The sequence below is a fragment of the Cenococcum geophilum genome, assembly GCF_001692895.1.
Source record: "Cenococcum geophilum 1.58 unplaced genomic scaffold K441scaffold_22, whole genome shotgun sequence".
In the NCBI taxonomy this organism is placed as follows: Eukaryota; Fungi; Ascomycota; class Dothideomycetes; order Gloniales; family Gloniaceae; genus Cenococcum; species Cenococcum geophilum.
In genome coordinates this window covers 1,268,255-1,340,343 of record NW_027137580.1, presented here as the reverse complement: position 1 = coordinate 1,340,343, position 72,089 = coordinate 1,268,255, and the positions used below count along the sequence as shown (strand labels likewise).

At 36.7% G+C, this 72,089-nt stretch overlaps 2 protein-coding genes across 2 annotated transcripts; both read left to right on the top strand.

Moving 5' to 3' along the window:
* Positions 1-64,134: 64,134 nt before the first annotated feature.
* On the top strand, positions 64,135-66,100 carry K441DRAFT_611499 (alpha/beta-hydrolase; the record flags this gene model as incomplete). The annotated part of the gene is made up of 5 exons (XM_067645575.1): positions 64,135-64,265; positions 64,353-64,630; positions 64,726-65,052; positions 65,101-65,777; positions 65,909-66,100. The coding sequence occupies 5 exons, from the start codon at positions 64,135-64,137 to the stop codon at positions 66,098-66,100; spliced, it is 1,605 nt and encodes a 534-aa protein (XP_067503886.1).
* Positions 66,101-66,409: 309 nt separating this feature from the next.
* On the top strand, positions 66,410-67,350 carry K441DRAFT_677588 (uncharacterized protein; the record flags this gene model as incomplete). Its single annotated transcript, XM_067651082.1, has 2 exons — positions 66,410-66,583; positions 66,868-67,350. 2 exons carry the CDS (start codon positions 66,410-66,412, stop codon positions 67,348-67,350), a joined length of 657 nt encoding a protein of 218 aa, XP_067503885.1.
* Between the last annotated feature and the right edge of the window lie 4,739 nt (positions 67,351-72,089).

Below are 72,089 nucleotides of genomic sequence, written 5' to 3'. Positions count from 1 at the left end.
AAAAATATAGAGAGTAGTTCCTAAGTTAAAAATAGTTAATAGCTTTAGTAGATAGATTTGACCTATATAATACAATTCTAGGAATATTGCATTAGCTTCTCCCTTAATCTTAACTTCCTAACTCTTATCCTATTGTTATTAAGCCTTATCTTCCTATTCTTTAAGTCTAATCTTCGCAACTTAGTTAGCGAGATTCTTATTCTTTTCTACCTTCTTTAGTGCCCTATTAATACGCGCATCTCCTATTATAACTCCTATAGGTCTTTTATCTTTAAATAAACACTAACAGTCCCGTAGGGAGTGTCCTTATATTCCGCACGCTAAGTACTTAGGCGTTAGCTTCTTATAGGACGTCTCCTTATCTACTAGTGTCCTGGCTTTCTTTAAGCGTTTATTGCGTACTAAAGCTCTTCCTCTTTGTAAACCATTAGTAGTATTAGAGTAATCCTTAATAGCTTGCTCTGCGAAGTCTATATTAAAGGTACTCCCTCTTATAGTAGTATTAGCTTTCTTTAAGGGTGTTCTAAGTCCTTCCTGCAGCTCCTTTACTACTCTACGGTATTTGGAAGATCTCGACTTTTGCAGGTTATTTAACTTAGTAGTATACTTTATATAGTAGGCGTCGCTAAAAGGTTAAATAACTTCTGCTAAATCTTAAAGCCAGATTCTATCGGACATTTAAGGGATCTTATACTTCTCTCCTAGTACTATTATATATTCCCATTAATCTAACCACTAATTTAATTTTAATAAGTGTTTGAACCCCTTAAGGGCTTCTATATACTAGTATTATACCTTCTTCCTAACAAACGACGAGGTAGGTTCTATGTTCTCCTTTAGTTAAGATAGCCATTCTTTAACTATTAAAGAAGGGTTAAGTAGTAGCTTCTTCTAAATCGATACTGTGGTCGTAATCTAGGTGCGTATCTATTGCAGATGCTCTTCCTATTTTAGGAAGTACTTTATATCCTAGTCGTAGTATCGTTTACTATTCTTATACTCTCTGTTAATTTGACGAGAGCTATACATATATAGTTGCATTCTTATTAAAATCTATAACCTTTAGATAAGGTGGTTTTTTAAGTAGACCTTCTTAAGGTGCTTCTATAGCTAGGTTAACATAGGCCTATATTTGCTGATCTATAAGGGCTTGGAGTTGCCATAGCCATTGTTCCCAGTCTTCTGACTTATTAAGGATGATCGTGTTTAATAAGGTAGTTAGTAAAGTTATTTAACTGATAGGCAAAGGGGGAATTGAGATGGTATTTTTGTCGTCAGGATCGTCCTTGTCATTAGGATCGTCCTTTAACGATTAAGGTGGAATCTCGTGGAATCTCGTGGAATCTCATGGAATCTCGTCCTGTGACAATTGAGGTAGGATTTCGATCAGGGTCGTCTTGTGACGATAAGGTGTCAGAGTCTAACAATAAGGTAGAATTTCTTTAAATAATTAAGTAATAGCTAAATAGCTTCTTGTATCGGCGGACCGGGCTTATAACTGTTAGATAACTTATATAGAGCTATTCATTGATAAAATAGGTTAATTGATTAATAATCTTGATCGTGTCTTGACCTAGGGCCCCTGGGCTTAGACGAAGATATTTACAATACACGTGACCCGTGCACGTGGCCCGTGTACGTCCTACGCCACCGAGAATATAGATTATCTGATAGGTATAGGAGTATCGGAAGAAATTAAGTCAGGCAGTATTAATAAAGAAGGATCGCTAAAGAATAAGTCACCTAAGGGGGACTTAAGAAGAGTAGTTGCCGAGCTACTTAGATCTATTTCCTTCTCTATTAGAGGAGAATCTATTCTTTTATTATTAAGTTTCTGCAAACCTTATTCTATAAGTTTCTACTCTTTAAAACACACCTTCTTACGGACCTTCTTAAGACGGATTAACTAAGCAGACGCCGTAAGACGAGACTTAAGGGCCCGTTACTGAGCATCGGTAGCTTCCCATTTAGCATTACAAAAACGGCGTAATTTAGTAAAAGTAATAGACTGTTTATTATCTAGCCGCGTAGCAGTAAATTAAATATAAAACCCTAAGATAAATTAATTAGGGAACTAAATAACTATTTAGAGTAATAAGTCGCGTATATTTAGTATTAAAGATAGAGCAAACGTTATAGGATAAATAAATATTTGCTTTAGTATACTTTAAGTAAAAGGACGGTTATTATAAAGATGGGTTCGCTAACGTAATATAAACTAACCCCTTTTTTAAACAACGAGAATATAGAGACGGTATAATCTTACCTAGAGATAATATTGTAGCGATAGTACGAGTGCAACAAACAGTTAAAGAAGAAGAAATTGCTTTAGGTATAATGAGTAATAATATTAACTAAATTAATTAAATGGATATTACACTTCTAGTAAACGACTTAGAGATATTAGGAATCTTTAAGGATAAAGATAAAGAGGAGGGAGATAGTATTATAGACGCTTTAAGTATAATATTATAACTACTTAAGGAAGAGTTAGAAGAAGCTAGTTGGTTAATAAAAGTATAGTTTAGAATAGAACCGGTAGAACTATATAATAAGGAATAGTAGCTAAGGTTATATAATATAATCTATATAATCTATATAATTTATATAATTTATATAATTTATATAATCTATAACAAAGTAGATAGAGTGTACGTATATTATATACAAAAAGGATTTTATAGGAGTACGGTTGTGTATTTAAGGACCCTTAATCCCTACCTAGATAGTTCCTTTTTTATAGTAATTCTTAGAATATAATTAGAGTTAATCTATTAGGCAACTACTCTACTAGTTGTTATTACGTTATTAACTCTATACTTGCATTTCCTACATACCTAGCCCAATAATAGGACCCACTGTAGTTCCTACTATAAGGTTCCGTTACACCGTTCCCTTTACTATATAGTAACTTTAACCACTTTTATAGTCCTTAATATAATAACCCTATTTTCTGCAATTTATATAAGCTCCTTTTTTAAACTATTTTTCCTATTATAAAGTCCGCCTAAACGTCTTCTGTTAATAAGATCCCTAGTTTAGCCTCTACTCCTTAGGCTTTTAATTACTTAATCCTTATCCTCTATGTTTTCATAATTTCTTATTCCACTTCTTAAATTCTTTAGTACTACTTAGGTCCATTAGCTCTGCGCTATACTATAGTTTTTAACTTTAACTTTATTATTACGTGCCCTGCGCCTTATATAACTATAGAACTCTATTCTAACCTTTTTTAGTCTGCTCTCTTTAGTAGATCCTATTATTAATCTTAATTGCTTAATTAATTAAATCCCTAAGAGTATCCGTATTTTCTATTAGGATAATTATATCCTAGACTTTTACCTTAAGTCCTTACTTATACTATACTGTAAACGCTTTATCGTTCTATTTAACCTATATTACTAATATTTAAAACTACATTGTATATTTAATTGCTAAAGTCCTTTATACTAGGTTTTAAAGCTTCCTTTCTACTATAGTAGTTACCTCTAGGTCTCTAAATATTTATATTAATTATTCCGCGAACCCGTTTTAACTTAAGAACATATATTATACCTCCTAGTTAGTGGTTATTATGCTGTGCTCTTATACCTCCATAAGGTAAGATTTAAATTACTTAAGTGCCCTTCCCGTTAAGAACAATCCTGCGTAAGCGACTTAATCTATAAACGTTCCTAGTTTAACTCCTTCCTATATAACTTTAAAGTGTATCTGCGTAAGGAATCCTTTAAGTTTTAACTTCTCTCCTAAGAATTACTTAATTAAGGGTAACTTAACCTTAGCCGCTCTAATCCTGTTAATTCTTTCTTTAAGTATCCTATTGTTGTCTGTTAATTAATTAACTATTTCCTATAACTGTCCAATAGTAACTAGTTGCAAGTTAGTATCTGCTATACTAGTGCTACCACCTGATCCTGAGGTAGTTGCCGCTATAGACGTTGTTATAGCTGCTGCTTTTAGTGGTATATTATTTGACTTTATTAATACCGTAACCTTAGTAGTAAATATATAATAAAGCCTTGTAGTAGGAACTACGGTAGACTTATTAATGGGCTAGGTATATAGGTAAATAAAAAGTTAACAACGTAATAATAACTAGTGGGGTGGTTACCTAATAGATTAACTCTAATTGTATTCTAAGATTTACTATAAAGAGAAGTGAAACTATCTGTAGAGACCGTGTGTTTTTAAATATATAACTCCTCCCCATAGTAAAGATTAAGTACGTTAGTACATTAGTACGTTAGTATATCGCGTTCCTACGTTTCTATATTCCTACGTTCCGAACTTATAACGTGACTAGCTATATGACTTGGCTACCCCTTATCCTATAGCTCGATTGGTTCTAGTGCCTCCCGTACTATCTTAACTAACCCATTTATGTCTATCCTTAGTAGTCGCACTACTGCTGATATAAGGTCCGTAACAATAATAGCACCTTAATAACTCACTATATTAAGAAGATTGGTCTAACGTTCCTCTATTAGATAGACTAGTAGTAGTTAAGTAAACGTACTTAAGGCTGCGCTATAAGATACTAAAGCACTATAACTATAACCAGTTAATATTAGAGTACTCTTACTAGTTAATATTTGACCTACAGAGAAGGTATATAGCTATTATTACCTCTCCCTAAGAGGCGTGGGCTCCTTATTATTTAATAGCTTAATAAGGTTAAACTGCTATAACTCCTATAAGGTATATAAACGTTATTATCTCTCCCTAAAAAGCTAGGACTGCTTATTATCTAACTACTATAACTACCGCGACCGCCAAGACTACCAAGATTACTCTTAGCCGGCATTACCCTTATCCTTATTACTATTAATTATAATTAATTTACCGGTATCCTTACCACTCTTATTACTGCTAATTTAAGTTAGCCTACTTAAGAGGCTAAAGTGGATAGTATATAACTAGAGAGGCTAACAGCGGTTAATTAAGTCGCGGTTTATATCCTAGGTTAACTACTAGCCTACTTAATCCCTATAAGCAACTAATGCCTACCTATCTATAGTAATAGTATTAGAGAAGCCTATTAACTAATCCTTAATATTATTTAGAGTTACTATATTTACGCCCTTAGGTAGAGTCTAGTTATAAAGCCTATTAGGGTAAAGGTAAAGCGATAGCTATTAAATCCGTAACTTTAGGAACCTAGTAGTATATATCTTAAACGGGTTAAGATAAAGGATATTAAAAAAGTTAACGTTAAGAAGAAAGGAGTTGGAACGGCTAGCGAAGCTATTAAGATTATAAATACTAACTATAATAAGTAATCTACTACAAGTAGTTAGTAAGACGGTTTTCTTAAGATAATAATATAAGAGATATTAGGTATAAACTATATAGTAACTTAAAGGGGTAAACTATAAGGAGTAAGGAGTTAGTAAGTAGTTATTAACTATAATAAATAAGGTAAAGAGAGTAGAAATAAGGGTAGTCTTTAACTAGTAGTTATAGAAGAAGTAGTTAGGGGGGTAATAAGCAATAAGCCGAATAGGTAGTTAAGGGTTAAGGGAGTAAAGTGTAGTAGTTAAGTTAAGTGAAGTTAAAGTAAAGCAGTTAATAACCTCTATCTTTAGTATAAAATATATTATTAATTGCCTTTATATAATCTCTAAGTGCTAATAGCTTAGTAGCAGTAGTAGATTACTTCTTATCTTTAGATAAAATAAAAATAATCTTATTAGGTATAGTAACATTTTAAAGATTAAACAAGTAAATCTTTTCTTTAAGAAGCTCTGTACTATTAGTAAGAATATTAATAGATTTAAATTAACCGTTATAATTACTATTAACTGCTTAGATATATATATAATCCTCGGCCTAAAGATAGTATATAAAACTAAATATATTAGCAAGTGCTAACTTTTTACTATATTTAGAATTGGCTCTTTAACTAAATAAAGTCTCCAGTATAGTATATAGTTAAGAAATATATAAACTAGCAAGCGCAACCCGTCTAAATATCTTTTAATATTATAAGTAGAGTTCTTATATAGTTTTATATTAACGGTATAGTAGCAGTTAATATACTTTAGGGCAAGATTAATTACTTTAAAGGTATTTAGTTAACCTACTAGATTTACTAAACTTAATATAAGAATTAATTATTGTTCGGATCACGGTAGGGGGGGTTTTGGTCTCAATTGATTTCTTCCTTTTTTTCGCAGAGGATCGTAAGGATCGCGGTGCCTAAATAGGGGGGGGCTGAGGTCGGACTATCTATCGGGCCGTAGGTGGTCAGGTGACCTACGCTACGCTATGCGGCCCCTGCCGCATACGCTCTGCGCGTAACACTATTTACAACCTCTACTTATACAGACAATTATTAAAGCTTAGTAGTCGCGATTTAATCTATAAAAAGCCATTAAAAATAAAGTATCTTATACCTATACCGTAACTGCTTAGCCTTATAAAACTAGATAGAGAATAGATTAATAAATTAGCGAATTAGACTAATATCGCTATAATGGATAGCATGCTATAGGACCATAAAAGCTTTAACCTATTAAAGATACTAGCATATACTAAAAAAACTCCTTATTATTATGCCCTTAACTAGTCTAAGTAAAGTAGGTAAATGCTTATTATTATATACGCTTAATTAACTTAAGAAATTAAGATAGAGTTAGCTATATAATAGCATCATTATAGGACTCTTTCCTATTATCTTCCTTGCTATTACCTCCTTAGAACCACCCCTTAGTGCTAAGTACGTTGTACTAGAGTGCGACCACTTAAGCTATTTAGCCTTATATAATTAATAGCTCGATAAAATAAAATTTAGTATTCTCTTATAAGATTTTATACTGGTCCTAATAGCTAATATTATAAAGGAGTGTGGCCTTTAAGTAAGTACCAAAAGGACTCTTTTAGTAAGTGCGAACTATGAGGTAGAGGAAACTTTAAAGAATATAAAAAACATAGGTAGCCTAAGTAACTAGTCCTAATAGTCAAAAGCTTAACCAGTAAGAGACTACTTAGTTTTAACGCTTTTAATATATTAAACAGTCTTCTAATCGCCCCAGGTAAGCCAAAGGCGCTAGGTAAAATGGCCTAACTTATTATCCTCTTTAAGGCTAAGTTTGTGGATCTAAATATCCTAATAAACACTATATATACCTTTAATTATACCTTTATTATAAAAGATCATACCTAGCTACTATAAAGCAGTCTTTTAAGGAGATAGCAGGTTAAGCTTTAGCATTATAGGAAAAAGACCTAGCTTACTACTAAAAATATATTTAACTGCTTATAAATAAAGCTTATAGATAGTAGTTACAATAAAGTATATTAATAACTACTATAAGATATAGTCCCGTTAACGACCTAAAGATAAAATATTATTATTAAAAAGAAGCGGTTGTAATAGGCTAAACATTAACTACTTAAGGCTAGTAGTTAGAATCTTAGGATAAAGGATAAGAAGCGTAGTAGTTATATTACGTATTCTTATTCCGGAAGACCTAAGCACTTAATCTCTAATATCGTCTTTAAAATTAAAGTTATCGTAGACTAGTAGTGCTTAAGGATTAACTATAAGGCTTAATAGCTTATTCTTTTTATTAGTTAGCTATATAAAATATATGCTAAGGGGTCAAACATTTCTTTATATTATTAGCAATATCTATAAGGTGTTAATTAATATATTTATAACCATTACAGAGACCTAGCCCAGCTAATACCTTAATAACTTAATACTTAATACCACTTCCAGATAGATAAATTTCTAACATTTTTGTAAAGAAATTGGCAGTATACCGCGTATAACTCCTATAGATAATAGAAGTAATTAAATATAACTACTGCTAGACTATCTTAGAATTACCTAACCCTTTATAACTGCTCTAGCCCTAGCGTTAATTACTTATAAGCTTTTTAAGCAGAGCAGTCTATATAGGAGTAGTTAATTAAATTTTTTCTAATACTTAAAAGAAGTTAACCTTCTCTATAGAGGTAGAGTAGTTAAACTTATTAAAATATAGCTACTTAAGTAGTGCATTAAGTTCTTAGATAAGCTCTATTAAGGAAATATCCCCTACTAATATATAACTAGTTAATTAAAGGGCTGTATAAACCTCCACTTATTCTAAAGTAGAATATAATAATAAAATCTGCTAACTAATATAGAGGCCACCTAATCTACTATTAACATCCTCTATAACCCATGCCTTAAGGAATTTCCTAATATTAAAGTTATTCCGCTGCTATAGTATTTATATTACCTGTAGCTTTTAGCGCTAAAAAAAGGGCTCTGCCGTTGTCTAATTCGCCTTTAGTAACTAGTAGGGGGTATAGTTACTTGCCTTTAAGACGACTAAGATATAGAGGACGGTGTTAAGGGGGAAAGGGAGTTAATATTGGAGAGTAGGGAGAATAAGAACGCATTAGTATCTACCCAAATACTAAAAGCGCGTAACTCGTAAGGAAGTAGTATTCCTATTATAAAAAAGTAATTAATTATAGAGGAGACTGGTCTAACTTAACTTATTAGCTTATTAGGTTAAATAGGTGTTATTAGGGAGTCAAATATATAGGTAAAAGTGTCTCTTATATAAAATTACAAAATTTGATATTAAGCGCCATATAGTTCCGCACTAAAGGCCCTTAAATAGCAGAGTAAACTTAAGGTCAGTAGATAGCTAATTGGTTAAAAAAAAGTGGCGTTTTCTTAGGCGGAGACTAGTGACATTTTAGTATTAATTGTTACGGACGCTTTAAGTACGATATTACGACTACTTGGAGAAGAGTTGGAAGAAGCTAGTTGGTTAATAAGAGCACGGTCCAGGATGGATCCGGTAGAGCTATGTGACGAAGAATAGTAACCGAGGTTACATGACGTGATCTGTATAATCTGTAGGATCTATATAATCCGTGACAGAGCAGATAGAGTACACGTATATTACGTATAAGAAGGATTTTATAGGAGTACGGTTGTGTATTTAAGGACCCTTAGTCCCTACCTAGATAGTTTCTTCCTTATAGTGATTCTTAGAATATAATTGAAGTTAATCTATTAGGCAACTACTCTACCAGTTATTATTATCTTCTTAACTTCTATACCTACATTTCCTATATACCTAGCCTAATAACGAGCCTATTGTAGTTCTTGCTATAAGGTTCCGTTACATAATTACTACCTAGTTACGGTATTAGTATAGGAAGTTAAACAAAATGCCACTAAAAGCAGCCACTACGACGCCATTAACGGCAGCAACTACTTTAAGGTTAGGTAACGACACTAGTATAATAGACACTAACTTATAGCAACCTATAACGGTTGGACAGCTATAAGAGATAGTTGACTAGTTAATAGAAAATAATACAATATTAGAAAATAGGATTAACGAAATAGGCGCAGCAAAGGTTAAGTTACTATTAATTAAAAGATACTTAGGAGAGAAATTAAAGCTTAAAGGATTCCTTATATAAATGCACTTTAAGGTAGCACAGGAAGGAGTAAAGCTGGCAATACCTATAGATTAAATAGCGTATATAGGACTGTTCTTAATAGAAAGGGCACTTAAATGGTTTAAGCCTTACCTTACAGAGATATAAGCAAATGGCATAATAACCACTAACCAAGAGGTACAGTTTATGTTCTTAAGCTAGAACGGATTCGTAGAGCGACTTATATAGATATTTAGAGACCCAGAGGCAATAACTACGGCAGAGAGGAAGCTCTAAAACCTAATGTAATAAACCTTAGCAATTAAGTATATAACGCAATTCCAGACGTTAGCGACGTAAGTAGAGTGGAATAATAGGGCGCTTATAGCATAGTATAAATAGGGACTTAAGGCTAAAGTCTAAGACGTAATTATTCTAATAGAAGATATGGACACCCTAAGGGAGCTAATAGATTAGGCGATTAAGATTAATAATTAGATCTACTAAAGGGAACAGGCTAAGAAAGGTTAGGATAGAGTTCTATAGTTATATAAGGCGCAAAATACATAACGACAGAAGCTAAGTTAGAAACTATAGTATGGCGCAGAGCTAATAGACCTAAGTAGTACTAAAAAAGCCTATAAAAGATGGAGTAAGAAATTATAGAAACCTAGGGGATAAGGATTAAGTAATTAAGAGTTTAAGGAGCAAAGGCCGAATTAGGGATCTTAGCAGTAGAAGACATTTAGGCGGACTCTATAGTAAGAAAGATGGTTTAAAAAAGGAGCTTATATAAATTTCGGAAAATAGGGTTATTATATTAGAGACTGTAGAAGTGGGCAGAGTTACTATATAGTAAAAGGCATAAGACTAGTAGACGATATATATGTATAAAGGGACGATAATATACTGCGAGGAATAAAAGAATGTTTAATTAGAAGTTTTGCGTTCTATTATAATAACGCATACCGAATTTATAAGGACGCTAAGTACGGCGTAAGCTATTGGCTATAAAAGCTATAACCTATAGGATACAGAGGAACTAACGAACTAGTTTGCAGATCGGACATTAAGGACGATAAATTTAACATAGGCGAAACATTCCGTAACAATAAGGTAATAAGAGCGGCTTACTAGGAGCATATAGCTATTGGAGATATTACACTAAAGGTAAAAGATAATTCCACTATAGAATAGGGAACATTAGTAGGGATTAAGACCCTACTAGATACGATGTCTATCACTTTATAAGACGTAAAAGAAGTAGGATAGTAAACTACTTCGGCACTTAATAAAGGCAAAAGGCTAAAGGCTTAAGACTCTTATAACGAGATGCGAGATAATCAAGATTCTTAAGACGAGATAAGGTAAGCTTAAAGACCTATAACGGACGATAACCGATGGAGCAGAGCAGCGGCTTAGTTTAGTGATATACGAATAAGCTTGGGACGGAAGTTCCTATAGATATAAGATTCTTAAGACAAGATGAGTAAGATTTAAGATTCTTAAGACGAAATAAGAACACTAAGTAAGCCTAGTTAGACTAAGGCTAGAGTAAAGCTTAAGTTAGAAGTAAGCTTAGGATTAAGGATCTAAAGGGACTAAGAATTTGGAATGCAAATTAGGACACCTATAGATAAGAGGTAAGGAGCTTCTTTATAGATTAGAGAATCTGCGGCATAAATAGTAACTAGACTAGGAGATAGATATATAGAAGACTTACTAGTAAAATATAGTGTTCGGACTAAAGATCAAAAAGTTAAAATAAAGATTAAAAAGTAAGAGAACTTTAAGGATTAAAGCGCAAGACGTAAACTAAAAGAAACTATAAAAGAATTTAGGTAAAGAATTATCGCATAGTAAGAACAGAAACTAGATAAGAGATCTAGTATATTGGGATATATAAAGGATAGAGCACTAGTATAAAGAATTACTAATAGGCCTAGGGCAGGTATACTAAGAGCTAAGTGGCTTACCGAACTAGAAAATGAAGAGGATTTAGGAATCCTAACTAGGTTTAAGGAACGATATATAAAGGGCTGTTATAATGCAGTAATAAGAAGATACTTCCTTATGGATAAGCCGTATATACTCTAGTAGCTATACTAAAAGTGGTATAGGCAGAGGCACAATAATAAGTGGGAAGATTTTTATATATAGCTAGATGAAAGAGTTATCTAAGACTACCTAACTATAGAAAAGGCCATAATATACATTAAAGGAGCCTTAATTATAACGTTAAAGGATTTAAAGGAATAATTAGAGGACTAGAGAAGCGAGAGACGCATCTTAGTACCTACGAATAAAGTTATAACGTTTAGATTAGCACGATAAAGGTTTAAACTTAAGGATAAAGATAAGCTAAGAGTTAACCCAAAGCACCTAGCATACTATATATTATCATAGATTGCGTATATAGACGACATATACAAGATGCATAAAAATCCAAAAGAAAAGAATTGGAAATACCTTATAAGGATATACTGGATAATAGACGAGTAATAGTATAAGAATGCTAAATATATACATAGATAGCATCTAGTAGAGGTTTAGGAGGAAGGAAGCTTAGTACTTTAACTAGGAAGATTCCTTATAGAAAAATACTTAGACGGACAATAGTGGTGGGAATGCCTAAAAAACACGTATCTATGGCATATTAAAGAAAAGAAGCGAACTAGGCATTGGCTAAAGAGTGAGCTAAGTGTATAAGGATTAAGCAGCTAATAGTTAGGAAAAGTAGAGGCCTACGGGACTAGAGGGAGCTAGTAGTAGAGCCTTAGACCCTTAAAGGAATTTAAGAACAACACCTAAATTTATAAATTAAATGGTAAGATTAATAGTTTAAAGCGCTAATAGATAGTAGAGTAACGCGGAACTATATCTTACTAGTAATAGTTAAGAGAATAGGGCTACCTTATAGATAGAAGGAGCAACTTTACCTATTAGTTACAATTTTAGGAGATCTAATAGCCTATAGAGGAGGGATTATTAATCTTAAAATAGAACCTATTTAGATAACTATTAAAGGGAGATAAATTAAGATGTCTTTTAATATCCTACTATTAGGATAGGACGAGGCAGTATTAGGCATACCTTAGTTATAGAAATATAATCCAAGGATTAATTAGATTATAGGTTAAGTCAATATTAAAGATACTTAACGCCGTAAGCAGCAATAATAAGCCAAGTTGGTATAGTACTAAGTAGGAGCAACCTATAAAGAAACGGAAAAAGGACTAAGTTATATACTAAAGAGATACTATAAGTACGGCAAGAAACTATGGTTACCGGAAAGTAAAAAGCTGTTAGAATATATAGCATGGGACTATAAGATAGAGTTAAAACTAGGAATAAGTCTAAGGTTCTTTCCAATCTATAAGCTTATTAAAGAAGAAGGTAGAGCACTAAAGGAGTTTATCTAAGAGAACTTACAAAAGGGATATATTAGACTATTATAGTTATTAGCGGGTTATCTAGTACTATTCGTACTAAAGAAGAATAGTAAACTAAAACTATATATTAACTACAGACAGTTAAACAGCATCACTAGGAAGGATAGGTATCCTTTACCCTTAATTAGCAAAATCTAAGATAGGATAGGTAACGTGTAAATCTTTACGAAGATAGATCTAAGATAGGTATACTATCAGATTAGAATTAAGAAAGGCGATAAGTAAAAGGTAGCCTTTAGGTTAAAGGAAAGACTATATAAGCCATTAGTTATGCAATTTAGGCTTATAAACGCACCAGTAACGTTTTAGAAGCGTATTAACAATATATTAAGAGAACACTTAGATAAATTTGTTATGGTATATCTTAATATTATTATTATCTACTTAATAACTAAGGAAGAATACGGAGAATATATTAAATAGGTCTTAAAGAGACTATAGGAAGAATAGATGCTAGTAGTAATTAAGAAATACAAGTTCTTTACCAGGAAGACCAGTTTCGTTAGATTTATTATTAAACTAGGTTAACTTAGTATAGATCTAAAAAAGATTAAGGCTATAGTGAATTAGCAAGAACTAGAGAATATTACGCAGTTAAGATTATTCCTAGGGTTTTATAATTACTGCAGAAGGTTTATAGTATAATAGTTAAAGGATATTAAGCCGTTTACGCGATTAACAAAGAAAGAAGAACTATAGGCATGGGGAAAGGAACAAAGAGAACTCTTTAAAAAAGTTAAGGAGTTGTTTACCCAAGAGCCAGTTCTTAAGATCTATTAACTAGGACTAGAGACGGTTATAAAAACAGATGTATTAGACTATATACTAGGGGCGTACTTTATATAAAGGTATTAAAATAGATAGCACCTAGTGGCGTACTATAGTTGGAAGATAATACTACTAGAGTTATTAGGTATAGTTATAGCATTAAAGGAATAGAGAGCATTCTTATAAGGCATAGAAAAACTATTTATAGTTAAGACGGATTATAAGAACCTAATAGGATTCTTAATAATAAAGGAACTTAACTAAAGATAGGTTAGATAGGCAGAGATGCTTATAGAATACTATTTTAAAATTTAGTATACCAAGGGTATAGATAACACGTAAGTAGACGCTCTAAGTTATAAGGCTGAACTATAAAATAATGAGAAGCTATTAGGGGCTTTATTGCAAAAATATATAGATAGATTAATTAGGTATAATTATCCAAAAATCACAGCAACTTAAGAAAGTAAGAAGTTAGAGAAAGTCTATAGGATACTAGAAAGCTTTTGGGTATAAAGGATTCTAGAAGCATAGCTAAAAGATCTATAAACGGATATATATAAAAACCGAGAAGCGAAGTATATCCTAAGAAGCATAGCAGAGCAATTTATAGAAGAATTCTATAAGGGATTAACTTAAGGACACAATAGAGCTATAGGCTTAGTGTTAAGACTCTAAAAGGAGTACATTATTAACGGAATTTAAAGGATAGCTAGGAAGGTTACTAAAGAGTATTTAGATTGCTAGAGAAATAAACTAACGAGGTATAAGCTATATAGAGGGCTATAACCTATTAAAACACTAGAGAGACTATAGGAGGTTATATTATAGGACTTTATTATTAAGTTACTAAAGTTAAAAGATCCTATTACCGGGTAAGATTATAACGCGATTTTAGTAATAGTAGATAAGCTTATAAAGTAGGGATACTTTATAGTATATATAAAAGAAATCTTAGCGGAAGATATTGCTAGAATCTATATTAAAGAAGTATTTATAAGATATAGAGCATTAAGTAAAATTATATTGGATAGGGATCTAAGATTTATAGTAGCATTCTAGAAGGTATTCTTAGCGGAGTAAGGAGTTTAAGCAGTAACTTCCATCGTATATTATCCGCAGACAGACGGTTAAACGAAAAGATTAAATTAGACGCTAGAACAATATTTAAGGCACTATATTAATTATATATAGAATAATTAGGTATTACTATTACTAGTTACATAGTTTGCATATAATATAACACCTTAAGAAGGAATAGGCATGTTACTATTTAAGGCAAATTATGGATATAAGCTAAGAACATTATTATTACTATAATAAGTAAAGAAAATAAGTAATACAGCGAAAGAAAGGATAAAGACATTAATAAATCTTTATATAGACTTTATAGAGTTAGCGAAGAAAGTATAAGAGAGAATGAAAAAGTACTATAACGCTAAGAGATCTAAGGGACTAGATCTTAAGGAGGGAGATAAAGTATAGCTACTATACAAAAATTTTAAGAGTCAATAACTAAGTAAGAAGTTAGACTATATTAGACTAGGACCTTTCGAAATTATATAAAAGATTTTACCGGTTATATTTAAGTTAAACCTACTAGCTAAAATAAAGATCTACCCTATATAGCATATTGCAATGCTAGAGCTAGTATATAGGAATGTTAAGTTACTAGTTTATAAAGCAGACACGTATAGAGGACAGGAAGAAGATAAATGGTAAGTTTTAAGAATCGTTAGTTATAAGGATATTAATAATAAAACATAGTATAAGGTTAAGTAGATAGGCTATACTAAGACTACCTAGAAACTACTAGAGAATTTAAAAAACGCTATAGAAAAGGTATAGGAGTATTAGAGGAGATTAGGTTAGGCAGTATTAATAAAAAAGGATTGCTAAAGAATAAGTTACTTAAGGGGGACCCAAGAAGAGCAGCTACCGAGGTACTTAAGTCTATTTCCTTCTCTATTAGAGGAAAATCCGTTCTTTTATTACTAAGTTCCTATAAATCTTATTTTATAAGTTTCTATTCCTTAAAATAAACCTTCTTATAAACCTTCTTAAGACGAATTAACTAAGTAGACGCCACAAGACGAGATTTAAGAGCCTGTTATTAAGCATTAGCAGCTTCTTGTTTAGCATTATAAGAATAGCGTAGTTCCGCCAAAGTAATAAATAGTTTATTATCTAGCCGCGCAGCAGCAGATTAAATATAAAACCCTAAGATAAATTAATTAGGGAACTAGACGACTATTAAGAGTAATAGGTCGCGTATATTTAGTATTAGAGATAGAGCGAATATTACAGGACAAACGAATATTTGCTTTAGTATACTCTAAGTAAAAGGACGGTTATTATAAAAATGGGTTCGCCAACGTAACATAAACTAACCCCTCTTTTAAACAGCGAGAATATAGAGATAGTATAATCTTACTAAGAGATAATATTACAGCAATAGTGCGAGTACAATAGACGGTCGAAGAAGAAGAAATTGCTTTAGGTATAATAAGCAATAATATTAACTAAATTAATTAGACGGACATTACACCTCTAGTAAACAACTTAGAGATATTTTAAATCTTCGAGAACAAAGATAAAAAGGAGGGAGATAGTGTTACGGACGCTTTAAGTACAATATTACAACTACTTAGAGAAGAGTTAAAAGAAGCTAGTTAGTTAATAAGAGCACAGTCTAGGATAGATCCAGTAGAGCTATATAACGAGGAATAGTAACCGAGGTTATATAACGTAATCTATATAATCTATAGAATCTATATAATCTGTAATAGAGTAGATAGAGCATACGTATATTACGTATAAGAAGGATTTTATAGGAGTACGGTTGTGTATTTAAGGACCCTTAGTCCCTACCTAGATAGTTCCTTCCTTATAGTGATTCTCAGAATACAATTAGAGTTAATCTATTAGGCAACTACTCCACCAGTTATTATTATCTTCTTAACTTTTATACCTGCATTTCCTACACACCTAGCCCAATAACGAGCCTATCGTAGTTCTTGCTATAAGGTTCCGTTACATTAATAAGTGCGCCTTAAGTTCTGCCCTTGCCGTCTAAGTCGCTTACTAAGATAACGTTAATATGGGTTTTTAATTGGTCCGTAAGCTAACTAACTATTAGTCGGTTGCAAAATGAACTAGGATCCTTAGCATGCAGATCCCAAATTTTTACGCCCAACCTTACGTGTAAAACCGTAAGATAGCCCATTTTCTACATTTAACGCGCCTTATTGTCAATATAACTCCCTACCGTTAGTTAGTTAGTAAGTTAAAGCTAACGTCGCCCCGCTATTTGCCCTATCTTAACACATTTCCTAGTCTTATAGTACCTTATATCAACCCTACTTATCGCGCGGATATAGTCCGTCTACTTAAATTAGGCTAGCGATTAGATGCTATTATAAAATAACTATATATTGGTTAAACTAATATATATAATACCAAACATTGCTTTATATAATATGGCTAGCCTATTAGGTCTTATATACGGAAGACTAGCCGACTAGCGGCGTTAATAAAAGCTAATAAAGAGGCCCTCCTTAAGCTCCTACTCTATAATAGTTAAAAATATCTAAATAAAATTTAGTACTGGCTCTATTACGAACGTGATCTTAATATTACTTATCCTATAATCTACCGTATCTTAAAAAAGAAGGGTAATTAAGAAAGGCAATTAGGTATATAGTGTAGGGCCGTAACTTATAGCTAAGGGGGCTCTATTATAATAATATAAGGCAGTTCCTGGTAGATATTATAGTATTCCTTAATAAGGCTATTTTTAATAAAAAGACTAGCTAGTAGATAAGAGGGCGAGCTCTAGTTAGTAAGGAGGTATACTATTAGGGCGATCCTTAAAGAGGCGATACTTAGAGTATCTATATAGCTATAATAATTAATAGCTAGGTTTACCATTAAGTCCATAAGGGCTACTTTAAGATTAATAACTTTATAAGGTGGCTATACAGCTGCCTATTTTCTACGCTTCGTAAGTAATATCTAAATTAGACTATAGTAATTATAATAGATAACCTTAAGGTTTACGTTAACGTATAAATTCTAGCTGCTATTAAAGAGGAGGGCTATATCCTTTACTATCTACCGCTGTACTTACTAGACTTTAATCTAATTAACCTAATATAGGTCGTCTTAAAGGCGTGGATCTGTCGCTATCACCTATATACTTAAGAATTCTACTATAATTATAGTGAGTTTCTTAAGCAAGCTATCTATAAGAGTAGGTATAATTTATTTGCCTAGTAGTAGTTTTAATATGCTGTAGGAGGAATATATATAGAATAGGCTAAGCTAGAGCATTTACGGCGTTAATTAGAGAAATTTAAGCGTGGTGTTAAGGTTTAAGGGCTAGAGGAGTTAACTGTGGCCTTTAATATCGCTGTAGGTACTTACTAGGAAATTATCTAATATTAAATTGCTATAGAAAATACCTACTTCTACTTAGTTAATATATACTTTATATACGCGTAAAGCCTCCTACTAGGTGCGTAAGGGCGTTTACCGCTATATCAGCCTTTTACTACCTATAGTATACCTTAAACTTGCGGAGCTAGCTAGCTATATTACTAATAAAGCCGTTAGCGGTACTTAACTCTAAAGCCTTCCAAAATTTACGTAAGTTTTTATTTTCTATAATACGTAGATTATTTAGACTCTACTATTATTCTAATATAATATCCCTAAACTATTTTAGTTTCTTTTATATTATAGTATTATATACCCATTCTAGCTTCTAAATAGATAGACACTAAATAGTATTTATATTCTCTTTATTAACTAATATAGGATTTAAGTATAGGTAATTATTAATATTATATATAGAAGGAGGCGGCGGCGGAGGGCTAATAGTAGGAGTAGCTCGGATTTAAGGCTAAATAGGTAGTTAAGTAGGTAGTAGTAAAGGTGGTTAAAGCTACTGCGGTAGTAGATAAGGTACTTAATTCTACGGATACTATATATAGGAAGGGCTAGCGTAGTATTAAGAATACCTAGGCAGCTGCTAATTAAAGCTATATGGAAATATTACTATTTACTACTACTATCTCTATATAGCAATTAGACGGTAATACTTCTCTTATTCCTTACGTCGTTTATTATAACACTCCTCCCTTTCTTTCTCTTTATCCTCTAATTAATATTTATAGGCCTCTATTTATAGTTCTTAAAGCTTAGCTATATAGTTAGTTGCTATATAAAGCTTAGTTGCTGCTAAAGGTTTATAAAATTATTAACCTAGGTGGCTAATTAAACCGTCTGCTATAAGAGCACGGAAAACCTTTATAGGTAGCTCCTTATATTAAGCGTCGCTAAAGGTAATAGTATTTGCCTAAGCTTTATACTAAGCAGCGTTAAATGCGTAGTGTTAACTATTAAATATATAGTAGAAGTTCTAATAGTTATTACAGTTTATATCTATATACTTAATCTATTTCCCTAGGCAAGCTTAAAAGTTAGCAATATTCTTATATACTGCTTAACGGCTTAAATTCTGCTATAGTAATAACTCTAGGTGTAATTTTATAAGAGCGCCTTTATCTAATATAAGAGTAGGACTTTTAGAGTATAAGGCGACTAATAGGGAAGATAGGATCTTAACGGGTTCCTTAACATCCTTAATAACCTTCCTCTTCCTTCCTAACTTTATTAACGCCTTATAGTTAATCTTAACTTTAAAAGTTAATTAAATATCGCTGTTAAGGTTATGCGCCTACTAGATATTAACGACTTTAAGTAAGCAATCGCTCTATTTAATAGAGAAGTTATTAATAAAGCAGTTAGCTTGTCCGCCGCGGTTAGAAACGTACTATATAACTATAAAATATTTAACCTAGGTATAGATCTTACTACTAAGTTAATGGTTAATCTTATTTATAATAGCGTCCTTAACAAGGCCTAGGTTATATAACTACCATTTTTATTTAACTAAATAGTCTATAATAATCTTAAAACTATTAATATAAAGCCTAAACTAACCGTAAATAGGATAGTTAACGGTTACCCGCTTAGTTTAATGCTTAAGATAAATACCTTAACTTTAAATTTAACGCCTTTAATATAGATCTCCCGCCTAGCCTTCTAACGTATCTTTAATATTAAAGTCTTTATTATTTTAATTAATAAGATCTAAACTATAAGGGCCTAAATTAATGTTATGGCGCTAGTGGAAACTAATAGATATCAGTAAAAACTAGTAGATTGTGGCTAATAGATATCGGTAGATTATAGCAGATAGTTATAGACAGTCGTAGATAGTCGCAGATAGTTTTATATAGTTTTAGATAATTGCTATTATGTAACTAGAGGATTATATATAACGTTTAATAGCGTTATCCTCTGTCTCCTTTCCTTTCTCTAGCTTTAGATCCTTGTTTGTAGATAATCTAATTATATAAGCTTACGCGACCCTTTTGCCGTACTCGTGCCTTAATTAACTAAGTCGCTAATATTATTTAAAGCTTATCTACTCTTCTTCCTAAGAAAGAACTTAAAAATATTTATAGACTATAAATAAGAATAGAACACAGAAGTAGACCTAAAGACTATTACTAAAACTTAAAGAATAAAATAGAACTAGAAGAATAAAAAAGAATAATAAGACCTATAGAATACGCACAGACTAAAACCCCTATAGAATCCTACGAGAAGTTACCCTAATAACTATACTACTATATTAAGAAATATAGCAGCCGGCAAAGCAGCTGTAGGACCCTTAAATACCTCCAATAGTAAAATAGCAACCGACTTAAACTCCTAGGTAGAGCTTATAGCAGCTAATACTAAAATTAAATAACTTTAAGAGCTGCTTAAAGCTAAACAACCCCCTATACCTAGTAAGGAGTTATTAAATACCTAAAGACTTACTATAGTCCTTAAGGCTCTAGCCTAGTATATAGTATTAGTATTATTACGGTCCGCGAAGGTTGCGAACTCTCTATTACTTACTAACGGAACCGATCCTATATTTAATTATTAGAAGCTTTAACTATAGAATAAGCTTAAAGTTAATATGGACTACTTCCCTACTACTAGAGCTAAAATGGCCTATGTCTTTAGCCGCATCGGCGGAGACGTATAGACGTACCTATATCTGTAATACGTGTAGGGCTTAGCAAATCTCTTCCTCTTTAGAAAAGAGATAATTAACTACCTATCTTCTATTTATAAGGACCCCTTTAAGGTATAAAACGCCTGCCTTAATTATAAAAGCCTAAATATAAAAACAATGGAGACCTTTTTAGCCTTTTAGACCCGCTTTTTATACCTAGCTAGCTAAGCTTAAATTCCCTAGAAAGATCTAATACTAGACTTATTTAATAAGCTTACCCTAAACCTATAGCGAGCCGTACTACTGGTTTTTACTACTATATAGACATTAAAGGAACTTATAGACTAGTGCTTAGCTATTAACTAAGGCCTTTATTAAATTAAAGCATAAGCTAAATAGTATAAAGCCCGAAACTCTCTAAAATAGACCACTATAAGAACGACCTATAGTGCCCTAGCACAATTAGCAACTTCCGTAGTATTACCTATATAGCCCGCCGTTAATTTAATAGCTAGCTATATAGAAAGTCCTACTACGGGTCTAGCGTATACTCGGCCTATATATAGTAACCCCTAAAGATAGGCCCTTAGCGATTAAGGAGCTTACTTCTTATATGGTTAGAAAGGCTACTATATAAAGGACTGCCTAATAAATATAAAAATGGATAAGGTCCTGTTAATCTAGGAGAATAACGCGGAGTTAGAAAAAGAGGAACTCTAGAGAAAGACTCCTCTTTAGGGTTAAAAGGGATTAACATATTATATATTAATTTAGGTTGGCTAGTTAATAGAAGAAGCTACACTATCCCTTATACTTTATTTCGTAATAGATATTAAGTTTTAATTTCTGCTTTAGCTAACTCTAGAGTAAATGCCTTTGCCTTAATAGATACCTAGTATACCATAAAGCTAACTAGCTTTTTTAATGCACCTATTAAAGAACTGCCTAAACTAATTCCTATTTACGGGTATAATGGACGGATAGGGTTACCTATTATAACTATCTTGCGAATTTATCTTCGCGTTAATGGATAAAGGTAGTATAATATCCCATTTATTATTATGGACCATAGATACTATATATAGAGATAAGGCCTTTAAGAAAGATATACAACTTAACCCACAACAGATCCGTATACTACGCCGCCCCTAGACTAGCTATATTACGCCACCTATACTAGAAATTTAGGAAGCTAGTAGTAACCTAGCTAAGCTAACTATAGAGAATATAAGCCTTATGCAGCTATAAAGGAAAGCTAGGAATATCGGACGCTATACTAAACTAATAGATAAAAAAGATAACTTATAGAAAATGGAATATAAGCTAAGAAAGATAATAAATACTATACCGCAAAATACGACCCGATAGATATCCGTAAAGAAACCAGTAAACCTCCTACTAGTTAACGTCTACTATATTAGTGCCGTAGGATTCTACTAAAACTTAGTTTAGCCTAATACTATTACCTTTATAACTAGCTTAGATAAAGTTAATTAAATAATTAAGGAAAAGGGAAGTGGGCTTAGTGGATAAGAAAGCGAGCTTATAGATAAGGAACTAGTAGAATAAAAGCTGCCCTATTAATACTAGAAATTTAGGGATATATTCTCTAAAGTAGTATCTAATATACTTCCACCTTACTAATTATATAACTATAAGATCGAGATTAAGTAGGGCAAGGAAAACACCCTTAGCTTTAGCCTCCTCTATAAGCAGTTTATTACTAAATTGCAGGCTATAAAGTAGTATTTTATTAATAACCTAAATAAGGGCTTTATTAAGCCTAGCTAAGCCCTTTTTGCCTTACTTGTTCTCTTTATTAAAAAGCTAAATAGAGGACTTTGTTTCTACGTTAACTATTATAAGCTAAATAACCTAACCCGTAAGGACCTCTATCCACTACCCCTACTTAATAAGACTTTAGCCTAAATAAGTAGAGCTAAGGTCTTTATAAAGCTTAATATCTGCTAGGCCTTCTACTAAATTAGAATAAACCCTAGGTCTAAGGATCTTACTATATTTTAGACCCGTTACGAAATGTATAAATATAAGGTACTTCCTTTTAGACTAACTAACGGACTAGCTACGTACTAGCGGTATATAAATAACATACTCTTTAACTATCTTAACGACTTCTATACGGCCTATTTAGATAATATTATAATCTACTTTAAGAATAAGCTAGAATATAAGGAGCACGTTTATAAAGTCTTATAACGGCTCCATAAGACTAACCTCTAGGTTAATATTAAGAAGTTAGAGTTTAGTGTTAAGTGTATAAAGTACCTAGGTTTTATTATTAGTATAAACGGAATTAAAGCTAACCTAAAGAAGACGGCTATAATTAACTAATAGGCACCCCAACGGGCCGTAAAGGGGGTATAATTATTTTTAGGTTTTTATAACTTCTACTACCGCTTTATTAAGAACTATAGTAGAATCGCTTGGCCTTTTAATTATCTTACTAGAAAAGACTAGCCCTTTTACTTTAACGCTATATATAGGCAGGCCTTTAATAAGCTTAAAAAACGGCTAGTATTAGCTCCCCTACTTTCCTATTTTGACCTAAAACGGCCCTTAATACTAGAAACTAATGCCTTAGATAGTATAATAGCTAGAAATAAGCCGATCTTTTAGCTCTCCAAAGGCTTTTATATAGTTATTATTAAAGATAAAAGGCGTATCTTTCCGGGTAAGTTATATAAGAAGCCTTACCACGACTCTATAATTATAGATAAGCTAGTAATAGAAATTATAAAACCTAAGGAAAGACTAGATCCCTTTTACTATATAAGGGGGCTTCTAGTTACGGATTACCTCCACCTTATTAGGGTTAACCTTAATTCCTTCTGTAGTTACAATAAACCTAAGGTACTTTATACGTTTTACCCTAAACTTATATTTCCTAATATTAACTTATAAGCCCGCGTTCCGTAGTCTCTTTAAGACCTTCTTAATATAAACTTAATGCTTAAGTTCGTTATCTAAGTATATAAGAATGTCGTCTAGGTATACTATGCAGAATTTGTCTAGGTAATTAAAAAGAACGTTATTTATATACCTTTAGTATATAGCTAGTCCGTTTATTAGTCTAAATAAAAGGACTTTATATTTATAGGAACTATAACGGGTACGGAACGTTGTTAAATCCTTAGATACGGAGTTTACCCTAATTTAGTGGAAAGCTTAACAGATATTAAGTTTGGTAAAGATCTTTGCCTAGCTTAGATATATAAGGGTCTTATTAATTAAAGGAATAAAATACTAATTTTTTTAAGTAATAGAGTTTAGCTTCTAATAGTTAATATAAAAGCGAAGGCCTTTATTAGGCTTTTTTATAAACAGAATAAGAGAAGTAAAAGGTGCTTAACTTAGCTTAATAAACCCTTTATCTAGGTTATTAATTAAGTACTACTTTATTGCTTTTAGCTTATCTATTAATTATTAGTAAAGGGGGCTATAACCTAGTAAGTTATTGGCTTTTAATTAAATCTTATAATTATACGTCTAGTAAGGGGGTAACTTATCTAAAGCTGCTTTTAAGAATATATCCTTATAATTTATATAGATAGTAAAAAGGAGGTATTTAACTAGTTTCTTATCAGTTTCCTTAGCTAGCTCTTCCTCTCTATTATTAATAATTTAGTTAATCTTATATAGACTTGTTATAAAGACCTTATTATCCTTCTGGTATATATTAAAGTGGAACGCTATAGTGCTAATTATAGCAATATCTATAGCGGGGGGTTGTATAATAATAGGGGCGTATATAACTTTAGGGACTTTTAGGGTACTAGCATTATTATTACTCCTTTTAGCTCCTACTATATCTTTTAGAAGTTATCCCTTATATCCTATTAATACGTTCTTTTCTATACCGGTTAAATCTATGCGATTTAAATATTGTCTATATTACTATCTATCCCGCTTTTATATATAGAGTCCTCTTTAAATATAGCGCTTTAGAAGAGTATCTTTATTAGTATAGAGTTCTTTTTAGCTTTATAGCGGGCGTCTTTTTAAATAAAGGCTAGGTTACGGGCCTGGATATCCTACTAGTAGGTAAGGTTAGCCCTTACGGCTAGTATCTTACGGTTAGTCCGGATTTCCCTAATAAAGGAGGGTAACTTTAATCTATCCTCTAGCTAGACAAACTGGCTTTATTATATATTTATCTAAATATTAAAATAGGATATCTATTTTTGTCTAAGGATTATATTATAAAACCCTAGGTCTAGGATACAAAAAGGGATACTATATTAGTATTGTCCGTTAAGAGTAATATATAACTTTATAATATAGGTAACTGGCTAACCGACTTAGTTATTATAGCCTTTTACCTAGATAGGCTTCTCTAGTTGGGTAGCTTTTATATTTAAAAACTTAGCAATATTATTTATATAAGCAGTATTTATAAAAGTAAAGCTATTTACTTTAGTGTTAATAAGGGCAGTTATATTAACTCTATATCTATTTTAAGATACTATATAATAATAATTTATTGCTTAACGTCCGATTCGGATCCCTATTAGGCCCACGCGGACTACTCCTTATATATATATAGGGAGAAAACTCTATTTAAGAAAACCCCATAATCTATCTCCCCGCCTTTTAGGACTCGCCTATAAGGCGCCTGCGAGGCGCCTGCAAGTCACCTATAGTGCTCCTACTACCTTACTTTTTAACCTCCTTAGGAACCACTACTGCCGTAATAAGCCTACGGACGCGCTAGTATCGCAAACTTTACTCTACTACTATAGAGTTATTAGGGGGCGCCCGTTACTCGCCCCCCTACCCTCTATTATTATTTCCCTTATAACCTAGAACTAGTTTAGTATATTTTGGCTAATAAGCTACTAGGTAACCGCCTTAAGGCCTTTTTGTGTTAAGAGCAGTGTATTATAGTTCCCTATGCTAGCTACTAAAAGTATTGCTTCTTAGTTAGTGCGTAAGGGGCATAATAGTATTATATGTTTTGGTNTCTGTCTTAGCTAGCTATATTTACATCTTAGGCTACCTACTAGGACACCTACCCGGTAGAGCTAGTCTTTTAGTCCTATTATTTCTGTTCTTAAGAGTGTCGCTATTATATTTTCTGCCTTTATTAGGCCTTCTTAGAGCCCTAAAGTGTTTACCCCCTATAGCGTTAACTATGCTACAGCTTAGGTTTCTCTTGCCTTAGTTAGCCTCTATACCTTTAACTTCTATATACCTTTTTAGCGTTGGTCTAACTAGTATTATATTACGGTAGATGGTTTCCTAGCGTTCTTTTATACTCTACTTTGGCTCCTTTCTCTCTCTTACTATTATCTTTACTAGCCTCTTATACGTCTCCCTTCCTTCTCTATATAGGCCTGGGCCCTAAAGTAGCACTATTCTTCTTCTGCTTTTTTTACCTATTTCTCTAATATATCTTCCCTACTTTAGGGTTATTAGTTTGTTCTCCTATAGGGCGCCCTAGGGTCCCTCTATAGTTTGTTTAGGCGTGTCTTAATATACTTTATAATATTAGAGTTGTATTTATTTTAGGCCCTTTATATTATAGCGGCTTTAATATATAGTTATAGGGGGGGAATATTAGCTTCCTTCTTAAGAAGTGCTGTGGCCGTTTGCTTATATCCGCCTATTATACTTTAGAGGCAGGCTGTTTAGACCTTTTGGAGTAGTTTAAGGAGCGACTTAGGGGGGCCTTTTTTAGATTCTCTAATGGCCCAAATACTGGACCTATACGTTATGGTTGGCCGGATAACTACTATATATAGTAGGCGTGACCTTTAAAAGTATGGGCCCTATATAAAATTAACGATCCTGGATAATACGATGTACTATACTTAGCCCTTATAGGCCGCTTACGCCGTATATACGCTCTATTAGAGCTTACTATCTACCTATACTCCTAATACCCTTAGGCCCTAAACTAGTTAACCCCTAAAGCCTTAGATGCGGATTGTGTACTAGAGATCTGTAGATTAGTTACGTTTTCTTATAAAATGGATTAGCTGGTATTTCTTTAGTAAGAATTGGACTCTATATTGTTTTGCCTATTCTATATAGATATTATAAGCTTTTTCTAGTATTCTGTAATTCTCTACGGCTAATAGCCCGTATATAATTAGGTTTGTGTTATTAATAAAGCCTATCCCCTAGGTTGCCCCTTTCTTAAAGGAGTTAAGCAGGTTGCTTATAAAGAAAAGGAAGAGTATAGGTAAGAGGGGTAATTTTTGTGGTATTCCTGTTATAACTATAATAGGGGGGCTCTGGTATCTACTAAAGATTAGTAATATTTCTTTCTAACCTGTAAACCCTTAAATAAATTATATAATCTATTCTAAGAAGCCTTTTACCCTAAGAATATATAGGAGACGCTTATAGGGTACGTTGTTATAGGCGCCACTAATATCTAGGCTAAGCATTAATACTATAAAGTCCCTTCGCGTCGCCTATATAGATTTAATAGTGGCAGCGAGTAGCATAAGTGCTGATAGTGTTGAGCGGTTCTTTCTTACCCCTATTTAGCTTTGTAGTAGTAGGGCGTATTCCTTAGCTATATCTACTATATGGTCCGCTATTACCTTTTCTAGGATCTTGCTAAGGGTGTTTTCTAAGGTAATAGGGCGGTAGCTTCCTGGGATTGAGTAATTTGCTTTATCTTCTTTTTATAGGATAACCGTTATTATAGATCTTCTAAGTTGTGGGTAGTAGCCTATAGTAAAGTATGCTTTAGCTATATCTATAAGCTAGGGTGCTATAAGTGGTCTATAGGTCTTTAAGGCTTTATTTAGAATCCTATCTAGACCTAGTACTATATTGTTTAAAAGGAGGCTAATAGTTCTGGCCATTTCCTCTATTATTATATTGCTGTTGACCTATAGGCGAGTCACTAGTACTTTACCCATAATATTACTAAGGTCTACTAGAGCTGGTTAGGGGAAGAACCTTTTTATAAGGATCTTTACCTTCTTATTATTATTAGTAGTAGCCTATAATTCCCCTGCTCTTTATAGGGGTAGTAGGTATAAGTCTTCTGCTAGTCGCCCTGCCTTTTTTTTTGCCTATTTTGCTATAGCCTATAGGCCCTTATTATAGGGGAGGCTTAGGTTAAAAGTATACTCGTTTATAAATTGTCTCTAGTTGTTCTTTACTTCTTTTTTAGGGTGTTCTTTAACTAGTTTCTTATGTCTTTATATTATCTCTTATCTTTAGGGTTATGGCTACTTAAGTATTTCCTTTTTGCTTATTATTGGCTAGCTATAAGAACCGCGTATTGTGCGGACTATGCGTATTACGCGTAGGGGCCCGGTCTTAAGACTAGGTAGTGCTCTTTTAGCCTATTTTTAATTGCTGCCTAGATCCTTTTTAGTCTTTAGTCGATTTCCTTAGGGGTAGCTAATAAGCCTCGCTTATTTAGTATTGGGTGGATTTCTTCTAGGTCTTAGAGTTGTTATTTAACTGTATTAAGGAAACTATCTGCCTTAAGCATCCTTATTGCGTATCTTTTGCTATTTAGTTATGCCTTAATGTCTAAATCTAGCTGTATTTAGATAGGGATATGGTCTAAAGTAAGTGCCTATTCTTCTTTAGGGTTATACCTTTTAAGTCTCTAGTATAGGCCTTTGTCTATAAATATAAGGTTAATTATACTTCTAGCGGGTCCTTATTGCTATATAATTGCTTTAGGGGGGGTGGCTAGCTTAAGGTGTTACGGACGCTTTAAGTACAATGTTATAACTACTTGGAGAAGAGACGGAAGAAGCTAGTTAGTTAATTTAGGCATGGTTTAGGATGGAGCCGATAGAACTATATAACGAGGAATAGTAACTAAGGTTATATAATGTGCTATATATTAAATAAGAGGAACGAGAGAAACTTATGTACCTTATATATAAGACGTACATTACGTATAAGAAGGATTTTATAAGAGTATGGTTGTGTATTTAAGGACCCTTAGTCCCTATCTAAATAGTTCCTTCCTTATAGTAATTCTTAGAATATAATTAGAGTTAATCTATTAGGCAACCACTCTACTAGTTATTATTATATTGTTAACTCTATACTTGTATTTCCTATACACCTAGCCTAATAATAGGACCTACCGTAGTTCCTACTATAAGGTTCCGTTATATAATTATTACCTAGTTATGGTATTAATATAATAAGTTAGATAACATGCCACCAAAAGTAGCTACTATAACGCTATTAACGGCAGCAACTACTTTAAGGTTAGGTAACGACACTAGTATAGTAGATACTGACTTATAGTAACCTATAACGGTCGGATAGCTATAAAAGATAGTTAACCAGTTAACAGAAAATAATATAATGTTAGAAAATAGGATTAACGGGATAGGCGCAGTAAAGGTTAAGTTACTATTAATTAAAAGGTACTTAGGAGAGAGATTAAAGCTTAAAGGATTTGTAACCGACTACCAGTACTACGTCAAAGACACTGCTGTATTACCTACTGTGAAACGTAATGGTTACAGCCGGCCTTAATTAGCCTAAAATGACAATTACGGCTATATTGAGGATAAGATTAAGGGGTACTTGTGACCTACCTTTGTTCGTGTATATATAGATACTTTAGAGCTACATTTACAATCAAGTCGTTCATTAAATTCTTCGCACTACAAAGCTTATAGTTATGAGCCCAAATTGCACTACCTGCTAACCAATCAATCGGATTAATCTACCTGTTGCACCATCTGTTAAGCAGTCAATTTGCCACCTCATTTAAGAAGTCACTACTTCTATCACCTTTGCAAGTATCTCAAGCTTCTTTATCTATCAAACGAACGGACGATCAACCCCAGTTGACGTACGTACCCAACCAACGAACAAACTAACGAATCAATTCAAGAGTTCGGAACGTTAAAATAAGGTTCTGCCAAGACGCCAATTGGACCCTGCCTAATCTGTCAAAATCCTAAAAATAACGACCACCAACAAATCAAAAGTCAACCTTATCCTCAACCAGCCTTCTAATTAGACACAGTGGTTCTTTATCATCCAAGACACAGCCACAACTAATAAGGTATGGCAGTACATCAACCTATCCACAAAAGACAAGCTTCCAAAGCTAGAACCACCGCATCGACCTATACCAGCGGACGTACTTCCTAATGCTACATCAATAGCCAAGCTAGACCCAAACCAACTCATTGCCTACAATCAGCTCTACGCCGAATACAAGGACGATCTACGCGTACACCAGAAGAAAAAACAGGCTATAAACAATATCAGCAACTACATCATTCGCACTACATCAGTAGCCTACCTTCCACTCATCGACGGCCTCAACACAGTACACGATCGGCTACAAGCACTCAAGAAAGCTCTAGCTCCTACCACATCAGGTCGAAAGCACGACGTCCTCAATCAATACACGGCTCTGAAGGCCTACAATAAAAAGCAGAATATTAAAAAATGGTTAAATAGCTAGCGGAACGTCTACAAGCTTACGGAGCAATTAAAGCTACCAGATATACAGGGATTTAGGCCACACTATAACTTCGTTTAAGCAATCAAACCCATCTCTTCTAGCTTCACAGGAGCTCTAGAAGTAGACCTTATTCGCAAGGAACGCAAGGACGAAGCCGCACCATCTATCATTGATCTCATTAAGGAATTCAAGGAGCACTACCGCATGCAGCAAGTAGCATCCTCTGCTACCACTGCCAATAGCTCTACATTTGCAACCCTACAAGGCAACTCAAATACCAGTTCAGATGCGAATTCTAACGGTAATTCCAATTCTAAATGGAATAAGATATGCGTATGCGGCCTTAAGCATCAATTCGGCGACTGCTACTACATTACTAAGCAGAAGCGCCCTTAGGGATGAAAGCCAAACCCAGACGTCCAGAAGGAAGTAGAAGAAAAGATTTTATCTACACCTTGGATTAAACGCATCGTTAACCTCATTCAAAAAAGAGAATAGAAAAATGATCAGAAGAACACAGAATCTACAATTAATTTTAATTTTAAAACCCTACCTTCTAAAACCCCAACTAGCCATGCTGCCGTGTTTAGTACTGGTCAAACTCCATTCAAACTCCAGAACACCTAGATACTCGACCCTGGTGCAGATACCCACGTCTACAACAACCAAGAAGACTTTACCTTCTCCTACCCAGCTATAGAAGACGACTACCTAATTGCTGGCGGAAATTTTAAAAAGATTCAAGCTTACGGAACAGTAACCATTACTGTTAATACACCTACTGGGAGCTTAAAGATGAAGCTATCCCATATAGCATTGGTACCCACCATATTTACAAATATCGTAGCACTATCAAGGGCTACAGATAACGATATCCATTTCGACTTAGGACGAAACTTACTCTACTGTCTAGCAACTGATAAAACAGTATGCTATGCGAAACAACTAGGGGGCCACTGGGCACTAATGCACAGAGAGCCTACCCTAGATTCGACAACTCAATCGACCTTCTTAACAAGAAGACATTAACCAAGCAGAATGGCCCATAAACCAGTAGGAGCCACAGCTACAAAATGGCACAAAATACTTGGCCATGCAGGACCTAACGCTATTGAGCAGCTTCCTAAGCACGTCAATGGCGCAGAGCTTGAAGAGCTAATCAACGAACGAGCACCGCTCAAAATCGAATGTGAAGTTTGCTCAATATCAAAGCACACATAGCAGATCTCTCGAAGACGAGAACACAAATTTCCAGCCACTCGACCATTTAAGCAGGTAGCATTCGATATCATTACCCTTGGAGAACCAGGGTACAACGGCAATAGATACGTAATGCACTTCTATTGCACGTATTCCAAATTTAACTTTGTATTTACCGCAAAGAATAAAAACAAAGCTACTATCCTACCTACCATTCGTAAGACTCACCAGCTGATCAAAATACGATTCCACCAAGACGTCGTCTTCTTCTGGAGCGATGACGAACGAGCTTTTGGACAGACAGGAGACACCCTACAGACATGGTGCGCAGACGAAGGCATTACTTTTAAATGCCGAGCCCCGTATACAGAGGAACAAAATGGCGGAGCTAAACGATCTGGACGAACCCTTATGGAACGGTCTAGGGCTATACAGCTAGAAGCTTCCTTACCCCCGTCTCTAGGACCAGAGGCGTTCCTTGCTGCTGGATACGCCCTCAATCGAACACCAAATGAGCAGCTAGGGTGGAAAACTCCGTACGAGATTGCCTACGGCAAGCCGCCATCACTTACCCATATGCACGTATATGGCTGCAAGACCTATACGCTAGACAAAAGAGTCAAAAGGGGAGATAAGCTAGGTCCTCGTGCGTCGATTGGACACCTAGTCGGCTACGATTCGACTAATATCTACCGAATCTGGATTCCAAGTCTCCACAAAGTCATTCGAACCAGAGACGTCACATTTGACAAGACCTCGTTCTATGACCCCAAGGGTCAGAACATCGACTACCTGCTAAGGGAAGCATTGGAGGACACCCTACAGACGATCAGTCTACCAGAACCTCTCCGCAAGGATGAGTCTGAGGATGAATCTATCCTATATAGACCTACCTCAAATGTAGATCAAACGACTACATCTGAATCAAACGATTCGGCAGAGCCTCCTATAAAGGATACTGAGCAGTTACCGACACCAAGCAGGACGGTATCTCCAGATCTGCCAGAATCGAACACCTCACCACAAGGACTTCAAGACGACATCCTGGATATAATTAAAGCAAGTCCTACCCAGCAAAGCAGTTCATCAGAACCGTTGAATACAGCTCCACAAGCTAACGAAGTCTCGGCCAAACCTTCTGCCGACCTCATCCTACCAGAAGGATTAAAACGAGCTCAACGTCAAGCATATGCAACAGCAATAGCCAATCTATCTACCCTATTTGGTTACTACGCTGGCTTTGCCATAGGACTAGTAAAGGACATCAGCCGAGCTAGATCCTTACCCTTATCTCTACATCGGGACAATCTTCCTCTTAAACTAAGGAACCTAAAAGAGCTAAGAAAGCACCCTTTGACTACTGGCTTTCAAAAGGCCATGGAAAAAGAATACAACGATCTAAAACGCCAAGGGACATTCGAATCTGTACCAAAAAAAGAAGCAAGCAATAAGCAGATCCTTCCACTGAAATGGGTCTTCAAATATAAGTTCGACAGTGACGGATATCTTCAGAAGCTCAAGGCTCGACTATGCGTCCGCGGAGACCTGCAGATTACTAAGGAAGAGACCTATGCAGCTACCCTAGCTGCTCGAATATTCCGTGCTCTCATGGCTATAGCAGCCGCATTCGACCTGGAAATTCGACAGTATGACGCTGTAAACGCATTTATAAACGCCAAGCTCAGTAAACCAATCTACTGCTACTGCCCAGAAGGATTTGATTAAAACGGACATGTCCTAAAGCTACTTATGGCGCTATATGGATTAAAAATCTCACCACTACTTTGGTACAAAGAACTTACCAATACACTAGCTAAATTTGGATTAGAACCAGTACCAGGCACTAACTGCCTATTTACCGATGGACGACTTATTGTCTTCTTCTATNTAGACGATATAGCCGTCCTATTTGCCAAAAAGGACCTTTCAAGACTTNAAGAATTTNAAGCAAAATTGCTGCACCAATACGAGATCCGTGCACTAGGAGACCTACAGTGGTTCCTAGGTATTCGAATCAGTCGAGATCGAGCAAGTAGGAAGCTCTGGCTTTGCCAAGACTCCTATATCGAAAAGATAGCCAATCGATTTAATATTCAACCACCAGAAAGATTTCCTAAGTCACCACTTCCTGCCGAAGAACTGATTCCGTCTAACCAGCAGACGAACCCTTAAAGGACTCTAGCCTACCAGCAACGAGTAGGGTCTCTTGCACACCTCACCGTATTTGGAAGACCTGATATTGCCAAGACGCATTCTAAGCTGGCCGAATTCCTTACCAATCCAAATTAAAGACACCTTGACGCGGCAAACCAAGCTATTGCCTACTGTCTTAAAACAAAATCTATAGCTATCAAATACTCTGGCGAAGTATTTGGAGCCCATGTCTACTTTAGAAACCCCAAAGGAGAAGACGTTACTTTTTACGGAGCATCCGATGCAGCATTTGCGGACCATAAGGAGACTAGACGGAGCTCTCAAGGATACCTATTTATCCTATTCGGAGGCCTAATCGATTNNAAAGCAACCCTACAGCGATNGGTGACTCGCTCGACTACCNAAGCGGAGCTTCTCTCCCTGTCTACTGCTGCTGTTGAGATCATCTNGTGGCAGCGATTCTTTNAGGCAATTGGCTTCAATATAGAGCGCGAATTTACCCTGCTATGCGACAATATGCAGACTATCCGCCTGCTAAGACAAGATACACCAAAACTGGACACCAAGCTTCGACATATCGACGTGCATCAGCACTNGCTTAGACAGGAAGTCCAAGACAAAAAGATTAACGTCCNATGGGTCCCGACAGACAAGATGCCTGCCNATGGCCTTACTAAGGTCCTACCCCGTNAAAAGCATNAAGCATGGATAAAGCAATTGAATTTAGTAGATATTCGACATCAAATTTCTATTCCATCTGGCAAATAGCAATATCCGCAATATCCGCTTCGCGATATTCGCAATATTCGCAATATACGGTCATAATTGCCCTACCCCTTTGCTACTCCTAAATCGTATCTAAGTTTCCTATTTTGGTATAGTCTCTACCTTCATTTTTATTTTCTACAGCTTTAACCACACCGTTAAATCTAGGGGGGTATGTAACCGACTACCAGTACTACGTCAAAGACACTGCTGTATTACCTACTGTGAAACGTAATAGTTACAGCCGGCCTTAATTAGCCTAAAATGACAATTACGGCTATATTAAGGATAAGATTAAGGGGTTCTTGTGACCTACCTTTGTTCGTGTATATATAGATACTTTAGAGCTACATTTACAATCAAGTCGTTCATTAAATTCTTCGCACTGCAAAGCTTACAGGATTCCTTATATAAATGCACTTTAAGGTAGCACAGGAAGGAGCAAAGCTGGTAATACCTATAGATTAAATAGTATACGCAGGATTGTTCTTAACAGGAAGAGTACTTAAATGGTTTAAGCCTTACCTTATAGAAATCTAGGTAAACGGAATAATAATAATAAACCAAGAGGTACGGTTTATGTTCTTAAGCTAAAATAGATTTATAGAGCGACTTATATAAATATTCGGAGACCTAAAGATAGTGACTACGGTAGAAAGAAAACTCTAAGATATTATGTAACGGACCTTAGCAATTAAGTATATAACGTAGTTCTAGACGTTAGTAATATAAGTAGAGTGGAATAATAGGGCGCTTATAGTATAGTATAAACAGGGACTTAAGGCTAAAATTTAGGATGTAATTATCCTAATAGAAGATATAGATACCCTAAGGGAACTAATAGATTAAGTAATTAAGATTAATAATTGGATCTACTAAAGGGAATAGGCTAAGAGAGGTTAGGATAGAGTTCTATAGTTATATAAGGCGTAAAGTACGTAATAACTAAAGCTAAGTTAAAAACTATGGTATAGCGTAGAGTTAATAGACCTAAGTAGTACTAAAGAAGCCTATAAGAGATAGAGTAAAAAACCGTAGAAACCTAAAGGTTAAGGATTTAGTAATTACAGGACTAAGGAGTAGAGGCTAAACCAGGGATCTTAGTAGTAGAAGACGTTTAGGTGGACTCTATAGTAAAGTTAATAGTTTAAAGATGGAGCTTATATAAATTGCGGAAAATAGGGTTACTTTATAAGGGATTATAAAGATAGTTAGAGTTACTATATAATAAAGGGAATAAGACTAATAGTAGAAGATATATATATATAGAGGGATAATAGTGTACTATAAGGAATAAAAGAATATTTAATTAAAAGTTTTGCATTTTGTTATAATAATATATGCTAAATTTATAAAGACGCTAAGTATGGCGTAAGCTATTAGCTATAGGAGCTAAAATCTATATAGTATAGAGGAACTAACGAACTAGTTTGTAGATCGGATATTAAGGATAATAAATTTAATATAGGCGAAATATTTTGTAACGATAAGGTAATAAGAGCGGTTTACTAGAAATATATAGCTATTAGAGATATTATACTAAAGGTAGAGAATAATTTTACTATAGAATAGGGAATATTAGTAGGGATTAAGACCCTACTAGATATAATGTCTATCGCTTTACAAGACGTAAGAGAAGTAGGATAGCGAACTACTTTGGTACTTAATAAAGGCAAAAGGCTATAGGCTTAAGATTCTTATAGCGAGATAAGAGATGACTAAGATTCTTAAGACGAGATAAGGTAAGCTTAAGGACCTATAACAGACGAAAACTGATAGAGTAGAGTAGTAGCTTAGTTTAGCGATATACGAATAAGCTTAGGATAAAGTTTCCTAAAGGTATAAGATTCTTAAGACGAGATAAGTGAGATTTAAGACTCTTAAGACGAGATAAGAACACTAAGTAGGCCTAGTTAGACTAAGGTAGGAGTAAGGCTTAAGTTAGAAGTAAGCTTAGAATTAAAAAATCTAAGGGACTAAGAATTCGGAGTATAAATTAGGACACCTATAAGTAAGAGGTAAGGGGCTTCTTTATAGATTAGAGAATCTGTAATATAAATAGCAACTAAATTAGGAGACAGATATATAGACTTAGAGGACTTATTAGTAGAATATAGTATTCGGACTAAAGATTAAAAAGTTAATACTAAGATTAAGAAGTAAGAGGACTTTAAGAATTTAAGCGTAAGGCGTAAACTAAAGGAAACTATGGAAGAGTTTAGGTAAAGAATTATTATATAGCAAGAATAAAAACTAAATAAAAGATTTAGTATATTGGGACGTATAAGGGATAGAGCGCTAGTACGAAGAATTACTAATAGGTCTAGAATAGGCATACTAAGAGCCAAGTGGCTTACCAAACTAGAAGATAAAGAGGATCTAGAAATCCTTATTAGGTTCGAAGAACGATATATAAAGGGCTATTATAACGCAGCAATAAGAAGATACTTCCTTATGGATAAACTGTATACACTCTAGCAGCTATACTAAAAGTGGTATAGGTAGAGGTACAACGATAAGTAGGAAGATTTCTATATATAGTTAGACGAGAAAGTTATTTAAGACCACCCGATTATAAAGAAGGCTATAACTTATATTAAAGAAGCCTTAATTATAACGTTAAAGGATTTAGAGGAACGATTAGAGGACTAGAGAAGTAAGAGATATATCTTAATACCTGCAAATAAAGTTATAACGTTTAGATTAGTATAATAGAGGTTTAAACTTAAGGATAAAGACAAGCTAAGAGTTAACCTAAAGCACCTAGTATATTATACGTTATTATAGATCGCGTATATAGATAATATATGCGAGATATATAAGAATCCGAAGGAAAAGAATTAGAAATACCCTATAAGGATATACTAGATAATAGACAAGCGATAGTATAAGAATGCTAAGTTTATATATAGATGGCATCTAGCAGAAGTTTAAAAGGAAGGAAGTTTAATACTTTAACTAGGAAGATTCCTTATAGAAGAATGCTTAGACGAACGATAGTAGTAGGAATGCCTAGAAAATATGTGTTTATAGTATATTAAAGATAAAAAGCAAACTAGGTATTAGCTAAAGAGTAAGCTAAGTATATAAGGATTAAGCAGCTAATAGTTAGGAAAAGTAGAGGCCTATAGAATTAGAGGGAGTTAGTAGTAGAGCCTTAGACCCTTAAGGGAATTTAAGGATAACACCTAAATTTATAAGTTAAATAGTAAGATTAATAGTTTAAGGCGTTAATAGATAGTGGAGTAATGCGAAACCATATCTTACTAGTAGCAGTTAAAAGAATGGGATTACCTTATAGATAAAAGGAGGAACCTTACCTATTAGTAATAATTTTAGGAGATCTAATAGCCTATAGAGGAGGGATTATTAATCTTAAAATAGGACCTATTTAGTTAACCATTAAAGGGAGATAAATTAAGATGTCTTTTAATATATTACTATTGGGGAATAATAAGGCAGTACTAGGAATGCCTTAGTTATAGAAATACAATCTAAAAATCGATTGGATTATAGGTTAAGTCAATATTAGGGATACTTAACGCTATAAGATGTAATAATAAGCTAAGTTAGTATAGTACTAAGTTAGAGCGATATATAAAGAGACTAAGTAAGGCTTAAGTTATATACTAAAGAGATACTATAAGTATAGTAAGAAATTATGGTTACTAAAAAATAAAAAGCTGTTAGATTATATAGCGTAGGACTATAAGATAAAATTAGAACTAGGAATAAATCTAAAGTTCTTTCTAATCTATAAGCTTACTAAAGAGGAAGGTAGAGTATTAAAAGAGTTTATTTAAGAAAATCTACGAAAGGGATATATTAGACTATTGTAGTTATTAGCAGGTTATCTAGTACTGTTCGTATTAAAGAAAAATAGTAAACTAAGACTGTGTATTAACTATAGGCAGTTAAACAGCATTACTAGAAAGGATAGGTATCCTTTACCCTTAATTAGCGAAATTTAAGATAGGATAGGTAATGCGCAAATCTTTATAAAGATAGATCTGAGATAGGCGTACCATTAGATTAGAATTAAGGAAGGCAATGAATAAAAGGCAGTCTTTAGATTAAAGGAAGGACTATATAAACCACTAATTATGCAATTCGGGCTTATAAATGTATTAGTAATATTCTAGAAGTATATTAATAATATATTAGGGGAACACTTAGATAAATTTATTATGGTATACCTTAACGATATTATTATCTACTTAATAACTAAGGAAGAACACGGGGAATATATTAAATAGGTTTTAAAGAGACTATAGGAAGAATAGATGCTAGTAGCAATTAAGAAATATAAGTTTTTTACTAGGAAGACCGATTTCGTTAGATTTATTATTAAACTAGGCCAACTTAGTATAGATTTAAAGAAGATTAAGGCTATAGTAAATTAGTAAGAACTAGAGAACGTTATGCAGTTAAGATTATTTTTAGGGTTTTGTAATTACTATAGAAGGTTTATAGCGTAATAGTTAAAGGATATTAAGCTATTTACGCGATTAGCGAAAAAAGAAGAACTATAGGTATAGGGAGAGGAGTAAAGAGAACTCTTTAAGAAAGTTAAAGAGTTATTTACCTAGGAGCTAGTTCTTAAAATCTATTAACTAGGACTAGAAACGGTTATAGAGATAGATATATTAAATTATATACTAGGGGCGTAATTTATATAGAAATATTAAGATGGATAGCACCTAGTGGTATACTATAGTTAAAAGATAACACTACTAGAGTTAAACTATAACATCTATAATAAGGAGTTATTAGGTATAGTTACAGTATTAAAGGAATAAAGAGTATTCTTATAAGGTATAGAGAAACTATTTATAGTTAAGATAGATTATAAGAACCTAATAGGATTTCTAATAATAAAGGAACTTAACTAAAGATAGGTTAAATAGGCAGAGATGCTTATAGAATACTATTTCAAGATTTAGTATACTAAGGGTACAGATAATACGCGGGCAGATGCTCTAAGCTATAAAGCTAAACTAGAAAGTAATAAGAAGCTATTAGGGGCTTTACTGCAAAAAGATATAGATAGATTAATCAGGTATAATTATCCAAAAATTATAATAACTTAAGAAAATAAGGAATTAAAGAAAGTCTATAAGATACTAGAAAGCTTTTAGGAGTAAAGAATTCTAGAAGCATAGCTAAAAGATCTATAGTTAGATATATATAAAAATTAAGAAGTAAAATACATCCTAAGAAGTATAGCGGAGCAATTTGTAAAAGAATTCTATAAGGGATTAACTTAAGGACATAACGGAGCTATGGGCTTAGTATTAAGACTTTAAGAGAAGTATATTATTAATAGAATCTAGAGAATAGCTAGGAGGGTTATAAAAGAATATCTAGATTGCTAAAGGAATAAACTAGTAAGGCATAAGCTATATAAAGGGCTATAACCTATTAAAATACTAGAAAGACTATAGGAGGTTATATTATAGAACTTTATTATTAAGTTGCTAAAATTAAGAGATTCTATTACCGGATAAGATTATAACGTAATCTTAGTAATAGTAGACAAGCTTATAAAGTGGGGATATTTTATAGCATATATAGAAGAAATCTTAGCGGAAGATATCACTAGAATCTACGTTAAAGAAGTATTCGTAAAATATAGAGCACTAAGTAAGATTATATTAGATAGAGATTTAAGATTTATAGCAGCATTCTAGGAGGTATTCTTAGCGGAGTAAGGAGTTTAAGTAGTAACTTCTACCGTATATTATCCGCAAACAGACGGTTAAACGAAAAGATTAAATTAGATACTAGAGTAGTATTTAAGGTATTATATTAATTATATATAGAATAATTAGGTATCGCTATTATTAGTTATATAGTTTATATATAATATAACACCTTAAAAAGGAATAGGCATATTACTATTTAAGGCAAATTATAGATATAAGCTAAGAATATCGTTATTACTACAGTAAGTAAAGAAAACGAGTAGTATAGCTAAGGAAAGGATAAAGACGTTAATAAATCTTTATATAGACCTTATGGAATTAGTAAAGAAAGTATAAGAGAGAATAAAAAGGTATTATAATGCTAAGAGATCTAAGGGACTAGATCTTAAGGAGGGAGATAAAGTATAGCTACTATATAAAATTTTTAAGAGTTAACAACTAAGTAAGAAGTTAGACTACGTTAGACTAGGACCTTTTAAGATTATATAAAGGATTTTACCGGTTATATATAAGTTAAACCTACTAGCTAAAATAAAGATCTACCCTATATAATATATCGCAATGCTAGAGTTAGTATACGGGAATGTTAAGCTACTAGTTTACAAAGCAGACATATATAAAGGACAGGAAGAGGATAAATAGTAAGTTTTAAAGATCGTTAGTTATAAGGACATCGATAATAAAATATAGTATAAGGTTAAGTAGATAGGCTATACTAAGACTACCTAGGAGCTACTAGAGAATTTAAAGAACGCTATAAGAAAGGTATAAGAGTATCGGAAGAAATTTGGTTAGGCAGTATTAATAAAGAAGGATTACTAAAGAATAAGTCACCTAAAGGGGACCTAAGAAGAGTAGTTGCCGAGCTATTTAGATATATTTCCTTCTCTGTTAGAAGAGAATCCGTTTTTTTATTACTAAGTTCCTATAAACCTTATTCTATAAGTTTTTACTTCTTAGAACGCACCTTCTTATAGACCTTCTTAAGATAAAGCAAATAGGTAGACGCCGCGATTTAAGTATTTAGGGCCTTCTGTTCCGCATTATAAGAACATTCTAATTTAGTAAGGGCTTAAGATAGTTTACTATCTAGCCGCGCAGCAGTAGATTAAATATAAGACCCTAAGATAAATTAATTAAGGAACTAGACGACTATTTAGAGTAATAGGTCGCGTATATTTAGTATTAGAGGTAAAGCGAACGTTATAGGACGAATAAATATTCGCTTTAGTGTACTTTAAGTAAGAGGACGGTTGTCGCGAAGATAGGTTCGCTAACATAATATAGACTAACCCCTCTTTTAAATAATAAGAATATAGAGACGGTATAATCTTACTAAGAAATAATATTGCAGTAATAGTGCGAGCACGACGTTGGGCGTATAAAGAAGAAATTGCTTTAGGTATAATAAGCAATAATATTAACTAAATTAATTAGACAGATATTATACCTTTAGTAAACGACTTAAAGATGTTTTAAATCTTTAAGGATAAAGATAAAGAGGAGAGAGATAGTATTATGGACGCTTTAAGTATAATATTATAATTACTTAGAGAAGAGACGGAAGAAGCTAGTTAGTTAATTTAGGTATAGTCTAGGATAGAGCTAATAAAACTATATAATAAGGAATAGTAACTAAGGTTATATAATATGCTATATATTAAATAAGAGGAATAAGAGGAACTTACGTACCTTATATATAAGACGTATATTATATATAAAAAGGATTTTATAGGAGTACGGTTGTGTATTTAAGGACCCTTAGTCCCTACCTAGATAGTTCCTTCCTTATAGTAATTCTCAGAATATAATTAGAGTTAATCTATTAGGCAACTACTCTACCAGTTATTATTACGTTGTTAACTCTATACTTGCATTTCCTATACACCTAGCCTAATAATAGGACCCACCGTAGTTCCTACTATAAGGTTCCGTTATATAAGGCCCTAGGTATTTATAGCTTTTAGTAGGCACTTTGCCTATCGTTTAGCAGTAACGTAGATACCCCCCTATTACGGGTGGTAGAGGTTTATATCTCCTAATAAGATAGACTCTATGCCTTCGGTTTTAAGTAAGCTTATTATTAATATAATGTTCTCTGTTTATAGGACCCCTTTAACCCTAGGGTTATATATATTAATGATTTATACCAGTCCTCTATATATCTAGATTGTTATAACTATAATATCTGGATTAACTGCCTACTATAACTATAAGGACAGGCTGATAGTCTTACTAATTATAAAGCATACGCGTATAGCTGCTTTTGGTTTATATAGGAGCTAGAATCCTTAGGGGCAGTATATTAATTATGTGTAGGTATTATAGTACGGCTCTTATATAGTAAGGATATGGTATTTCTTTAGGTCTAGACTGTCTAGTAAGGGCCTTATAAGATAGTGGTTTATATTGCTATAGTTATACTATATAATGGATAGATGGCGGACCCCCAGCGAGGGTTCTTTGCCTCTTTATCGTTCCTCGCTTCTTCTATTTCTACTTTCTCTAAAATATTTAAAACTTCTATCTCTTATATCTGCACCCTAGTTACTACTTATTTTATATAGAGCTTTCTATTCCCGTGTCTTATATTCCTACTAGCGCTTCTATATCTAAATCTAATATTATCTTCGGTTCTTCCCCTATTCTTACTAGTTAGCTATATACCCTTTAAAAGTTAGCTGCGAATGTTATATTTACCGCGTTAAGTCTAATTCTTAATTATCCCGGTCTTAAGCTTGCTATAGCTGTCTATAAGAGTCTTCCTATAGGGCGTCCTCTCCCTTATATCCCCTATAACCTTTATATCCCTATACGGTCTAGTAATATCGCGTAGCGTTACTTCTAGCCTATTAAGGCTTAGGATAGCTGGCCTAGCCCCCTAGTATTAAAGGTAGGAAACGCTAGAAAGACACCTATGCCCCCCTAGCTTATTGCCTGTTATTTTTATTTATATAACCTAGCGTACAGTTATTCCCGCAGCTATTAAGCCCTTACCTTCCGTCTTTTATATTTAATGTAGTTTTCTCTTTCCTACGCCTTATATATGCTTTAGTGGCAGTTTACGTATTTTATTTAGTCTTAATTTAGGTAGTATCTTATATTATAGGGGCCTATATAGTGGCCGTAGCATACCTATACTGCGTATATGGATTAAGTATGTCCCTATTATATATAGCGATAATATTATTTTAGGCGAAGTCTGTAGTTATAGAGCCTTGCGTTGTATATAAGGCCATTTATAATAATACCTTTTTAAATAAGGAGTTTTTACATTCCTAGTGTATGTATACTAATAATAAGGGAGCTATACGTTTAACCGGCGTTTCCCTAGTAAGTCTCTAGCGACCCTTATATTCTTTTATTATTTTTATTATATGCCTGGTTTATATTTTCCTATTAAAGCTATTAGATTTAGGTAATCTTAAGTCCTAGTATAAGGCGTTCCGTTTGTTTTACTATCTTATATATAGTTGCTATATTATCTACCTAGCGTCCCTTTTCTACCCTAAGGCTTAGGGGAACCGCTAGGACTTTAACTGGGTAATCTTTATAGAGCACTTTTATACTAATACGTTTTCCTAGCCTATCCCCTGCCCTAATAGCTTATTCCTTTACCTATTAGTCCCTTAAGGTAACTCTAATGTTTTTGCTCCTAAGGTGCTGGACTATAATAGCGTTATAGACCTCTTTATAAATCTCCGTAAGGACTTCTGTTTCTAATTATCCCCTAAGCCCCTCTACTTTTTCTATATTTGGTTATATTATAATTATATACCCGGATATTATTTTTAGGGGGGTAGGTTCCCTATGCTATTGTCGGAACACATGACCTAAGGCTAATATCACGTAATGTCGTAATCGTAGTCTTGTTAGGTTGTATGATGGTTGTTCACAGAGGATCGTAAGGATCGCGGTGCCTAAGTAGGGGGTTGATTAGTTACCATAAGGATAACTAATTAAAGACACGACAACGACATGTTAACGACACGTAACCACGTAACTTCTGTCTATATATTCCGACACTAGCAGTTCTTTCTTTGTGCGTAAAACAGCTATCCTAAGACACGTGACCGCGTAACCTTTGTCTATATATTCTAACGCTAGCAGTACGGTGCTAGCGACGGGGTTGTATTCTAGGGAGTAAAGCTCTACCTAGTCGTGTTTAGGTCGCAGGCGTATTAGCGCAATAGTTGTTAGATTTAGGTAGCGGTACGGTGCGAGTATCGGGTGGTGATAGTGGTTGAACGTAGAGCTCGTCTATCGGTCGGTCGGTAGATCGCAGGCGCATCGGCACGATTGTTTGGTCGGGTCGTGATAGCAGGCGTATTGGCGCTATCGGTTGGTTAATGTATCGTATGCATATCGGCACGATTATTGTCTGTGTAGGTAGTAGTACGGTACCAGCGATAGGGTCGTTCGGGTGGCAATGGAGGGCAGGCTAGCAGGGCCGTCGATTGACTGTATGGTAGGCTGGCAGGGCCGTCGATTGACTGTATGGTAGGCTGGCAGGGCCGTCGATTGACTGTATGGTAGGCTGGCAGGGCCGTCGATTGAGGTATGGTAGGCTGGTAGGGCCGTCGATTGAGGTATGGTAGGCTGGTAGGGCCGTCGATTGATTGTATGTGGCAGGCTAGTAGGGCCGTTGATTGAGGTATGGTAGGCTGGCAGGGCCGTTGATTGGTAGAAGCCTAGCTTGTGGTGTTCCTGATACCAGAATCGATTAGTTCGCTGCCGTACGCTCTAAAGATCGACAGGGAGGTAGCAATAGTAAAAAGAGAGCTGCCGAACGCTCTAAAAGCTACCAAACGCTTTTTGCCTTTCTACTACTCTTTACGACAAAGCAAGTAGCTGACTGCCGAACGTCGTACAACTTGCTCAATCCACAAGACTGCCGAACGTCTTCTTAAATTATAATCGCAGAATGCCCTAGGTCAAGTGCTTAATCTATGCGCATTCATTAATCAATGTCGGAACACATGACCTAAGGCTAATATCACGTAATGTCGTAATCGTAGTCTTGTTAGGTTGTATGATGGTTGTTCATAGAGGATCGTAAGGATCGCGGTGCCTTACCTCAGCGAGCTCAGACGCGATTTTTTAGCTAGCATCGGAATAACCTACGCCGTCTTCCGAATTGCAAAATCACGTCTGAGAGGCTTTGGCGAGTTTTGTTAAAAGCATAAATCCATTCAATTCATACAACGCGTTATTATTACCAAAAGTTAATACAATATTTTTTAAGAACTAGGGCTTCTAAATGGTACGAATTTTATAATACGGCTATTGCTCGGTCCTAACATTAATTTCGTTAAAGTTAAAAAACGCGTTGTTAAAAGCATAAGCACATATTATATCTTATAAATAGTCCTGCTAATATAGATAAAACTATACAGATATATAGACATCTACTACTTAAAGCCATTGCAACACTTAGTAGGTGCTGTAGTTGGGTCCTTCCTTGAAAATATCCTCCTTTGGCCCGGAGTGCCTCCACTACTGCTAGGGGGCAGAACCTCGTGCAGAGCCTTAGTAAAGCCTCGTGCAGAGCCAGTAGAGCTTCGTGCAGAGATTCGTGCAGAGCCACGTGCAGGCGTGCAGACGTGTAGCCGTGCAGACGTGCAGACGTTTGTACGGGCGATCAATTGGCAGAGACGTTTGTAGAGACGATTGTATAGGCGTTCGTACGGGCGTTCGTACGGGCAATTGTAAAACCTTCCTAGTATATTAGTGCTGCGTGTTAGTAGAGCTTGGGGTCTATATAGGGCTTCGAGCAGAGCCTCGAGTAGAGCTTCGAGCAGAGCCTCGAGCAGAGCCTCAAGCAGAGCTTTAAGCAGAGCTTCGAGCAGAGCTTCGAGTAGAGCTTTTACAGAGCTTCGAGTAGAGCTTTTTACAGAGCTTCGTACGGAGCTTCGTGCAGAGCCTCCGCAGAGCCTTAGTAGAGCTCCGTGCAGAGCTCCGTGCAGAGCTCCGTGCAGGTCTCCCCCTAAGCTTCGTTCTGCAGAGCTCTTACAAAGCTCTACAGCTCTACACAGACGCGGGAGCTTATAACTCTATTAGGGCCTACACCATAACCTATAAAGGCTGTAAAGTAAATAAATTAAATAGGTATATAGCAGATGGAATACCTACTAGTTGCGAAGAGGGCTAGTGGCGTAGGCGTAAGCGTGTTTACTACGCGCCTTAGTAGGGCAGTGGAATTAGAGCCTCTGCGGTAACGAACTCCTCTAATATCGCGCGTGTATAAGGAGCTAAAGATCTCATAACTTATAGAGTAGGCTTTTCTCTATAATTTAGTGTAATTTTTATATTAATAGGTATTGTGGGAGGGTAGATTAATTTGTTAAAGTTAATAAGGTCTTCTCATATAAACCGTGTTTAGGTTTTCCTATAAATCTCGCCAAAGTCTCTCAGACCACGAAAACGATTGCCGTCCTAAATCAGCTTAGCGGACGGTGCGGATATTCCTATATCCGCACAATCGATTTCTTGGTCTGAGCTCGCTGAGGTAACGCGGTGCCTAAGTAGGGGGTTGATTAGTCACCATAAGGATAACTAATCAAAGACACGACGACGACACGTCAACGACACGTAACCACGTAACTTCTGTCCATATATTCCGACAGCTATAAATACGTAACTATAGTGGCCTAGGTGCGGTTTGCTGGTAAAGAGGGGTTTTATTTATTTTTAATTTTGCTTAGCCGTTAGAGGATTTAATTAAGGGTTTACTAGAGGGGCGCCTAAGGTTTACTAAATTAGCGGAGCCATTCTGCTAGCTGTATTAGTTCGTTATAGCTAACGGTTACTCCCTTATAACTACGGATACTAGACATATCTAATAGGCTTTATATTTTATTAGATACCTTCTTAATAAAGGTCTTTCTACTTTATAGTGTGGTATTCGCCCATTCTTATTGTAGAGGGCTATTGCTAGGCGTAGTTCTAGTGGACGCGCGCGGGTGCAAACCACCGTCGTTTGACGTGTGCCTCTCCTGCGATGCATGTATCTTAGGGGGATTCTCTAGGTGTTTTTTAGGGTTCTTTTAGTTGGTTTTAGTCTTTTTAGGCCAGGTGCAGCAAGAGCTCCTTTCTCTATTTTTTTAAGATACTATATATAGAACCATAAAATGCTTTCCACCTATTAACTAACTAAAATTAATCTCTTTAAGATTAATAGGGTACCTTAGGGGGGAGTCTTTCCCTAGGGTTCTTTTTTTCCTAACTCGTTAGACGTTTCTTCTTCCTTTATCTCCTTAATATTGCTTATATCCTTTAGCTCTGGGCAAGATAAGGTAAAATAACCCTCCCTATTATAGTTATAGCACGTGGCCGAGGTAGGGTTAATTAGGGTATTATAATAAGTACTAGTTAGGGGTGTAATACGTAGCTAGTTAGGCGAGGCTCGCTAGTATATAGATGTAACCGCTTTTAATATAAGAGCGGTTATAGCTTATCTTTCTACTTTAGCTCCTATAGGTATAGCTAATAAGCTTTAATCGCTATAGGGTTACTTCTGCTAATTAGGGCGTTAATTCGCTTTAGTTCTAAATTTAATAATAGGCAATAAGTTGCAAGTTTGTTGTAAGTTAGTAGGTTATCTAAAGTTATAGTAATCTTCTCTTATAGCCGAATTATTACCTTATCGTATAGGTCTAATTAGTAGTTCTTAAGGGGAACCTAGCCTTCTTCTATAAGGTATAGGAATTAAGTCTAGAATTTAGTAAAGGGTTAGTTTAGTTTTATTATTAGGCGATTATAGTTATACTAGGCATCCTATACTTTATTTAGGTTAATATAAATAGCCGCTAGGTACCGTATTATCTTATTAATAGATATAAATTAGATAGGGGACTCGTCCTTAAACTTAGCTTAAAGGTGCCGTTAGGCGTCCCCAGTGCTTTAACTAAAGAGGTAGAGTATTTTGGCTTCTTTAGAAAGGAAATAGTTATAGTTAACGTAGAGCTTTCCTTATACTTAAATCCTCTAATTTTTAAAGGTAGGGTCTATCCTATTAAATAGTAGTAAGGGGTTAGGGAGCTTAACGGACTTTAATTACTTTATTATTATATCCGTACTCCTTAGTATATTATATTTAGTAAAGTAAATAAGTTGGCTAGGGCATTAAGAAGGGGAAGTTAGGCTATTTTATAGGGCCGTAAGGCTATCTAGGATCTCTTATAGGGTCTCCTATGTACTTTAAGCTTGGAAATAGTTGGCTTTCTAATTAGCCGTAAGGGCACGAATCTGTTTATATACGTCTATAACGTTATTATTATCTTTAATTTTTAATCCTAATTAGATCTCGTATTTTTCTTAGGTTAGGGCGGCTCTTTTAAATAAGTCTACTTTAGGTGCCATTATTAGCTTTTTAGGGTTTATTAAAATTATACGCTTTAGTTTTAATTCTAGGGGTATAGGTCTAGTCCTATCTAGCTTATAAAGTAGGATATTATTAAGGCCCCCCTAGGTAATATAGTGTTATCTAGTGTCTAAGTATAATGCGTTAACGCGTCGTTATAGAAAAAATTTCTCTTAGGGTGGGATATTAATTAAGGCCTTCCCAGGCAATATAAGGAGAGCTTAGTATAATGTGATGGCTTATATAAATGCCTCTAAACTAAAGCTTATAGAATGCTATCTTACAAAGATACTAAGCTAAGGAGAAGGAAAGGGGGTCGCGAGGGCTGGTGTTAATAAATAGGTAGCGTAAGCCGCTAAGGCGCTAGCAGTAGGCGAGCTAATAGTAGGCGAGCTAATAGTAAGAAATAGTACTAGATAGTATATAATAATACTAGATAGTATACGATAGTATAACAGGTGGCAGAATATAGTAGAACTTAAGTAGAGTTTAGTAAGTAACGCGTTCTAGCACTATCATATTCTATTTATCCAGTTTAGGCTATATTACTAATAGTAGCGTATTAGGCGGCGTAATATCTAAATAGCGGATTTTAAAGCAGCCTATCTATAAAGGGTATTTTATTATTAACCTTATAAACTCTTATAAAAGAGAGTTTAAGTAATAGCCTACTATTTGCTCTTAATTTTACCTTTTAGTGTATTAAATTTAGTATTATACCTAAGCCTAACCTACTTAACCATATAAACCACTAAAAAGATAGTAGTAGTACCTTGCAACTAGACGGGCTATTGGTTAGAATGCCTTATAAGCTCTTTAGCCTATACCTACTATATAGGTAGCGCAAGGTTGTAATAACTGTACCCCCTCTTAGGGCGCATGTCCTTAGGCGCCTAAATCGCGACTTATAGCTAGCCTATTGCTAGGTAGTCTTAGCTATATAGCACTTTAGCCGCCTATAGCACTCTTAGCTATACGCGAGGCGTCCGCTATAAGGGGGTAATATAAGTAGGCCAGCTGCCCTCCCTGCAAGCGCGTCCTGCTAGCGCTTATATTGCTATATTACTACTTTAAAAACAGTACTTATTTAGTATTTTATAGAACCCCTATCTACCTAGGCTAATTAAAAGATTAAGCGCTAGAGGTAACTTTAAGACCTTCTTTTAAGTTAGAAATACTAGAGAAATATACTAATATATTTAACTAAGGACCTAACTAGAACCCTCCTAGAAGACTACTGGCCTATAATTAGTATAGTAGTGGTATATAAACTACTTATAAGCTAAGCGGGCTTACCCCTTTAGGTAATTTAACCTAACTATTAACTTAAGGCCGAAGCCTTATTAAAAAGCCTATACTAGCTACTAGTACTAATACTACCTCCATAGCTAGAGCTTCCTTAGGCCTAAGTTTAAAAAGTTAAAAGCCCTATACTAATATCCTTTAAGATAGATATTAAAAAGCTATTATAAGGCTTTTAAAAGCTATATAAGAAAAAGCTACTAATTGTGACGGTTTGTCTATATAGCTACTATCAAGGCGTCGTTGGTTACGGATCAACGTTGCCCGAACGTTGCCCCGACGACCAAATATATACATAGTCGTCTACCGCGCCCCCTTCTTTGAGCCCTTACCTTAGTCTATTTATAATATAGCCCCTTATTGTTGCTTAATCTATTGGATTGCTCCCACGGAAAGCTAGCCGTGATATTAGACTAAGGTTAACCCCAATTGGCCTGTAGAGGCGACACAATACTAGGTCTAACGGTTAAACGCATAGCCAGTTCTACCACTATAACTATAGACCAACCGACCCTCTAAGCCCTGCTTAAGGCAGGCAATTACGACAGTAGATTAAGCAGCTGAAAGAAGAGACTACGGCAATTAGATTAAAAGGATCACCCTAATTACAATCTTAGCAGCAAGAGGACTTGCCTAAGGAAGCAAAGAGACACTATAGTAAGAAAGAGCGTATTAAGGCCTAGTGCACTAGAGATAGCTACTAACCTAGCGCTGGCAGGTCGCGAGGAACCCGTAGACGCAACACTTAAGCCGCTAGAGCTCTAACCGTACTATGGCGAGATAGAGCTTTTAGACGATATGAAGAGCAAATAGGACCGTCTTATAGCATAATTAGAAGATAATAAGAACCCTATGTACTTCGAGATAGAGACTAAAAGGGAGTTTACAGCCGTGACTACCTAAAGCCTAGCTAAGATACCTATAACTGAACTTATGGAGGAGCTAAGGCTCTAGGGAATACGAAGGAAGGCGTTGGAATAGTAGATCGCTATACTATAGCGTCTTACAAATAACCACGCGCATAAGGCTATTAATGCGAAAGAGGAGGCTAAGGTAAAGATAGCGGAGCTTAAGGAGCACCTAGATAATAGGACTAACGAGCTCCGCGAGGCCAATTAGAAGATATTAAGGATAGGCCGTAAGGTTACTATATAAGCCCTAGATCGGGAAGACAGCAAGTGAGAAAGCACACTGTTACGGACGATTTAAGAAGGGACACTACTCTCTTAGACGAGTAGTGTTACGGGCTTAGGACGCACAGCGAAGTTCCTAGATCCACCTACACTTATAGATGGAAAAGAACCTACCTATTAGGCCTAAAGCGGCTATATATAAAATAAGCTTTAATCTAATACAGACTAGTTTTACCAGGACAACCTAGGCCAAGAAGAAGATATAAAAGTAGCGTACATCAAGACGCGTATAGGAGGTAAAGCTTATAACCACCTCTTACCTTATCTAAAGGCAGAGCGCGACGTAGAACGCAACCCTACCAGTAAAGAGGTACTTAAGTTCCTAGAGAACGTCTTTAAGGACCTAGATTACCGCATTAAGGCCCGGCAGGAACTTAAAGGCCTTAAGATGCCGTACCTAGGAGACTTTAACGATTTCCAATCTAACTTTATACGGCTAGTAAATATCTTAAGGATGCCACAAGATTAATAGAAAGAGGAGCTTTATGATAAGCTTTATAATAGCCTACGCGTTTAAATGGAAGTTAAGGTGGCAGATAAAGACTATAGCTTCTATACTTATTATAAAACTGCTTAATAGTACGCCCGAGGTCTAAAGTAGATAGGTAAGGAATAAAGTGACTGCAGAGCAGCCTAGGCTATAAAGAGAGCATCTACTAGGGGCGCTGAAGAGACTAAGGGTCCCCCCCCTTCCTAGCAGTCTCTAACTTTAGCACTAGCTATAAAAGCGCCAGTTACCTATTTTAACTATAGCAAGTAAGGACACTACTCTAATAACTGCCTAGCGCCAAAGAAGATAGAAGCTAAAGTAATTAACTAAAGTAAAGAGTATAAGATAGTTACTAACTTATTAGAATTGGAAAATAAGTAGCTCTAAGAGAAGTCTCCTACCTAGAGTAGATTAGAGCAATTAGCACAGCGCCCATATAGCTAAAGGAAATCTTAGAAGGCGTAGCCCTTATAACGCTATACAGGATCGCGCTAGGCGGCGTAGCTCTTAATATAATAAGCCTGCTTAACTCTAGTGCGGGCGGAGAGGCTTTTATATACTATAAGCTACTGCTAATTATTAAGTAATAACTATAACTAAAGCTCTACAAGATTAAAGGACGAGGAGTTACTATATCCGGCTATAATAATTAGCAGACGGATATAATTAGATAGCTCTTTAGGGCTAACCTAGTTATAGATAGCCGACGAGTCCCTATATAGTTCCTATTCTATAATACTAGCCGCTATAATCTTCTTATTGGCTATAGGTGGTTTAAGAAAACTAGGGCCCTTATTGATTGCAAACACTAGGTCTTAGTATGGCGAACTAAGAGGAACTACTATGGTAGGCAGGACGTAGTCATACTAAGAAAGGAGCTCCTACCCCCGCTAATTAATAAGGATTACTAGAAGGATATAGATTAAAGGGACGCACTACTAGACCTAGAGCCTAGGCCTACCCCCCAGCATATTTTTAAATATATAGTCGCGATCAGCTAACTCTAAGAGAAGAAGTCCTCTACTAAAATTAAGCCGGAGGGATAGGCTAAGCTAAAGCAAGCTAAGCGGGCCTTGTATAACTATAAGTATACTTAGAAGATTAATACCTAAGACGTAATTAGGAAAATAGAAGACCAGCTTTACCTTAGGCTAGCTCTACCGTTAAAGCTAAGAAAGAGGAGGCCTTTATTTACTAGGGAGTTCAGGGCAGTAGATATCGCGCTACTTAAGGTAAGGAACTTCTTACGAGGAGCAAAGCGTAAGGACGTAGTAATTGGATATACCAGTCTCTACGAGATAGACTAGTTAATAGAGGATAGGAAGGGATAAGACGCCCTACCTAACGACGAGGAGGAACTTCGCCGGCTTGTCTATAAAAAGCTGCCGTAGCCCTACTAAAAATACACTAATAGCTTCTTGAAGGCTATATCTGATACGCTACTACCGCATTGTAAGGGAGTAGACTATGATATTATTCTTAAAGGCGATAGCCGTAATCTAGCCCCTAGCCTACTATATAATATATCGCTAGAGCAGCTAGAGCTTATTAAGGTCTACCTACAGAAGCACTTATAGAAGGGGTTTATAGTACTAAGTAACGCACCCTTTATAGCTCCGGTCCTATTTGCCAAGAAGCCTAAAGGGGGGTAGCAATTCTGCGTTAACTTTTAGAAGCTCAATATAATTACTAAAAAGGACCGCTATCTACTGCCATTAATTAAGGAGACGTTGACAAGGCTATTAAGAGCTAAAATCTTTACTAAGCTAGATGTTTGGCAGGCTTTCTACTGTATACGGCTAAAGGAAGAGGTAGAGGAGTTAACTACCTTCTGTATAAGGTACGGATCGTATAAGTACCGCGTCCTACCCTTTGGACTATGTAACGGCCCTATATCCTTCCAGAGGTTTATTAACAGCGTCCTTTTTAACTACCTGGACGATTTCTGTACAGCCTATATAAACGACATCCTAATCTATTCGGACGACCCGCTGGAGTATAAGATCTACGTTAAGAAGGTCCTGTAGAGGCTTTAAGAGGTAGGCCTATAAGCGGATATTAAGAAGAGTAAGTTTAGCGTTACTGAGACGAAGTTCTTAGGCTTTATTATTGGTACTAATAGGATTGCTATAGACACTAATAAGTTAGCTATGATTAGAGATTGGGAGCCCCCTACTTTTGTAAAAGGAGTATAATCCTTTCTAGGGTTCTATAACTTCTACTAGGCCTTTTTAAAGGATTATAGCCAAGTCGCACAACCGCTTAGTAAGCTTACAAAGAAGGAAGCATGGTATTTGCTAGGGGAGAAAGAGCTTAAAGCCTTTAAGCGAGTTAAGGCCCTTATACTATTGGGCAGTGTAATAAAGCACTACTTACCGTTTTAAGACACCTATATAGAAACTAATGTAAGTGACGGAGTAGTAGCCGGGGTGCTAAACTAGCTGTAAGACGATGAGACCTAGAAGCTAGTAGCCTTCTTCTTAAAGACAATATCCCCTAAAGAGATGCGGTATAAGATCCATAATAAGGAAATGCTAGCAGTGATAAGAGGCCTATAGGAGTGGTAAGGTCACCTTGTCAGCCTCCAGCGTACACCCTTTACAGTAATTACGGACTATTAAGCCCTTAAGTACTTTACAACTAAGAGGCTACTAAACCTACGGCAGGCCTACTAGGCAGACCTACTAGCTAATTTCTATATGCGGATTACCTATAGGCTAGGTATAGCGAATATAGTGGCTAATACCCTATTACGAAAGTAAGAGGACCTAAAGACGCAGAAAGAGAAGGACGTAGCCGCACGTACTATGTACTTAATCAACCCCGCCCTTATAATTGCTATACTAGAGATAACCTCTAAGGACCCCCTAGTTGCAGCAAATCGCGAATAGCAGCCATACGAGCTAGTTAATTAGATACTCTAGGCCAATCGAACTAGTGAGTTGCTAGTAGGGCTACGGCAGCTAGCTAAGTAAGACTAAAAGGGCTGGAAGCTCTAAGGAGGACTACTTACCCGCTTTAGTAAGCTAATGGTCCCTAATACTGACTACCTCCGTACCTACCTTATTGTAGAGGTATACTCTCGCTAGGTAACCGCTTACCTAGGCAAGACGAAGACTAGGAAACTCGTAGTAGACTAATACTATTAGCCAGGACTACCCTTAGACTGCGATACCTACGTAAGAAACTGTAGGGCCTATAGAAGGACCTATATACCCTAGGACAAAACCCTAGGCCTGCTACACCCCCTATTAATTGGTGAACGCTGCTAGCAGTACGTCTCCTTTGATTTTAAGTCCTTCCTAACGGACAAAAAGGGGTTCGATAACGTCTTTGTAGTCGTTAATTAACTAGGCAAAAGAGCCTTCTTACTACCCTACTATAAAACTGCCACCGTAGCTAACGCAGTAAACCTATACTACTAATACGTCTAGCGCGTATACGGCCTCCTAGAGACGGTTATATTAGATTAAGGACCCTAATTTATTTTAGCCTTTATAGACGAGCTATATAAACTAACCGGCGTTAAGCAAAAGCTCTCTATATCCGGTTACCTATAAACAGATAGCAATACAGAGGTACTAAACCAGTATATTAACCAACGCTTAAGGCCCTTTATTAACCACTACTAGGACAATTGGTCAGAGCTCCTCCCCTATATAGACTTTATATAGGCAATCTTACCGCACAAATCTACTGGCTTCGTACTATATGAGCTAGAGCTAGGATTCAAGCTAAGGCTTTACTTTAACTAGGAGGAACGTACATAAGTAACCTTAACACCTCGTAAGAAGCTAACATAATAAGAAGCTTAAGCTTTCGTATATAGGACCTAGGACGCAGTTAAATGGGTAAGAGATAACCTAGTAAAGGCCTAAGAGCGGCAGACAAGGCAAGCTAATAGGCACCGTCGCGAACCAGACTTTGGAGTAGGTAATCAAGTATACGTTACTAGGAAGGGCTAGGCTACCAACTAATTAAGTATTAAGCTAGATAGACAGCTCGTAGGGCCCTACAAGATTCTAGGTATGAAAGGACACTTATATATTATCGACCTACCCCCAAACATAAAGATGTTAAACGTCTTCCATGCCGATCAACTACGAAAGGACCTAGATAACCCCCTGCCGGGCTAAAATAGGGAGCCAAAGGAGCTAATCCTAATCAATGGCGAGCTAGAGTACGAGATTAATAAGATCCTTGCTAGTAGAACCTACTATAGAAGGCTACAGTATAAGGTTAACTAGGTAGGCCACGACCTAGACAACACCTAGTATAACGCAGACGGCTTTATCGGCGCCCCCTATAAGATCAAGGCGTTCTATAACGAGAGACCCCATAATGCTAGACCACCCGTACGGCTGTTGTAATGGCTAGAGGCGTATCACAAGGACGTAGATCTAGAGCCCTTAGAGGAAGATAATAAAGCAGAGAAGGATGGAAGGGCAAGACGGATAAGGAGAGCCTAACTACGAGGATCAAGGGCGATCCTCCTGGCTTAAAGGGGGGTAATGTGACGGTTCGTCTACATAGCTACCATCGAGGCGTTGTCGGTTACGGATTAATGTTGCCTAAACGTTGCCCCGACGACCGAATATGTACATAGTCGTCTACCGCGCCCCCTTCTTTGAGCCCTTACCTTAGTCTATTTATAATATAGCCCCTTATTGTTGCTTAATCTATTAGATCGCTCCTACGGAAAGCTAGCCGTGACACTAATAAATATATTAGAAACCTTTAAGGGCAGATTTAAATCTAGTAGGACTTAATATAGGCTAGATAAATTCTTTTATAACCTAGCTAAGGCTAAGGGCTTTTTAGGGGCTACTTAGTACTTACCTTAAAAGGTATAAAATATTTAAAGAGGTATTTATACTATAAATAGAAAAAGAATATAAACCAACTGGCTAAGGCCTTTAATAGTTTAAAACTCCGCTATAGACCTAACGCCTAGCATTTAGATAATTAGGTTTATAAGGTAAATAATTTCTTTAAAATATTAATAATATAGGATAATACTAAAGAACGTATATACTAGATTATTAGTAAGATTAAAGACCAACTACTAAACTAGATTACACATAATTAGCTTAATAAAGAGTAAATTACTATATAGCTATAGCTATAAACCTCTCTAAAAAAAATAGACTTAAGATCCGTATATTATATAATATAATAATCTAGAGCTATTCTAGAATAAGATATAACTTAATCGCTATAACTTCCGCTAGTCTATAAACTTTATAGAAACTTATACTTAATAAATAAATTTAGAGCTCTTTAAAAATAAGGTCGGTAGCATATATAAGAAAAAAAAGATTAGGTTTATCTAGGCTAGAATTAAGCTAGTAATTTATAATAAAATAAAGCGCGTAGGAGCCCTATCGCGGATTACTATATATACGGATTTTAAACAAGCAGCTCTAAACGCTAAATATACGGTAAGGAACTAGGCCTCTTTTAGTAGAAAGCTAAGGGGTTACTAAAAATATAGGTACTTTAATAATAATATAGGGTAGATCTAACCTTTAAAGAAGCCGCTCTTAAAAAGACCTTTAAAAGGGTTAAAGTTAGGGGCTTTAAGTAACGGAAAAGACTTCTAGAGCCAACCTAATACCTATTTAGCACCTTTATAGGAACACTCTAAAAAGTTAAAAAAAAATCTAAAGGTAGATTCTATTAGAAAAACAAATAGGGTAATAACCGTACTAATAATCTAAAAAAAGAAAAGCCCTAGTTATAGACCTTTCCTAGCTATAACTAGGGCAAGATATAAAAGGAAAGACTCTTTATATTACTATTAAGCTAAAAACTGTACTTTCTATAGGCGAGGTATATTAGTTCTAAGCACTATATAATAGCGGCGGTAAAATTAATCTTATATAATATAATTTGGTAAAATAAAGTAAAATTTTTATTTTTATTTAGCCTTAAAAATAGCAATTTTTTATAGGTTTTTTTTTTAAAAAAAAAGTTAAGCGAGTGCTAGGCCCGCTACGTAGGATAATATAAGGCTAGTGCCGGTCGGGGACCAGTTGTGAGGTGATAAGCTCCGCACCACTCAGCCACACAAACCCGCAAAAGGTAAGTAAGTGACTGGCTTGATGCCAGACACGGCTGTGCGGAATAATATATATAGGCGAGGTGACTTCGTTACCTGACACCAGTCGCGGACCTATTACCTTTGTCTTAGCATACTTAGACCACATGGGACGCCGGATAAATCCGGCCCGATGGCACTAAACTAGTTTAGGCCATCTGTCCCTGTGTGGTCTAAGACACTTTAGCTGACGTTTGTAAAGCACGTCGCGATATCCGCATGGCTAATATTACGGATATTCACTTCTTATTCTTACGACAAGTTTAGGCAGCTTAAAAAATCCATTAATTATATACTAGGCTCCAGTGAATTAAATGGTCTACATAAGAAGTCTCCCCGCCTTCCCGTTTCTAATATTAATTTTAAAATAGCCGTAACGCGGTTTACTAAAGTGAATAATTAGCAATATCCGCACTAACAACACGTTAATCTTAACCACCCACTCTCCATCCATTATATCCATAATCTAATAATTAAAACCTATTAAGATCTATCTATTATAACATGTTTAAGTCCTCCTTGTCTTTATCTAACCCTCTATTTTCCCTCTACTGCTTTTAAGCGCTATCCACCAATACCTCCATCAAAGCGAATAAGGCAAAGAGGTCGCAAACTATAAGCTAGTTAAGCAGATTAATAAGCTGGCAGTACGCAATAGGCTAGGGATTATATTAAAATAGATCCCTAGCGGTCTCCACGGCTATATAGCCTACGGAGGGAGCTACCCCAGCTTATAAGTAGCTCTTATAAACTTCAAATAAGTAAGCTAGATAAAGCTATTGCGGAGATATATCTGTACCGCGGTTATACGGAGCAGCTTAAGGCCCTAAGGGTGCTAATATTTAAGCGGCGAGATCTTATACTTATGGTAAAGACGTCTTTTGGCAAGAGTATAATAATGTAAGCACTACTATATCTTATACCTAATGCAGTTATTATTATTGTTCTTCCACTTAACGCGATTAGGTTAAAGTAAGTAAAAAAGATTATAAAGCTACCTTATATTTAACCTGTTTATATATAGGAGAAAACAATATCCGCCAAGCTAATTAAGGATATCCGCACGGGCAGCTACATATATATCCTTATCTCCCTAGAGCTTTTGGTTAGTAACAAGCTATATAAGGTTCTAATAGACCCAATATTTCGTTTTTATATTGCCCTTATAGTGGTTAATAAAGTATACCTACTTGCTAATTGGGGAGAGACCTTCCATATAGCGTACACACAACTCTTTAAAGTATGTTTAGTCTTAGTTAATAAGCCTTAGTTTGTATATACCGTAACACTAAACCCATCTACATTTTGGACTATATATAAGCTAGCTAGGTTTAAACCTAATATACAAGTTATTAAAACCCTAATCAATTGGTTGGAGCTAAAGATTATACGGAGGGTTATGACCGCGCCAGAGAAGAAGGACTTTTGAGCTCTTTACTTTACTATTACTACTACTCTAGTGTATTTGTATACTGCTAGTAATAATAACTAAGGAGAAGGCGAGTAATCAAAAAGCCGCTTAATATCCGCACAGTAGATATACCGCTAATAGTTTAATTAACTTCAGCTAATTTTAAAGACGATCATCTTCTTTAATTCTAAGGAGTAGATAGCTGCCTGTCATAATACTATTCGCAGCTAGTTAATCCATCGCGGCTACAATGCTGCTATTGCTAGAGAAGTGGTATAGAGCTACCACGCAACGCTTGCGGATATTAATAAAGACCGCTTATACGCCAAATATATGCGCCCAACGTCTTAAATTTAAATTTTTGTTGCATTAAATGCAGTAGCACACAGTATAGATATTCCGGATATCTACCGTTTAATCTAATATGGAATGCCTTGTTATAAATCCTATAATATACTGGCACAGCGGTTTGGCCGGGTAGGCTAAGGAGAAGGCCTCTTAGGCGAAGCAATCTTTATGGTTAAGAGCCGCTGGCGGGGTCCTTATAATAAATTAGGTGGTTCTAAGTATATATAACCTCAGTATATAGGCGATCTTTATATAAGTGCGCTACGCAATAATATCCGCGGGCGACAAAACGCAGAGACTACGGATATTGTGGGCGATGCTTTATTTATAGCGTTAGTTAGTACTAAGCAGTTAGTAGATACAAGAAGCGGGCGTAGGTTAAGCCCTAGTAGTTCTACAGTACGCCTACCTAAAGAGCTTATCATACCAACCTTATGCCCAAAGAAGCAATTAACTAATGCGCAGTTGCGTAATAAACTACCGTTTACCCTATAGCGGCTAGTTAATAAGGATTAGGTATACTTATAAGTAATATAACTTACATACTATAGAGACCTACAGTCTACTATTAGTAAAGACTTATGTTATAATAACTACAACCTAGCAATATTTATGGATTGCGAGTACGATATCCGCACTAGCTATAGTGCGGATATTGCGAAAACCCGCCGGGAGCCTATATTAAGCAATATATAAAAGTGGTTTACGTAATAGGCGGAGGCTAGGTATCAGGATACATTATAGACGCCTATAGTTAATTATATTATACCAGATAAGCAGCTTTATCACCTCTGTAATATAGGGTAGGTTCTAGATACGGTATTATTAAGGCAAGCAATACCTAAGTAGGATCCTAATATCCTCGGTAAGGAGCTTCCGTCCCTTATTAAGCTTTTAGTAAATAAGGAATAAAAGCAGAAATAAAAAGAAATAGGGCAACTCTCAGGTTCTTCTAGGTTAATTATATAGATATCAAAGCGGTTTTCCTAAGCGTTAGAGCAGCACGCTGCTACGGATAAGCGCTTATTATAGGCTCTTATACGGGCTTCACAGGTTTTAGATAGGAGATTTAAAATATTAGCGCCGTAGCAATTAGCGCCTTACTATAGCGCTAATATATTATAGGCTAGTTAACAGTCAGCTATAAACCTCTTGCCAATAACTTAGGAAGAGGATATACCTATACCTTTGCTAACTTTTGGGTCTCTAGCTCCTACTCCTCCATTATTACCCTTATACTAGCCGTTAGATATATCTATGCCGCCAATAACCCGCCAGTTAGATACATCTTTATTAGTACCATAAAGGCGGTTGGCGCGATTAAATAGAGGCAAACATATACAAAGAGTACTATAGGAAATTAACGGCAACGCCAATTAGTATATAGCGGGCTAATATTAGGCGAGGTTAGTTGATATTAGGCGGGGTTAGCTAATACTAGGTAAGTTTACCTTATATCCGCTAAGCGGATATTATAACTATAGTAGCTAATATCTATTAGAATAACGCCCCCCCTTCCCCTTATACCTTATACCCCTAGTAAGCGCGGCCTAGAAACTAAATAGATTAATTAATTAATAATATTAATTACTTGGGAATATATACTAGTGCTACTAACTATAGCGGATATTAAACGGTTATAGTAATAGCTTATAGCTAATATTTTATATTACTCATCGAGCAACTTATACATAGGTTAAAGCTAGGTTTAAGTAAAGTTAGTAGGGAGTACGAAGCTATTTAGCTTATTATTATTATTATAGAAATTAAGCTTATTAAATACGGTGGAAAGATTACTGCCTAGCCGTGAATTAAACTTGTTAAGGGCAGATTAATTAAGTTGTTTAATACCTAGTTATAGTAGAGGCGGCGCTTCCATCTTTACTCACCATGCCTAACGGCGGATAATAGAACCTTTGGTAATCGCATTAGCAAGCAATTAAATATCCGCTGTAGGAGATTTAATAGTATATTAAGTAGATATTCGTTCACCAAACGTAATCTTAAACTTTACACGTAGTGGCCCTATATAATTAGTTATATAAATACTCTAGCGGAAGAGTAAGTCTAGGTTAAATGTTAAATTGCCACAAGTATATATAAGCTGCTTTAGCTCCCTATTAAGTAGCTCGTTGTTAAAATCTATTAGGTAGTAACTATCCTATTCACCACAGATATTCACTAGACTATTTACTAGGATAGCTTACTAGAGCTTAGGGGAATAAGCATCTGTTAAAGTTAACTAGAAGAAACGTAATATCTCTAGTAGATAGTTCTTATTTTAACTACCTATGAAATAAATATAAATGCGGGGGAGCACACGGCTAAGTAGGCTAATATCCGTAAGCTTAATGGCGTGCTTAAGGACTTTATACGTCTCTACTAGTTATAAAAAGTGGACGTGCGTTAGAAACTCTACATTAGCAGGCTTAGAAAGTGTTTATAAGGATGCAGCACTGCTAGCCTACTTAAGGTAACTCTTTTGCCGTGGTTCCGCAGGCTAGCTGGTATAGTTGGCCGCCCAAAAAACTTCCTAACTGAAAACCGCTGTGCAAATATCTTTAACTACTGCTAATAGACGTTACGGAGATAGGCTTTTAAGGTACCGCTTAATATCTATAGGCGACTTAGTGTTATAAGACTCCTTAATCTAAGTATGGAGTAATACTATAATATAAGCGTCGAAGCTATAGAGAATTAGCTCCTCTATATAATAAAACGGCGTACGCTCAGCTAGGATATTTCTTTAACCTAGGTGGTTTATATAGGTATATAGCGTAGAGTACTCTTAGGCTGATTGCTTACTACTATAGTAATACCATATAACTATATATAGGTAGTTTAGCTTTAGGTGCTAAAGAGCTAGAATAGGTAGAGCCTAACGCAGGCTATTATAGGCGGATATTAACTTAGTACGTTCTCCCTAACATAACCGAATAAGCTTTATAGTTTTTTAATTACTATAGATTAGAAACAGTCACTCCTTAAATACTTTATCAGTACGTTATAGATTTATTTAATAGAGAAAAATATTATCTAGTACCTTATAGGTTTTAGATATAGAAGCCTCTCCAGTTATAATAGGTCCTAGGTTAAACCTAGACGTCCATATAGCAGGTATTACATTAATAGAAGGCATACGTGGATGTTTAAACTATAGGTTTTTGCTAAGTAATATATTAAGGCCTAGGTACGCCTCTATAATAGCTTTATAGATTAAAGCTATTAAGATCTGCTTCTGTATCTCGTCTTATAAATTACTTAGAGCCTCTACAATATCCGAGAACTTAATTAGAATATCCGTATAAAGCATACTCTATCAAAGCCCACTATTAGGTATACTTATACTAAAGACAAGCTTGCTAGTCATACGCGAATAGAACGTCCCAGTATCCTTAAGTGTTTAATGCTGAACTTATTAGAGGTAGTCAAAGTTATTATAGATAATAATAGTATTAGAAGCTGCACCTATTAAGCGGATTTTTACCTATATATAGGTTAGTATATACCTATACCGCGGAGATTATAGGCTAAACCTTAATTCCTAGGCTATCCGCTCCTTCTGCCGGTTTAAAGTAATATAACTATTAATTAATCCAAGCCTATAGAGCACAGAAAGCACGCGGCGCTTAACGCTGTTAGCTTAAAGATATATCCCTAGCAGCCGTGGGATACAGTTTGTGGAGTTTTGTAAAAGGCCAAATATAAGCGTAGAAGCTATTAGAATCGCACGGCCTTTATATAGAGAACATTTGCGTCAACCCTTTTGACATACTATAATTATATACTCTAGTATAGGTGCGTAAGTCTTTACGGCTTAATAGTACTGCCTAAGGTTAAGCTACTTAATATCCGTATATTAGTTAAAGCTGCTAAATAATAACTCTTTCTCCCTTAGCTCTTTAAGCTCTCCCTAGATAGTAAAAGCAATACTAGCACCTACTATACCGCGCTTCTTTATCTCTTTAGTATAGATATCTAGGATATTAGTATCCTCTAGGAGTTTGTTAAGGAGCTTTCTTACTCTTTTTTTCTTTAGTACCTTACGTAAACCTTTAGCTATTATAATCCATTTAAGCGCTAGGTCTCCTATAGACATCCGCTATAGCCTAAAACGGTTAATAATTACCTAAACCTTCTCTGCAGCGGATATCTTCTCAGCGGATATTGCGGATATTATAAATATTTTATCAACTCCTGCTTCTTTATCCTCTTAGGGATCTATATAGTTTGGCAGTAGTAAGTAGGCTATTAAGGACTGCTATTAAGCTGCGGATAGCGATAGGGGAGACAACAGGGGAGACGATAGGGGAGATAATAGGGGTAGGATAAGACGGCTAATGCCCTCGGGCACTATATCCGCTGTATCTCTTAATCCTCTAGCGGTATTAGTTAATAGAGAGGGTAGTTTATTATTAAAAGCTTAAGAAGACTGGCTCCTGCTAGACAAAATAGAGGGGTTTCTTTAACGCCTTTTAGATGCGCCCATGGCTAGTAGTTAGTTCTAGAAAATCTATTAATTAGAGAGCTAATTAAGGCAATTCTAATGCAGGTATTAATAGAATAATAGACGTGGCGGTTGCTTATATTAATTTCGTTAAAGTTAATGGTTTACCTTATATAAATAGACCGGCTCGGCTTCCAAAAGCTTGCCAAAGTGGCTCAGACCAAGAAACAGATGGATCGATTAAATAGGTTAGCTTGCGGATATTCGATTATCCGCGCAGCGGATATTCATCTGTTTCTTGGTCTAAGCATGCTGAGTCAACTGTTACCTAAGAAATTTTTTTATTTATTTAATAATATATTTTATATCTATTTAGCTAGCGTGGTTAAAAAGATATAGATATTTTTTAGAATTTTAATTAGGCGCTGACACAATGACTTTCTGTAGGTGACTGTATATAGAGCAGCTATCGTTCTCTCTAAATGCTTTTCTCAGTGCATTGAAAGGAGGACCTGCTGCAAAGCATGGTCAATTTTTGCCTCCCGCAAGTTTTGTGGACGATTCACCTTGCACTCACACTAGCAAATCCCATCAGTGCGCCAATAGTGGACCTCGGTTACGTGCGGTACAGAGGTTTTCACAATTCAACAACTGGGTACGTACACACGCTCATTATTTTATCCATCACAACGAATAACCAACTTGTTCCTATGACGGCTCACACTTCCTGATGATGCTACAGCCTGACCTCTTACTATGGTATCCGCTATGCAAAGGCGCCAGTGGGGCAGTTGCGCTGGAGAGCACCCGTTCCCATCGACACCCACACCGCTCCACGTCCAGATATTCTCAATGCTACCATGCATGGCCCTTCATGCATCCAGAGTACGCCAGCTTGGGAGCCGTCAGCTTCATCAGTGACTGTGGAAGGCGATGAAGATTGTTTACTGCTAGATGTTATAACTCCCAGCGTGCCCGTGTCGGCAAACCTGCCGGTCATGGTGCAGATCCACGGTGGCGGTTCGTCAACTCCGTTCTCCATCCTACACCTCTACTCAATCTATATATCTTTTACGTCTCAGTTCTCGGCCTCAGCTTCTAATGTTCTGCATCAGGTTATGTCAGAGGCAGCTCTGCAACGTATCCCGGCAACGCGCTCGTTTACCAGTCCTGCGGCAATCTCATCTACGTCTCGATCCAATACCGGCTAGGCCCTTTTGGCTTTCTGGCCGGTGACGAAGTCAAAGCGGATGGGATCTGGAACGCTGGGCTACTGGACCAGCGCGCAGCGCTGCATTGGGTGCAACGCCACATCCACCAATTCGGCGGCGATCCATCCAAAGTTACCACTATCGGCGGAAGCGCTGGAGGCGGGTCTGTAAGCATGCAGATGATGCTGCATGGCGGGGTGGAGAAACCACCATTTAGGGCTGCCATTGCCGGTAAGTGCGTCAAGCATACGTACCCTTTATCTGGGTAGCTTATGCCAGCAGAATACCCATGGTGGACCCCGATATACAACGACAGCTGGCTTGCCGCGCAGTACAGCGGGTTCGCAGACGCCGCGAACTGCTCTTCGGTCTATTGTCTGCGTAATCTCTCCGTAAGAGACCTACAGCGCGCGACAGTGACGTCCTACCAAACCGCCTACAGCGCCCGCCAGTACGCATACGGGACGTTCTACTGGGGCCCAGCCGTCGACGGGCACGCCGTCCCCGACTATCCTGCCGCGGCGTTCCGCGACGGGAAGTTCACAAAAATCCCCGTGCTGGTGGACCGGGATGGCTTCGAGGGCGTGTCCTTCACCAACTTCTCCCTCACCACCACAGCCGAAGTCCTAGCCGACCTCAGCACCCTCTGGCCCTCGATCGCACCGGGCCGCCTCGCTGAAATCCTCGCCCTGTACCCGGCCTCGGCGTACAACGGGACCGCGCTGTCGGCGCAGCCATTCTTCCAGGTTTTACAGGTCGTTTATGGGCCTATTGCGCCGCTGAACACCGCGTTCGCGCGGCGACAGGCGGTGTTCGGCGACGCGCTGGTCGAATGCCCCACGAACCTGATTGCGGGGGCGGCGAGTGCGCGCGGGCTGCCGGCGTGGAAGATGGTGTTCAATGCCGGGTTCCAGCTGCATAGCGCCACGAGCGCGTTCCTGTTCTCGGACCCGATAGTGCGTAAGTCTACATATGTCCTTGCCGGCCCCGCCGCCCTTTGCTAGATTGCGACCGCGGCATTACTTCTGCGACCGCGGCTCGCCGTGTTATTGGTGCTGACGGGATTTGTGCAGCGTCGCCGGGCGAGCTAGGGAATACGACGTTCGGCCCCGTTTTGCGCGACTATTTCGTGTCGTTTGCGGTGGAGCTGGATCCGAATCGCTGGGCTACGGTGGCGAACAAGACTGTTTGGCCGCGGTTTGAGGTGGGGACGGAGAGCGTGCTGGACGTGGGGCTCAGCAGGTTGGATTTAAGGTTAGATAACGCAGTCACATTCTAGCACTACAAGCGAGCTGGGTCCATCAGTAAATCGACAACAGTAAAGACTGACGAAAGCTTAAATTATATCGATTTAACTTCCCCAGATGATAGGCCCGCCACATGATGGCTATCTCAACCAGTCCACCAGACAGCGACTTCACTCACAGTGGTGGCCTATCCAGACTGCTTTCTTTAAGGCTTGGCCTTGACGTATAAGTTATCACTGCTATATCCTTCAGTTATCACGCAATGATTTACTTCTCCTGCTACTCGCCCTTAAGCTTCTCTCCAGACTGTACTCTTTTCCTGATACTCATCTCATACAATCATGGTCCCTGGAACGGATCCTCCGCGGCCAGACGCGTCCATAGATCCAGAATTTCTGGGTATCACAGGAGTGTTCCTTGAATTTGGGATCGCAATCTATATCGCACACATTTACACCCGACTGCGGCCGGCTCAACGACTCGGGATTGATGATTTGTTTATCACGATAGCCGTTGTAAGGGATAGATTCAATTCCCTGCCGCAGTACAGAGACACTAATCTGCTTGCACCAAATCTTCATGACGGCTAATTGGGCTATGTGTGTGCAAGCAGCCCAATATGGCACGGGACGCCACAACTACTTCATCCCCGCCGAGAAGCAATAAACGCCGGCCGTATCCTCCACATCGTGCAGCCCATTTGGATCTGGGCCGTCGCATTCATCAAGATCATGCATGCTGCTGCGCATCCTCCGCGGCACAATTTGGCGCCTGTTCCTCTACGCCATGATCGGTTTAGTTTCCCTCTCCACTAGCTCATTCACGCTTATACTGCTCCTGCAATACCGGCCCGTCTCCGCTTTCTGGAACCCGAACACGCCTAACGCCAAAATGCTGGGGTCCGCTTCCGGCCCAGATAGGCCTCTGGCCCAATGCTGCGGCTTCCATAATCACCAATTTCACACTCACGGTGCTACTCCTCGCCTCCATCCGCAAGATAGACCTGCCCTTGCGCCAACGTGCCGTTATCGGCCTACTCATGTATATGGGCCTCTTCGCCACCGCCACCGTCATCGTCAAGACAACCCTCGTCAAAACGTACAGCACCAGCGGCGACAACTTCTACCGCATAATAGACCTGTACATGTCGGGCTTCCTGGAAGAAGAGATTGGTTTCATCGCCGTCTGCATTCCTTGTCTCAAGGCGCCGTTCGAGAGAGCGCTGAAACAATGGAAATTTGCATCTGGTGAGGAGCTAAATTTAAACACGGTGCACAGTTAAAGTGGACATTTGCATTTCAACAAAAGCCAACACCTGAATCACCCGCTCGAGTCTATGAAAGCGCGCACTCTTTGATGTGAAAATGATGATGCAGCGAGGACGCAGAGTTGGGAGGGTATTTTGCCCATGGAGGCCATGAACGGGGAGATTTTGAAGACGACGGGGTTGAGTTTTGTGTCGGAAGTAAGAGATTTGGAGAGTCGAGTGGTTGTCGGTAGATTGTAGAGGGGCAAGGACGTGTTAGGCGCAGCTGCATGCCTGCTGTAGCATCCTTCGTAAAAGGAAAAAACTTCAAGCGATGGTCGAGCATAATGCTCCCCGATAACGCCCTTCACCGTAGTAACAAGCAAGCAACCGCTAACCCAAGAGCAGCTGATGGAAATAGCTCTTATATCGCCAGAATTCGTAGCGCCTTGAAAGGATCGCGGGAACCCAGGGCTATCCATCCGTCTTCTGTCTTGGAATCTCACGCAGATTCGTAAGATGATGGCTCTGATAGAGTCAATGATACGTTACCATTTGTCAACAAAAGCAGCGTGAAGCTGAACATAAATACTCGTTCTAAGTCACGTTGCGATGATCTCGAAATGTAGATCGCAAAGCTAGTCCATGTCGAGCCTGATTCTTCCCAGCAATAATTTCACGTTCCTCGAGGCTTTTGATGCTGGCATAAGATGTAAATACGAGTAGGGAAATTACATGAGACACCATGTCTCTAAGCAAGATTCACACTGGGAGATGAAGCTTTCGAGAATGCTTTTTCCGCTATATGCAAATAAACCCACAAGCACGACGCATTGTACAAAGGCCTGGGCTAGTTATTCAGAGCTCAGCAACTTCAACGCCGAACCCCACACAACAGGATCCTAGCCCGCAAATCCGCACCATCCGGCATCCAGCATTCCCTACCGCCTCAAACCCCGTTCTTCAAATCCATGCGCAGATCCACCTCCCTCTCCGAAATGCCGCCAGAAAGCTCAACCCAGCAATGCCCAGCGCCATCAGCCAGACAAGTTTCATAATATCCTTATACGCGTCCACCACAATGCGCACGCAGGGCCCAGCCAGCGACGCCCGAAACAGCCTCGCTGCATGCCAGCATGCACGCCCGCCTCCCTGCCAGCCAATCCAGCCCGCACATTCACATGCACGATGCGAGAACTCGCGAGCCGGCCGAGCTCATTGAAGAGGGTGGCGGGCACGGTGACGGTCTACACGATTCCGAAGCTGCGGATGAAACACGAATGCCTCTGCAGCATTGGTAGGAGGTTGCTGACGGGGATATTGGAGACGATGTGGTGTAGATGGTGGTAGCTCCCGGTTTTTGCAACTGGCTTACCGTTGGCGTAGGTGAAGGGCCTAGGGCTAGGGCGGTGGGTAGGAGTTGCCGGCCGGCGCGGGAGGGAGAGGATATGACGATGCCTTTTGAGGAAGAGGGGATTGCGGTAATGCACAGAGCAAATATGATGGACCAGGATCGGGAGCCATGGCAAGGGTTCATGATAAGATTAAGGAAACTCGGGTCTCAGGCCGACCTCAAAATTGCGGCCCTTCACGGCTGTTTTGCCCTTCACAATGAATTTGTTTCAGAGCTAGCTGCGGCTTTCGATTGCTGGCATTATCTCTGTCACTTGGGATACGTTCGCTCACGACTACCCGGAACATTTCGTGCCTCGTCACACTCCTTTTCTGAGATCACAGTACACACTGCTTATCAGTTGTATTGGAGCTATGCTTCTCTTCATACTCGGATGGAGATTGTGAACGGTGCGGTGGTGACGGCAAGCGTTAGGGAATCCGAACAGGGTGTGCGTGCTCCAGTTTACAGAATTCTACCCACTATAAGCAAGACTCAATGGTCATTGGTTCCGCCTTAAGAGTTAGATCAAGCTTCCTCGTACGGCGTACGGATTCCCCATTGGCATTTAGAAGCTTAGACTGGTGAGAGGTGAAGGCTGGTAGCGGATAAGAGCTTAAGATGGGGAAACTGATATTGGCAGATGTTGTTCGAAGTATTTACGAAGGACTTCTCTTCAGCTTGAGCAATTAGGTTTTCAGGTACTTCGAAAAAAATTAAGAATATCGACGTATACATCACCCGTTATGAATAGTAAAGCTTGAATACGTCGCTAATGACTTGAAGGATTGAAGGAGGTGGATAAGCTCAAGGAAGCAGGCACAGCCAAAAGCTTAGTTGAAACACGGCTGGGCAACTGTACCCTGAGCGCATATGTTACTTCGGCTTGCACCGGCTTTGCTTAGGGTGCTGGGGGTGCGCTGACTGGAGTCAAGCCGGGCCCTTATATATGTCTTCAGCCTTGTACAGCGTCGTTTTCGCATTCCCGCTTCGTTGGCGACGCCAGCTGTCCGCTTCGGCTTCTCTCACGAACCGCAAGCTGGAACCTAGTGTATGGGGCAGCGTTGGGTTAGTTCTAGCATTCAACGTCGAACGAGCCCGAATACGAGAATACGAGAACGATAGCCGAGAACAAAGCCAAAACAGGCCTTAAAACAAACTTTATTTTTCGCAAGCTTTTCTATTGCGAGCCGCGGGAAATTAGCACTCAAGGAGAAGCAGGGAAATTCGCTGTGCTTCCTTGATCGTAAGAGGATATTAGCACTCTCAGACTAGGTGGTGATACTCAGCCCTAGCATTATTAGGACGCGAATCTCATTATGCGCATACATGAAACTGCTGAGAAAGGTTCGAAGTCTCAGCAGAAATTCAACATTACATCGCACTTACATCTTGGTAAAGGGTTTTTTTATTTTTAATCAAACGTCATACACGTTTGGGCCACCTTATGCACGGTCCCATCTTATACACGGTCCCAAAATACGCTAAAAAATAGCATTTTAAATGCTTATAACTTAAAAGTAATTTATAATTTATAATTTATAATATTAAATAAAAAATCTTTCTTTTATATATTAAATTTTTTAAAATACTATATTAATGTTAAAATTAACTTATTTGTATTTTTTATATTTAAATTTACTTATAATAAAATATTTCATATCTTTAATTTATTATATTAAACATATTTATAAAAGAATAATAAGAATATATATACTATATGGCTATATAATAATAATAATTCATTGCTTAACGTCCGATTTGGATCCCTATTAGGCCCACGCGGACTACTCCTTATATACATATAGGGAGAAAACTCCATTTAAGAAAACCCCGTAATCTATCTCCCCGCCTTTTAGGACTCGCCTATAAGGTGCCTATAAGGCGCTTATAAGTCACCTATAGTACTCCTACTACCTTACTTTTTAACCTCTTTAGGAACTACTACTGCTATAATAAGCCTATAGACACGCTAGTATTATAAACTTTACTCTACTATTATAGAGTTATTAGGGGGCGCCCGTTACTTACCCTCCCACTCTTTATTACTATTTCCCTTATAACCCAGAACTGGTTTAGTATATTTTAGCTAATAAGCTACTAGGTAACCGCCTTAAGGCCTTTTTATATTAAGAGCAGTATATTATAGTTCTCTATGCCAGCTACTAAAAGTATTACTTTTTAGTTAGTGTGTAAGGGGCATAACAGTATTACGTGTTTTGGTGTCTATCTTAACCAGCCATATTTACATCTTAGGCTACCTACTAGAACACCCACCTAGTAGAGCCAGTCTTTTAGTCCTATTATTTCTATTTTTAAGAGTATTGCTATTATATTTTCTACCTTTATTAGGCCTTCTTAGAGCCCTAGAGTATTTACCCCCTATAGCGTTAACTATGCTACAGCTTAGGTTCCTTTTACCTTAGTTAGCCTCTATACCTTTAACTCCTATATACCTTTCTAGCGTTAGTCTAACTAGTATTATATTGCGGTAGATAGTTTCCTAGCGTTCTTTTATACCCTACTTTAGCTCCTTTTTCTCTTTTGCTGTTATCTTTACTAGCCTCTTATACGTCTCCTTTCCTCCTCTATATGGGCCTAGGCCCTAAAGCAGCACTATCCTTCTTCTACTTTCTTTACCTATTTCTCTAATATATCTTCCCTACTTTGGGGTTATTAGTTTATTCTCCTATAGGGCGCCCTAGGGTCCCTCTATAGTTTGTTTAGGCGTATCTTAATATACTTTATAATATTAGAGTCGCGTTTATTTTAGGCCCTTTATATTGCAGCGGCTTTAATATATAGTTATAGGGGGGGAATATTAGCTTCCTTCTTAAGTAGTACTGTAGCTGTTTGCTTATATCCGCCTATTATACTCTAGAGGTAGGCTGTTTAGACCTTTTAGAGTAGTTTAAGGAGCGACTTAAGGGGGCCTTTCTTAGATTCTCTAATGGCCTAAATACTAGACCTATACGTTATAGTTAGCCGGATAACTGCTATATATAGTAAGCGTGACCTTTAAAAGCATAGGCCCTATATAGAATTAACGATTCTAGATAATACGATATACTATACTTAGCCCTTATAGGCCGCTTACGCTATATATACGCTCTACTAGAGCTTACTATCTACCTATACTCCTAATACCCTTAGGCCCTAAACTAGTTAACCCTTAAAGCCTTAGATGCGGATTATATGCTAGAGATCTATAAATTAGTTGCGTTTTCTTATAAAATAGATTAGCTGGTATTTCTTTAGTGAGAATTAAACTCTATATCGTGTTGCCTATTTTATATAGGTATTATAAGCTTTCTCTAGCATTCTGCAATTCTCTACGGCTAATGGCCCGTATATAATTAGGTTTATATTATTAACGAAGTGT